The 60,948-nt window shown below is 39.5% G+C and overlaps 3 protein-coding genes across 6 annotated transcripts; 2 read left to right on the forward strand and 1 right to left on the reverse strand.

Annotated features, from left to right (window-relative positions):
* The first annotated feature begins 25,428 nt into the window (after positions 1–25,428).
* Positions 25,429–40,071, forward strand: mapk14a (mitogen-activated protein kinase 14a). 3 transcript variants are annotated; one of them, XR_005609604.1, is made up of 13 exons: positions 25,430–25,828; positions 28,059–28,188; positions 28,295–28,353; positions 32,800–32,911; positions 34,936–34,965; positions 35,234–35,281; positions 35,401–35,515; positions 35,610–35,681; positions 36,715–36,794; positions 38,630–38,708; positions 38,816–38,989; positions 39,072–39,253; positions 39,568–40,071. XR_005609604.1 is itself a non-coding variant. In XM_031726372.2 (12 exons), the coding sequence occupies exons 1-12, from the start codon at positions 25,710–25,712 to the stop codon at positions 39,137–39,139; spliced, it is 1,086 nt and encodes a 361-aa protein (XP_031582232.1). In that variant the 5' UTR covers positions 25,429–25,709; the 3' UTR covers positions 39,140–40,071. The 3 variants fall into 3 exon arrangements, 2 of the variants coding, with proteins under 2 accessions (XP_031582232.1, XP_031582231.1); XM_031726372.2 differs by lacking the exon at positions 36,715–36,794 and adding an exon at positions 36,210–36,289 and having other exon boundaries at positions 25,429–25,828; positions 39,072–40,071; XM_031726371.2 differs by having other exon boundaries at positions 39,072–40,071.
* A 1,102-nt stretch (positions 40,072–41,173) lies between these two features.
* srpk1a (SRSF protein kinase 1a) lies at positions 41,174–55,599 on the forward strand. 2 transcript variants are annotated; one of them, XM_039604518.1, is made up of 16 exons: positions 41,174–41,297; positions 41,957–42,011; positions 46,835–46,962; positions 47,271–47,379; positions 47,521–47,608; positions 47,910–47,997; positions 48,505–48,611; positions 49,441–49,606; positions 49,693–49,718; positions 49,850–50,072; positions 50,176–50,559; positions 50,740–50,840; positions 51,153–51,260; positions 51,500–51,569; positions 52,604–52,696; positions 54,209–55,599. In XM_039604518.1, exons 1-16 carry the CDS (start codon positions 41,285–41,287, stop codon positions 54,391–54,393), a joined length of 1,944 nt encoding a protein of 647 aa, XP_039460452.1. In that variant the 5' UTR covers positions 41,174–41,284; the 3' UTR covers positions 54,394–55,599. The 2 variants fall into 2 exon arrangements, with proteins under 2 accessions (XP_039460452.1, XP_031582235.1); XM_031726375.2 differs by lacking the exon at positions 52,604–52,696 and adding an exon at positions 53,795–53,887.
* lhfpl5b (LHFPL tetraspan subfamily member 5b) lies at positions 54,490–59,985 on the reverse strand. The gene is made up of 3 exons (XM_031726356.2): positions 59,577–59,985; positions 56,981–57,217; positions 54,490–55,777 (listed from the first exon to the last, which is right to left on the reverse strand). Exons 1-3 carry the CDS (start codon positions 59,983–59,985, stop codon positions 55,767–55,769), a joined length of 657 nt encoding a protein of 218 aa, XP_031582216.1. The 3' UTR covers positions 54,490–55,766.
* Positions 59,986–60,948: the final 963 nt, after the last annotated feature.

The raw sequence follows: 60,948 nt of genomic DNA on the forward strand, positions 1-60,948 counted from the left end.
CACTGTCTTTCCCAGTGGCGCAGCTGGTAATGACATGGGTCTGCAACCCAAAGGTTGTGGATTCAAGTCCACCTTAGTCAACATCTTTTTTGCCCTACAAATTAATACACTGTCACAGACCACTAATTCATATTCATCATTTATTACAATTCTGAAAACTTTTTACCAGCTTTTCTAATATGGACCTCAGATTCTTGTTAACACTCCATGGCACAAATACTGTTCCCTTTAGGCTCTGTGTATGTGTGTGTGTATCAATATTTCTCCCATTTTAAAGTATTACTCCTCCATAATTGTATTTCTCTTAAATCAAAGTACTTTTACTACATCTTAGTACTTCTGCTCAATCATAGTATTTCTGCTAAATCATAGTATTTTGCCAAATTATGGTTTTTGTGCCAAATCATAACATTTGTTTTATGTTATAGTATTACTACTAAGTGGAGGAATTTCTGTCATGTTACAGTATATGTGCTGACTACAGTATTTCTGCTAAATCATAGTATTTCTACTATATTATATTTTTCTTTCTAAATATAGCATTTCTGCTATATAATTTTATTTCTGCTATGTTATAATATTTGTGCTAAACCAGAGTATTTCTGCTGAAACATAGTATTTCTACCGAATGATAGTATTTCTGTCAAATTACAGTATTTGTGCTAAAACATAGTACTTTTTTTTAAAATTTCAATATTAATAGTATATTACAGTGTCTCTGATAAATCGCAGCATTTCTGCTATGTTGTACTGTTTTTCTAAATCATAGTATTTCTGTAATGTTTGAGAATGTTTGGCTAAATATATTCTTTCTGTTATCTTATACTATTTCTCCTAAATTCTTGTATTTTTGAGAAGTTATCGTGTTTCTGGTAAGTTACAATATTTCTGCTAAGTTCTGCTATGCTATTGTATTTCTGCCAAGTATTATGTTTCCTCTAAGATATTACAGTTCTGCTAAGTTACTACATTTTAGCAAAGTTCCTTTGCTTCTGCAAAGTTTTTACAAATTCTGCAACTTTTCAGCTTTTCTGCTAGTTTCAGCAGACAGCTTCAGCATTACAGCATCCACACTGCATTTTCGCAGGAAATGCAAATTTTCTAGTTATTCTTCAAGTTGCTTCCGTCGTTTTTAGTCCGTTAACTACTTCCACAATTTTCAGCCGATTTTCACCGTTCAAATTTTAAACTATTCTGCTATTTTTGCTAATTCCTGCTATGACTTTTGCTATTTTCTGCTCTTATACTTTTTAAAATATTAAGCTTTTTTCCTTTAATTTGTCCCATTGAAATGAATGGGAAACTTCCGCAATTCTGCTAAAACTTACTCTTTTTTGAAACTTAACTACTTTGTCATACTTTCGCCTAGAACAACCATTCAAATTTTAAAATGTTCACAAATTATTGGGCTATTCATGAATGATTCAGCTTTTTCATATCTGTTACCGTTTTCATCTTATCCCTCTTTAAGTTTTGAGTTTCATCTTTGTGATTTTTCACAAAATACATGCGTTGTTATGGTTGCTATGCAGTTGGTTCTAAGTGAGCCACTGTACCTTTGGCAATTTTCTCTTCATGTCCGAACAACTTCTTGCTACTCACTCAATTTTAACTCAACCCACACAAATTATACATCAAAACGTAGGTATTTTTGCTGGCTTTCAGAAAATGTCACCATCATTGTTGTGAAATTTATAGAATTTTGGCAAATCTCCTCAGACCAACACAAAGTCAGAAAACTCTCCATAGAAAGTCAATGGAGAGTTTGTTCAAAATCATCGCTTGATTTCTGTAATGAGAGGCATATTCGAATCGTCATATCTCCTTAACGAAGCGAGGTTACGACATGAGGCTTGTCCCCGTATATCTTCAGACACTCCTGACGCTCACAATTCAAGAATTATTTTCTCACCTATTACCGTTCTGAAATGAGTTAGACTTGTTTGAGGGTAGGAAATTCGTCCTTCGCTCAGATTTCTTCAGATTTCAAACTCTGAAATGAACCACTTTTTTCTCTCGTCATATCTTTTAATGGATTTCCACAGAGACCTGAAAATTTCCATGATTGTTCACCAAAGCCTACTGTCTCTTACGGTGAAAGAATGATATTGATACTCCAAATAGATTTAGAGTTAGAAAGCGTTGTTTGAGGGCAAGTCAAGGCAGTTTTTGCTTTGCTCTACTCAGTTATGGTGCATTAGAAGTCAAATATCTTTAATAATTCATATTTTAATGATAAAGTGTCAACACTTTAAGATTCCCCATCTCTTCTGAACAAAACGGTGTAAGAATGACCGTTTCTAGCCCCTACGGTTAGGAAATTATGGTCATTTGTTTGAGGGGAGTCGTCATTATGAGAAATAGACTGCAAAAGTCCTGTGTCTCTCTGTGCTGCGTGCACCTGTTTTGGCGGGAAAAAGTGCACAGGCTCTCTGATTGGTGGATTCAAATTCAGCAGCTCCCAGGCTGCTTGACTGAGCTAGAAACTTACTTCTCTCTCCTGTGTGTGTGTGTGTGTGTGTGTGTGTGTGTGTGTGTGTGTGTGTGTGTGTGTGTGTGTGTGTGTGTGTGTGTGTGTGTGTGACAGAGAGAGAGAGAGAGAGAGAGAGAGAGAGAAAGCCCTTTTATGGGATGATCTCATTGTAAGATTCAAATTCAATATATTTAGACTGGTTGACTGAATTGGATCGTGTGTGTGTGTGTGTGTGTGTGTGTGTGTGTGTGTGTGTGAGAGAGAGAGAGAGAGAGAGAGAGAAAGCCTTTTATGGGATGATCTCATTGTAAGATTCAAATTCAATATATTTAGACTGGTTGACTGAATTGGATCTTGTGTGTGTGTGTGTGTGTGTGTGTGTGTGTGTGTGTGTGTGTGTGTGTGTGTGTGTGTGTGTGAGAGAGAGAGAGAGAGAAAGCCTTTTTATGGGATGATCTCATTGTAAGATTTAAATTCAATATATTTAGACTGGTTGACTGAATTGGATCTGTGTGTGTGTGTGTGTGTGTGTGTGTGTGTGTGACAGAGAGAGAGGGAGGGAGAGCGAGAGAGAGAGAGAGAGAGAGAGAAAGCTTTTTATGGGATGATCTCATTGTAAGATTCAAATTCAATATATTTAGACTGGTTGACTGAATTGGATCTTGTGTGTGTGTGTGTGTGTGTGTGTGTGACAGAGAGAGAGAGAGAGAGAGAGAGAAAGCCTTTTATGGGATGATCTCATTGTAAGATTCAAATTCAATATATTTAGACTGGTTGACTGAATTGGGATGTGTGTGTGTGTGTGTGTGTGTGTGTGTGTGTGTGTGACAGAGAGAGAGAGAGAGAGAGAGGCGAGAGAGCCTTTTATGGAAGCATCTTATTGTATGATTTAAATTCAATATATTTAAACTGGTTGACTGAATTTGGTCCTGTGTGTGTCTCTCTGTGCATGTGTGTTTCCATATGTGTACATATTTCTGATTGTGTGACTGTTATACTTTTTTTTTGCTGATTTTTTTCATTTAACAATTATATTTGAGGGAGCCTTAGCATGTTCAGGATTTTTTCAGCTGTCCATTTTGCTTTTCCAATTTTTCTATTTAACTTATTACTATTGTGCTAAGTCATAGCATTTCTGCTGCTTTTCAGTATTTGTGCTAAATACAGCATTTCTGCTAAATCATACTATTTCTGCTATTTTATAAGATTTGTGCTAAATACAGCATTTGTGCTAAATCATACTATTTCTGCTATTTTATAGGATTTGAGGTAAATATAATATTTCTGTGTAATTATAGTATTTCTACCAAATCATAGTATTACTGCTAAAACTAAAAGTATTTCTGCCAAATCTTGATAGTTCTGCTATGTTATTGTACTTGTAATTAATTATAGTATTTGTGCCCTAGCATAGTATTTCTGCCAAATCTTAGTATTATTGCTAAATCATAGTTTTTGAGCAAAATCATATTATTTGAGCATATTCATTCTATTTGTGCCATAGAATAGTATATTTGCTGAATCAAAGCATTTCTGCTATGTTGTAGTATTTGTCCTAAATCACAGTATTTCTGCAGTGTTTAGGTATTTTTGTTTAAATAAAGTATCTCTGTAATCTTCTACCATATTTGCTAAATTTCTGTATTTCTGAGAAGTTATCATGTTTCTGCTAAGTTACAATATTTCTGCTAAGTTCTGCTAGGTTATTTTATTTCTGCCGAGTATTATGTTTTCTTTACATTATTGCAGTTCTGCTAAGTTTTTACATTTTGCTAAGTTCTGCTATGCTTCTCCAAATATATTACAATTTTTGCTACTTTTCAGCTTTTTCAGCTATTTTTAGTAGACAGCTTCAGCGTTACAGCATCCACACTGCATTTTCGCAGGAAATGCAAATTTTCTAGTTCTTTATACTTTATTATTATTATTCTAGTTGCCACTTTTTCACTTTTTTTTGGCACTTAACTACTTCCACAATTTTCAGCCGATTTTCACCGTTCAAATTTTAAACTATTCTGCTATTTCTGCTAATGATCGCTATATCTTTTGGTGTTTATTACTGTTATACTTTTAAAATATTCCACTTTTTTCCTTTAATTTGTCCCATTGAAATGAATGGGAAACTTCTGCAATTCTGCTAAATTTTGCTTGTTTTTGAAACTTAACTACTTTTTCCTACTTTCACGTAGAACAACCATTCAAACTTTAAAATGTTCTCAAATTATTGGGCTATTCAGGAATAAATCAGATTTTTCAAATCTTTTACCGTTTTATTTTTATGCCTCTTAAAGTTTTGAGTTGCAAAATTGTGATTTTCAGAAAATACATGCGTTGTTATGGTTGCTATGCACTTGGCTTCCAGTGTGCCACTGTAGGTTTCGCAGTCTTCTCTTCATGTCCGAACAACTTCTTGCTACTTGCTCAATTTTCACTCAACTTCCACAAATTATACATCAAAACGTAGGTATTTTTGCTGGCTTTCCGAAAATGTCACCATCATTGTTGTGAGACTTATAGAATTTTGGCAAATCTCCTCAGACCAACACAAAGTCTCAAAACTCTCCATAGAAAGTCAATGGAGAGCTTGTTCAAAATCACAGCTTGATTTCTGTAATGAGAGGCATATTCGAATCGTCATATCTCCTTCACGAGCGAAGTTAAAACATGAGGCTTGTCCCAGTATATCTTCAGACACTCCTGACGCTCACAATTCAAGAATTTCTTTCTCACCTATTACCGTTCTGAAATGAGTTAGACTTGTTTGAGGGTAGGAAATTAGTCCTTCGCTCAGATTTCTTCAGATTTCAAACTCTGGAAATGATCCACTTTTTCTCTCGTCATATCTTTTGATAGATTTCCACAGAGACCTGAAAATTTCCATGACTGTTCACCAAAGCCTGCTGTCTCTTACGGTGAAAGAATGATATCGATACTCCAAATAGATTTAGAGTTAGAAAGCGTTGTTTGAGGGCAAGTCAAGGCAGATTTCGCTTGCCTCTACTCAGTTATGGTGCATTAGAAGTCAAATATCTTCAATAATTCATATTTTAATGATAAATTGTCAACACTTTAAGATTCCCCATCTCTTCTGAACAAAACGGTGTAAGAATGACTGTTCTAGCCCCTACGGTTAGGAAATTATGGCCATTTGTTTGAGGGGAATCCTCACTATGAGAAATTCACTGCAGAAATCCTGTCTCTGTGCTCTGTGTGTGTAAAAACGGCTGCACCTGTTTTGGCGGGAAAAAGTACACAGCCTCTCTGATTGGTGGATTCAAATTTAGCAGCTCCCAGGCTGCTTGACTGACCTAGAAACTTGATTTTCTCTCCTGTGTGTGTGTGTGTGTGTGTGTGTGTGTGAGACAGAGAGAGAGAGAGAGAGAGGGAGAGAGAGTTTTTATGGGAGCATCTTATTATATGATTTAAATTCAATATATTTAGACTGGTTGACTGAATTTGATCCTGTGTGTATCTCTCTGTGCTTGTGGGACTTTTGCAGCTGTCCATTTTGCTTTTCCAATTTTTCTATTTAAGTTATTACTATTGTGCTAAGTCATAGCATTTGTGCTGCTTTTCAGTATTTGTGCTAAATACAGCATTTCTGCTAAATCATACTATTTCTGCTATTTTATAAGATTTGTGCTAAATACAGCATTTGTGCTAAATCATACTATTTCTGCTATTTTATAGGATTTGTACTTAATATAATATTTATGCTTAATTATAGTATTTCTGCCATTTTATAGTATTTGTGCTAAAACATAGTATTTCTACTAAACGCAGTATTTCTGGGTAATCATAGTATTTCTATGTATTCCTGCCAGCTCCTCAGGAAGCCAATCCTCTGTGAGGACTGTAATTTTCAAATTGACATATCAAGTCATGCACGGCTTCCCAGCCAGCCAATCATATCTGAGTCCTGGCACATTCAAATTTGCATATTGGGACCTTCATGGCTTCCCAGCCAGCCAATCATATCTGAGTCCTGGCACATTTAAATTTGCATATTGGGACCTTCATGGCTTCTAAGCCCACCAATCATCTATGTCATATATCTCTAATATTTCATATTTTTATTTTAAATGGTCAGCATTTCAAGATTCCCCCATGTCTTCTGAATAAAATGGTCTAAGAATGACTGTTTTAGCCCCTACGGTTAGAAATTTATGGCTGTTTGTTTGAGGGGAATTCTCACTATGAGAAATAGACTGCAAAAATCCTGTCTCTCTCTGTGCTGCGTGTGTAAAAGCCTGCACTTAGTGCACCAGTTTTGGCGGGAAAAAGTACACAGCCTCTCTGATTGGTGGATTCAAATTTAGCAGCTCCCAGGCTGCTTGACTGACCTAGAAACTTGATTTTCTCTCCTGTGTGTGTGTGTGTGTGTGTGTGTGTGTGTGTGTGTGTGTGTGTGTGTGTGTGTGTGTGAAACAGAGAGAGAGAGATAGAGAGGGCGAGAGAGAGTTTTTATGGGAGCATCTTATTGTATGATTTAAATTCAATATATTTAGACTGGTTGACTGAATTTGATCCTGTGTGTGTCTCTCTGTGCTTGTGGGACTTTTTGCAGCTGTCCATTTTGCTTTTCCAATTTTTCTATTTAAGTTATTACTATTGTGCTAAGTCATAGCATGTGTGCTGCTTTTCAGTATTTGTGCTAAATACAGCATTTCTGCTAAATCATACTATTTCTGCTATTTTATAGGATTTGTACTTAATATAATATTTATGCTTAATTATAGTATTTCTGCCATTTTATAGTATTTGTGCTAAAACATAGTATTTCTACTAAATGCAGTATTTCTGGGTAATCATTGTATTTCTATATATTTCTGCCAGGTCCCCAGGGAGTCAGTCCTCTGTAAGGACTGTAATTTTCAAATTGACATATCAAGTCATGCACGGCTTCCCAGCCAGCCAATCATATCTGAGTCCTGGCACATTCAAATTTGCATATTGGGGCATTCATGGCTTCCCAGCCAGCCAATCATATCTGAGTCCTGGCACATTCAAATTTGCATATTGTTACCTTCATGGCTTCCCAGCCAGCCAATCATATCTGAGTCCTGGCACATTCAAATTTGCATATTGTTGCCTTCATGGCTTCCCAGCCAGCCAATCATATCTGAGTCCTGGCACATTTAAATTTGCATATTGGGACCTTCGTGGCTTCTAAGCCCACCAATCATCTATGTCATATATCTCTAATATTTCATATTTTTATTTTAAACGGTCAGCATTTCAAGATTCCCCTATGTCTTCTGAATTAAATGGTCTAAGAATGACTGTGTTTTAGCCCCTACGGTTAGGAATTTATGGCTGTTTGTTTGAGGGGAGTCCTCACTATGAGAAATAGACTGCAAAATCCTGTCTCTCTCTGTGCTGCATGTGTAAAAGCCTGCACTTGGTGCACCAGTTTTGGCGGGAAAAAGCACACAACCTCTCTGATTGGTGGATTCAAATTGAGAAGCTCACAGCTGTTTGACTGACCTAGAAACATGCTGTTAACAGCCCCTGTTCACTTGCTGCTGCTGCTGCTGCTGTGTGTGTGTGTGTGTGTGTGTGTGTGTGTGTGTGTGTGTGTGTGTGTGTGTGTGTGTGTGTGTGTGTGTGTGTGTGTGTGTGTGAGAGAGAGAGAGAGGAGAGAGAGAGAGAGAGAGAGAGAGAAGAAAGACACACACAAAGACCTTTTTAGGGCAGCATCTCATTGGTGGATAAAAATATAATATATTCAGACTGGTTGACTGGCATAAACCCTGTTTGTGTGTGTCTCTCACTGTACATTTGTGTATCCATATTTGATTTTTGTGTATTTGGTGATTTGTGTATCCATATTTGATTTTGTGTATCTGTTGGCTGTTCTTTTTTTTTTTTTTTTCTAAATGTATTTTTATTTTATTTTTTCACAGGTGAACAAAAATTAGTTTTGAGCGAACTTAACCATGTTCCTTTTTATTCAGCTTATCATTTTACCTTTCCAGTATTTTCACTTAAGTTATTACTATTCTGCTCAATCATAGTATCTGTTCTAAATCATTGTTATTAAGCTATATTGTAGGATTTCAGCTAAATCATAGTATTTCTACTATATTATATTTTTCTTTCTAAATATAGCATTTCTGCTATAGAATAGTGTTTCTGCTATATTATAATATTTGTGCTAAAATGGAGTATTTTTGCTAAAACATAGTATTTATATAAAATTACAATATTCATAGTATATTACAGTGTCTCTGGTAAATCACAGCATTTCTGCTATGTTGTACTGTTTTTCTAAATCATAGTATTTCTGTAATGTTTAAGAATGTTTAGCTAAATATATTCTTTCTGTTATCTTATACTATTTCTCCTAAATTCTTGTATTTTTGAGAAGTTATCATGTTTCTGGTAAGTTACAATATTTCTGCTAAGTTCTGCTATGCTATTGTATTTCTGCCAAGTATTATGTTTCCTCTAAGATATTACAGTTCTGCTAAGTTAATACATTTTAGCAAAGTTCCTTTGCTTCTGCAAAGTTTTTACAATTTCTGCAACTTTTCAGCTTTTTCAGCTATTTTCAGCAGATAGCTTCAGCTTTAAGCATCCACACTGCATTTTCGCAGGAAATGCAAATTTTTCTAGTTATTATTATTCTCCATCTTCCGCCTAAATTTCGGCACGTATCACGCCCCGCAGTTTTGAGACAAGCTTCATATATGTTACCTCATTTTGTGCGGCCGGATCTGGAATGGTGTGCTATGACTTTTGGTGTTTATGAATTTTATAGTTTTTTAAATATTAATATTTTAGTGAAAATTTTCCCGCGCTCCTCTGCCAAACAGTTTTGACATTAGGGTTACATATGTTAGATCATTTTGTGCGGCTGGAGCTGGACTATTATGTTATGACTTTTGGTGTTTATAACTTTTATAGTTTTTAAATATTAATATTTTAGTGCAAATTTAGGCCAATTCATCTTTTGGCGCCAAATAAACAGACTTCATTTGTGGTGTGTTGGCTCTCTCTAGTGGTATGCCGGGAGTGGTACAGCCTGTGTACCCTTATTTGGATTACCGTAATGATGACAATTTCAACGGTGCGCACAGCGTCGCTGCTTTCAGGAGCCCTTGGAATTTTTAAGGTTTGCGCAAATCATTCAAAAGTTACGGTAATGCTTGGTGGAAAACTCAATATCCCACAATTCATAGCACGCCTACAGAGTGAACAATGGCGGCCACCACTTCGTTTTTATATGTCTTTTATTCGTGTTTCTAGGTCACAAAATAAGCTTTTAAGATATTTTCAGGCGAGAATGTAGGTGTGTAAACTTCAAATATCTGCTTGTTTTATCAAGACATCCCATATTTAGCGACAGTGCTCTGACTACGTCGGTCCTGCCTGACAGCTAGCCGGCTACCTAGCTGGCTACCTAGCTAGCTGCCGCACTTGGCTGCAAATGGATAGCGAGGGACTCTCTGTCGTTTCACCTCCTGGTCTCTCGCAAATGCTCGCATAGAATCGGAGTTACAGCTGGATGTGGAAAAAATAACTGAGTTGTTTGGTGGTGGAGCTACAACAGAGGGCAGCTACCCACCGTGTGTGACAGAAAGGACATGCCGCCAACGAGACATATGAGGCCGGGCAGGCGATTGCTAACGCGGTGGTCAATCATGGATCAGGGAAAGCGAAGGCAGGAGCGTGAGGTGAACTGAATTTCAGGTAAGAAGTTATGAACTGCACTCTATTTGGGTCAGATATAAACCGAGTTTAGGTGTAGTTTATTTAGCAGCAGTTCTCTTATGTGTTGCTGATAGTCGGCTAGCTAGCTAGCGCCCGCTAGCATAGTTAGCTCGCGCCGCTAGCAACCCTTCGTGAAAAAGCACCCAGGCTTGGCTTATATTGAGGCGGGTGAAACTCGTGTCAGCACCGGTCGCTCTCTATTTGGGTCAGATATAAACCGAGTTTAGGTGTAGTTTATTTAGCAGCAGTTCTCTTATGTGTTGCTGATAGTCGGCTAGCTAGCTAGCGCCGCTTAGCATAGTTAGCTCGCGCCGCTAGCAACCCTTCGTGAAAAAGCACCCAGGCTTGGCTTATATTGAGGCGGGTGAAACTCGTGTCAGCACCGGTCGCTCTCTATTTGGGTCAGATATAAACCGAGTTTAGGTGTAATTTATTTTCGTTGACCTTTACAATCGTAATGCCACGGGAGTTTATATACAGCTGTGTGCGTACTAAGTTACTGACGTTGGACTTTATTTTATTCATTAGGGTTAGTTCATAGAGTTGCCGTACAAACGGAATCGTCCCACATTCAGAGAAAACATTATGATTTATTCTGTCGTTACTGAAGCCTCCCTGTCATTCTCTCGCGTGTTGAAACGTCAATCATGAAACTGATCAATGATCGGCTGTTCGCTCTTATTTATCGCGCTAAACAACAGCAGCACGTTTAAGCTTGATCAGCTGTTGTTAGAATTCTTTTGATTTTAATTTCTAGTATCAGCTGATGTTTGCTGGAGCATGAAGATGAAATCAGGAGATGTCCTTACTGAATCATCAGAGCTGAACTGGTGATGGAGAAACAGGTTTACACTTTAGGTGACATGAATGAGTTGAAGGAAGTTATGAGTTGTTTCTGAGAGACAAAGACCAAGCTCTTTTTTGTGTAGCTGACAGCTGGTAACTGTGCAGGGGCGGATCTAGCAAAGCTTTTAGGGGGAAGCTAGGGCATTAACAGAGAAAGGTGGACACAAAGATATACTTTTCTTTCTTACTCTCATATAAAATATTTAGCTTTTATTAAATAGTTATCTGAATCTCACAACCAAAGTTTGTATAATAATACACAGGATTGGCTGTAGACCATTGTTCATAATTCAGAACACTGTGTAAAAATAACAAAAACAAAAAGTGAATGCATGTGTGAAAAGTGGTCTATAATGTAATGCTTCAAAGTGTGTTCATGCAAACATTGTCGGGTCTGCCGTGGTACAATGGGACTTCTGCTCATGAACCTGTGTGCACAGCGCCTGCAAATCGGCGCTGTACAAAGTAACTTCATCTTTACACAAAACTGTAAGCTGTCATCTGTGAAGCGTGAGCGGTGTTTGTTTTACCATAGTTCATGGTGGAGAATGGCTGCTCTTCTGAGTTTTGCTCTCTGTAGCCGTATGAATGGCAAACTACAGTGATTAGCAGCGGCATAGGCACACATAAAATTTCTTCTGAAATTTTCGCTTTCTAGTTATTATTATTCTCCATCTTCCGCCTAAATTTCGCACGTATCACGCCCCGCAGTTTTGAGACAAGCTTCATATATGTTACCTCATTTTGTGCGGCCGGATCTGGAATGGTGTGCTATGACTTTTGGTGTTTATGAATTTTATAGTTTTTAAATATTAATATTTTAGTGAAAATTTTCCCGCGCTCCTCTGCCAAACAGTTTTGACATTAGGATTACATATGTTAGATCATTTTGTGCGGCTGGAGCTGGACTATTATGTTGTGACTTTTGGTGTTTATGACTTTTATAGTTTTTAAATATTAATATTTTAGTACAAATTTAGGCCAATTCATCTTTTGGCGCCAAATAAACAGACTTCATTTGTGGTGTCTTGGCTCTCTCTAGTGGTATACCGGGAGTAGTACAGCCGAAAAGATTTATCCTTGTGTTGAAAACTCCATATCCCACAATTCATAGCACCTCTACAGAGTGAACAATGGCGCCACCACTTCGTTTTATATGTCTTTTATTCGTGTTTCTAGGTCACAAAATAAACGTTTAAGATATTTTCAGGCGAGAATGTAGGTGTGTAAACTTCAAATATCTGCTTGTTTTATCAAGACATCCCATATTTAGCGACAGTGCTCTGACGACGTCGGTCCTGCCTGACAGCTAGCCGGCTACCTAGCTAGCTGCCGCGACTTGGCTGCAAATGGATAGCGAGGGACTCTCTGTCGTTTCACCTCCCGGTCTCTCGCAAATGCTCGCACAGAATCGGAGTTACAGCTGGATGTGGAAAAAATAACTGAGTTGTTTGGTGGTGCTATAATGCGGAGCTACAACAGTGGGCAGCTATCCACCGTGTATGACAGAAAGGACATGCCGCGACCGCCGATCGACCGGTGTTTGCTAACGCGGAGGTCAATCGTGGATCAGGGAAAGTGAAGGCAGGAGCGTGAGGTGAACTGAATTTCAGGTAAGAAGTTATGACCTGCACTCTATTTGGGTCAGATATAAACCGAGTTTAGGTGTAGTTTATTTAGCAGCAGTTCTCTTTACGTGTTGCTGATAGTCGGCTAGCTAGCTAGCGCGCGCTAGCATAGTTAGCTAGCACCGCTTAGCGACCCTTCGTGAAAAAGCACCCAGGCTTGGCTTATATTGAGGCGGGTGAAACTCGTGTCAGCACCCGTCGTCGCCGACAGTATGTGTTTTAGCTGGACTTATTTTTCGTTTATATGGACCGATGATTTATTTATTTATTCATTTTAGTAACGGTATAAACAGTGAAAGGTGGTGGATTGGCCAGATGTAAACTTCAAATATCTGCTCGTGTTACCAAGACATCCCATATTAGCTCTGATGTTTTCGGTGCCTGCAAAGAGCTAGACAGGTAGCTAGCTAACCCGAGCTGGCTGTCTTTTGACTCAGGGTCATAGCTGGACTTATTTTTCGTTTTATGAGCCGATGAGGGTTTTTTTTTAGTAACGGTACAAACAGTGAAAGGCGGTGGATTGTCCAGATGCTGGTCGATGTGGAAAAAATAACTGAATTGTTTGGTAGTCGCTGACGCGGAGCTACAACCGAGGGCAGCTATCCACCGTGTGTGTCAGAAAGAACATGCGGGAACGAGCAGGCGAGGTGACCGCCGATCGACCGGTGGTAGATCGTGGATCAGGAAACCGAAGGCAGGAGAAGCAGGCGGCTGCCGGTCGGAGCGTGAGGTGAACTGAATTTCAGGTAAGAAGTTATGACCTGCACTCTATTTGGGTCAGATATAAACCGAGTTTAGGTGTAGTTTATTTTCGTTGTGCTGACTTTTTACAATCAGTTATAATAACTCGTACTGCGTGGTAGCTAGCACGATGGAGTTTCTATACAGCTGTGTGCTGCGCTAAGTTACTGATGTTGAACTTTATGACAGCCTCCCTGTCATTCTCTCGCCTGTTCAAACTTCAGTCATGAAACTGATCAATGATCGGCTTTTCTCTCTTGTTTGTTTATCGCGCTAAACAACAGCAGCACGTTTAAGCTTGATCAGCTGTTGTTAGAATTCATTTGATTTTAATTTCTAGTATCAGCTGATGTTTGCTGGAGCCACAGCTGTAGAAGCGGCTGGTCGAAACCAGGAGATGACCTTACTGAATCATCAGAGCTGAACTGGTGATGGAGAAACAGGTTTACCTTTTTTTAGGTGACATGAATGAGTTGAAGGAAGTTATGAACTGTTTCTGAGAGAAATAAACACCAAGCTCCTTTTTTATTTAGCTGACAGCTGGTAACTGTGCAGGGGCGGATCTAGCAAAGCTTTTGCCAGGGGCCAGGTAGGGCATTAACAGAGAAAGGTGGACACAAAGATATACTTTTCTTTCTTACTCTCATACAGAGAGTGCAGAATTATTAGGCAAGTTGTATTTTTGAGGAATAATTTTATTATTGAACAACAACCATGTTCTCAATGAACCCAAAAACACATTAATATCAAAGCTGAATGTTTTCGGAAGTAGTTTTAGTTTGTGTTTAGTTTTAGCTATTTTAGGGGATATCTGTGTGTGCAGGTGACTATTACTGTGCATAATTATTAGGCAACTTAAGAAAAACAAATATATACCCATTTCAATTATTTATTTTACCAGTGAAACCAATATAACATCTCCACATTCACAAATATACATTTCTGACATTCAAAAACAAAACAAAAACAAATCAGCGACCAATATAGCCACCTTTCTTTGCAAGGACACTCAAAAGCCTGCCATCCATGGATTCTGTCAGTGTTTTGATCTGTTCACCATCAACATTGCGTGCAGCAGCAACCACAGCCTCCCAGACACTGTTCAGAGAGGTGTACTGTTTTCCTCCTTGTAAATCTCACATTTGATGATGGACCACAGGTTCTCAATGGGGTTCAGATCAGGTGAACAAGGAGGCCATGTCATTAGTTTTTCTTCTTTTATACCCTTTCTTGCCAGCCACGCTGTGGAGTACTTGGACGCGTGTGATGGAGCATTGTCCTGCATGAAAATCATGTTTTTCTTGAAGGATGCAGACTTCTTCCTGTACCACTGCTTGAAGAAGGTGTCTTCCAGAAACTGGCAGTAGGACTGGGAGTTGAGCTTGACTCCATCCTCAACCCGAAAAAGGCCCCACAAGCTCACCTTTGATGATACCAGCCCAAACCAGTACTCCACCTCCACCTTGCTGGCGCCTGAGTGGGACTGGAGCTCTCTGCTCTTTACCAATCCAGCCACGGGCCCATCCATCTGGCCCATCAAGACTCACTCTCATTTCATCAGTCCATAAAACCGTAGAAAAATCAGTCTTGAGATATTTCTTGGCCCAGTCTTGACGTTTCAGCTTGTGTGTCTTGTTCAGTGGTGGTCGTCTTTCAGCCTTTCTTACCTTGGCCGTGTCTCTGAGTATTGCACACCTTGTGCTTTTGGGCACTCCAGTGATGTTGCAGCTCTGAAATATGGCCAAACTGGTGGCAAGTGGCATCTTGGCAGCTGCACGCTTGACTTTTCTCAGTTCATGGGCAGTTATTTTGCGCCTTGGTTTTTCCACACGCTTCTTGCGACCCTGTTGACTATTTTGAATGAAACGCTTGATTGTTCGATGATCACGCTTCACAAGCTTTGCAATTTTAAGACTGCTGCATCCCTCTGCAAGATATCTCACTATTTTTGACTTTTCTGAGCCTGTCAAGTCCCTCTTTTGACCCATTTTGCCAAAGGAAAGGAGGTTGCCTAATAATTATGCACACCTGATATAGGGTGTTGATGTCATTAGACCACACCCCTTCTCATTACAGAGATGCACATCACCTAATATGCTTAATTGGTAGGCGGCTTTCGAGCCTATACAGCTTGGAGTAAGACAACATGCATGAAGAGGATGATGTGGACAAAATACTCATTTGCCTAATAATTCTGCACTCCCTGTAAACACCAAGCTCCTTTTTTTTGTGTAGCTGACAGCTGGTAACTGTGCAGGGGCGGATCTAGCAAAGCTTTTGCCAGGGGCCAGGTAGGGCATTAACAGAGAAAGGTGGACATAAAGATATACTTTTCTTTCATACTCTCATATAAAATATTTAGCATTTATTAAATGCTTATCTGAATCTTACAACCAAAGTTTGTATAATAATACACAAGATTGGCTGTAGACCATTGTTCATCATTCAGAACACTGTGTAAAAATAACAAAAACAAAAAGTGAATGCGAAAGTGCATACATATTTATTTTATGTGTTTGATGTGTGTGTCGGGCGTGGTCTGCAGTGCCGCTGCAGGGGAGGTGGACCCCGGGTGTAAAGTCTGTGCTCTCTTGGCTGTTTTTGGGTGTGTGTTGGGCTATGAGTTGAAAAGCTACGGCTGCCTGTATGGGTACACCAACCATGTGTGAAAAGTGGTCCATAACGTAATGCTTCAAAGCATGTTCATGCAAACATTGTCGGGTCTGCCGTGATACAATGGGACTTCTGCTCATGAACCTCTGTGCACAGCGCCTGCAAATCGGGGCTGTAATGAAGTCACCTCATCTTTACCCAAAACTGTAAGCTGTCATCTGTGAGGCGCGAGCGGTGTTTGTTTTATCATAATTCATGGTGGAGAATGGCTGCTCTGCTGAGTTTTGCTCTCTGTAGCCGTATGAATGGCAAACTACACTGATTAGCAGCAGCATAGGCACACATAAAATTTCTTCTGAAATTTTCGCTTAGTTGTGTGGATGCTTTAGGCATCCACACTATTGAGTTCCTGTTTCTCTTTATTCTTTATACTTTATTATTCTAGTTGCCACTTTTTGCACTTTTTGGCACTTTTCTACTTCCACAATTTTCAGCCGATTTTCACCGCTCAAATTTTAAACTATTCTGCTATTTCTGCTAATGATGGCTATGACTTTTGGTATTTTTAACTGTTATACTTTTTAAAATATTAAGCTTTTTTCCTTTAATTTGTCCCATTGAAATGAATGGGAAACTTCCATAATTCTGCTAAAACTTGCTTGTTTTTGAAACTTAACTACTTTTTCCTACTTTCACGTAGAACAACCATTCAAACTTTAAAATGTTCACAAATTATTGGGCTATTCATGAATGATTCAGCTTTTTCATATCTGTTACAGTTTTATTTTTATCCTCTTAAAGTTTTGAGTTGCAAAATTGTGATTTTTCAGAAAATACATGCGTTGTTATGGTTGCTATGCACTTGGCTTCCAGTGTGCCACTGTAGGTTTCGCAGTCTTCTCTTCATGTCCCAACAACTTCTTGCTACTTGCTCAATTTTCACTCAACTTCCACAAATTATACATCAAAACGTAGGCATTTTTGCTGGCTTTCCGAAAATGTCACCATCATTGTTGTGAGATTTATAGAATTTGGCAAATCTCCTCAGACCAACACAAACTCTGAAAACTCTCAATAGAAAGTCAATGGAGAGTTTGTTCAAAATCACCGCTTGATTTCTGTAATGAGAGGCATATTCGAATCGTCATATCTCCTTAACGGCTGAAGTTAAAACATGAGGCTTGTCCCAGTATATCTTCAGACACTCCTGACGCTCACAATTCAAGAATTTTTTCTCACCTATTACCGTTCTGAGATGAGTTACACTTGTTTGAGGGTAGGAAATTCGTCCTTTCGCTCAGATTTCTTCAGATTTCAAACTCTGGAAATGAGGCACTTTTTTTCTCTCATATCATATCTTTTGATGGATTTCCACAGAGACCTGAAAATTTCCATGACTGTTCACCAAAGCCTGCTGTCTCTTACGGTGAAAGAATGATATCGATACTCCAAATAGATTTAGAGTTAGAAAGCGTTGTTTGAGGGCAAGTCAAGGCAGTTTTCGCTTGCCTCTACTCAGTTATGGTGCATTACAAGTCAAATATCTTTAATAATTCATATTTTAATGATAAATTGTAAACACTTGAAGATTCCCCATCTCTTCTGAACAAAACGGTGTAAGAATGACTGTTCTGGCCCCTACGGTTAGGAAATTATGGCCATTTGTTTGAGAGGAATCCTCACTATGAGAAATACACTGCAGAAATCCTGTCTCTCTCTGTGCTGAGTGTGTAAAACGGCTGCACCTGTTTTGGCGGGAAAAAGTACACAGCCTCTCTGATTGGTGGATTCAAATTTAGCAGCTCCCAGGCTGCTTGACTGACCTAGAAACTTGCTTGTCTCCTGTGTGTGTGTGTGTGTGTGTGTGTGTGAGAGAGAGAGAGAAAGGGAGGCTAGAGAGAGTTTTATGGGAGCATCTTATTATATGATTTAAATTCAATATATTTAGACTGGTTGACTGAATTTGATCCTGTGTGTCTCTCTGTGCATGTGTGTTTCCATATGTGTCCATATTTGTGATTGTGTCACTGTTATACTTTTTTTTGCTGATTTTTTCATTTAACAATTACATTTGAGGGACCCTTAAGCATGTTCAGGATTCTTTCAGCTGTCCATTTTGCTTTTCCAATTTTTCTATTTAAGTTATTACTATTGTGTTGAGTCATAGCATTTCTGCTGCTTTTCAGTATTTGTGCTAAATACAGCATTTCTGCAAAATCATATTATGTCTGCTATTTTATCAGATTTGTGCTAAATACAGCATTTCTGCTAAATCATACTCTTTCTGCTATTTCATAAGATTTGTGCTAAATATAGTGTTTCTGCTATTTCTGCCAAATTTAGTATTTTTGATTAATTAGGTTTTTCTACCAAATCATAGTACAGTTTTACTGCTTTTTATAGGATTTTAGAGGATATTTATATTGCTTAATATAGTATTTCTGCTTTTTATAGGATTTGTGCTTAATATAGTTTTTCTAAAAATGTAGTATTTATGCTTAATCATACTATTTCTATATATTTCTGCCAGGTCCCCAGGCAGCTAATCCTCTGTGAGGACTGATACATACAAATACATATCAGGGCCTGCACGGCTTCCCAGCCAGCCAATCATATCTGGGGTCTGCCCTTTCTTCTCTCGTCATATCTCAGCGACAGATGTACAAAGAGCAATGCAAATCACAGTCAAAGTACACCAAAGTCCGCTGATTCACCCAGTACAAGAATTATGCTTCTAGTCCACCTAGTTTTGTTACACGACGTTTTGTAACTGCAAAACGGCGTTTTTTGCCTCTCACCGCAATCTGATTCTGACTGCTCATCACCCTGTTTTCCAGGCGCCGCTCTCTTTCCCAGTGGCGCAGCTGGTAATGACACAGGTCTGCAACCCAAAGGTCGTGGGTTCAATTACACCTTGGGCAACATGTGTTTTTTCCTACAAATTAATACACTATCACACACCACTAATTCATATTCATTATTTATTACAATTCTGCAACCTTTTATGATTTTAGCAGCTTTTGTAATATGGACCTCAGATTCTTGTTAACACTCCATGGCAGAAATACTGTTCCCTTTAGGCTCTGTGTGTGTGTGTGTGTGTGTGTGTGTGTGTGTGTGTGTGTGTGTGTGTGTGTGTGTGTGTGTGAGAGAGAGAGAGAGAGAGCGAGAGAGAGCCTTTGATGGGAGCATCTTATTATATCACTTAAATTCAATATATTTAGACTGGTTGACTGAATTTGATCCTGTGTGTCTCTCTGTGCATGTGTGTTTCCATATGTGCCCATATTTGTGATTGTGTGACTGTTATACTTTTTTGCTGATTTTTTTTTTTTCAATTAACAATTAGATTTGAGGGACCCTTAGCATGTTCAGGATTTTTCCAGCTGTCCATTTTGCTTTTCCAATTTTTCTATAAGTTATTACTGTTGTGCTAAGTCATAGCATTTCTGCTGCTTTTCAGTAGTTGTGCTAAATACAGCATTTCTGCTAAATCATACTATTTCTGCTATTTTATGAGATTTGTGCCAAATACAGCATTTCTGCTAAATCATACTATTTCTGCTATTTCATAAGATTTGTACTAAATATAGTGTTTCTGCCAAATATAGTATTTCTGCTTAATTATAGTATTTCTGCCATTTTATAGTATTTGTGCTAAAACATAGTATTTCTACTAAATGTAGTATTTATGCTTAATCATACTATTTGTATATATTTCTGCCAGGTCCCCAGGCAGCTAATCCTCTGTGAGGACTGATACATATAAAATTTACATATCAGGGCCTGCACGGCTTCCCAGCCAGCCAATCATATCTGAGGTCTGCCCTTTCTTCTCTCGTCATATCTCAGCGACAGATGTACAAAGAGCAATGCAAATCACAGCCAAAGTACACGAAAGTACGCTGATTCACCCAGTACAAGTATTATGCTTCTAGTCCACCTAGTTTTTGAGTTACACGACGTTTTGTAACTCCAAAAAACAGCGCCGCCCTCACCGCAATCTAATTCTGACTGCTCATCACCCTGTTTTCCAGGCGCCGCTCTCTTTCCAGGTGGCGCAGTTGGTAATGACACAGGTCTGCAACCCAAAGGTCGTGGGTTCAATTACACCTTGGGCAACATGTGTTTTTTTCCTACAAATTAATACACTATCACAGACCACTAATTCATATTCATCATTTATTACAATTCTGCAAACTTTTATGATTTTAGCAGCTTTTCTAATATGGACCTCAGATTCTTCTTAACACTCCATGGCACAAATACTGTTCCCTTTAGGCTCTGTGTGTGTGTGTGTGTGTATCAATATTTCTCCCATTTTAAAGTATTACTCCTCCATAATTGTATTTCTGTTAAATCAGAGTACTTTTACTACATCTTAGTACTTCTGCTCAATCATAGTATTTCTGCTAAATCATAGTATTTTGCCAAATTATGGTTTTGTGCCAAATCATAACATTTGTTTTATGTTATAGTATTACTACTAAGTGGAGGAATTTCTGTCATGTTACAGTATATGTGCTGATTACAGTATTTCTGCTAAATCATAGTATTTCTACTATATTATATTTTTCTTTCTAAATATAGCATTTCTGCTATATAATTGTATTACTGCTATGTTATAATATTTGTGCTAAACCAGAGTATTTCTGCTGAAACATAGTATTTCTGCCGAATGATAGTATTTCTGTCAAATTACAGTATTTGTGCTAAAACATAGTATTTTTTTTTTTAAATTTCAATATTAATAGTAAATTACAGTGTCTCTGGTAAATCGCAGCATTTCTGCTATGTTGTACTGTTTTTCTAAATCATAGTATTTCTGTAATGTTTAAGAATGTTTGGCTAAATATATTCTTTCTGTTATCTTATACTATTTCTCCTAAATTCTTGTATTTTGAGAAGTTATCATGTTTCTGGTAAGTTACAATATTTCTGCTAACTATGCTATTGTATTTCTGCCAAGTATTATGTTTCTCTAAGATATTACAGTTCTGCTAAGTTACTACATTTTAGCAAAGTTCCTTTGCTTCTGCAACTTTTCAGCTTTTTCAGCTATTTTCAGCAGATAGGTTCAGCTTTAAGCATCCACACTGCATTTTCGCAGGAAATGCAAATTTTTCTAGTTATTATTATTCTCCATCTTCCGCCTAAATTTCGCACGTATCACGCCCGCAGTTTTGAGACAAGCTTCATATATGTTACCTCATTTTGTGCGGCTGGATCTGGAATGGTGTGCTAGACTTTTGGTGTTTATGAATATTATAGTTTTTAAATATTAATATTTTAGTGAAAATTTTCCCCGCGCTCCTCTGCCGAACAGTTTTGACATTAGGGTTACATATGTTAGATCATTTTGTGCGGCTGGAGTTGGACTATTATGTCATGACTTTTGGTGTTCATGACTTTTATAGTTTTTAAATATTAATATTTTAGTGCAAATTTAGGCCAATTCATCTTTTGGCGCCAAATAAACAGACTTCATTTGTGGTGTGTTGGCTCCATCTTTTGGTCCCATTGAAACAAATTTCAAACTTCATTTGTGGTGTGTTGGCTCTCTCTAGTGGTATGCCGGGAGTGGTACAGCCTGTCTACCCTTATTTGGATTACCGTAATGATGACAATTTCAACGTGCGCACAGCGTCGCTGCTTTCAGGAGCCATTGGAATTTTTAAGGTTGCGCAAATCATTCAAAAAGTTACGGTAATGCTTGGTGGAAAACTCAATATCCCACAATTCATAGCAGGCCTCTGCCGAGTCAAACAATGGCGGCCATCACTTAGTTTTTATTTTCCTCTTAATACTGTTTCTAGGTCACAAAATAAACTTTTAAGATATTTTCAGGCGAGAATGTAGTTGTGTAAACTTCAAATATCTGCTCGCTTTGTCAAAACATCTCATATTAGCAACACTGTTCTGACGATGTCGTTTCTGCCTGAGGCTAGCTGGCTAGCTAGCTAGCGGGCTTTGCTAACAAGCTACAGCCGCCTGGATGACAGTGAGGGCGGCTTTACTATGGTTTCACCCCGGTCCTTCGCAATGTCTCGTGGTCACAGCTGGACTTATTTTTCGCTTATATGGACCGATGATTTATTTATTTATTCATTTTAGTAACGGTATAAACAGTGAAAGGTGGTGGATTGGCCAGATGTAAACTTCAAATATCTGCTCGTGTTACCAAGACATCCCATATTAGCTCTGATGTTTTCGGTGCCTGCAAAGAGCTAGACAGGTAGCTAGCTAACCCGAGCTGGCTGTCTTTTGACTCAGGGTCATAGCTGGACTTATTTTTCGCTTTTTATGAGCCGATGAGGTTTTTTTTTTTAGTAACGGTACAAACAGTGAAAGGCGGTGGATTGTCCAGATGCTGGTCGATGTGGAAAAATAACTGAGTTGTTTGGTAGTCGCTGACGCGGAGCTACAACCGAGGGCAGCTATCCACCGTGTGTGTCAGAAAGAACATGCGGGAACGAGGCGGCGAGGCGACCGCCGATCGACCGTGGTAGATCGTGGATCAGGAAACCAAGGCAGGAGAAGCAGGCGGCTGCCGGTCGGAGCATGAGGTGAACTGAATTTCAGGTAAGAAGTTATGACCTGCACTCTATTTGGGTCAGATATAAACCGAGTTTAGGTGTAGTTTATTTTCGTTGTGCTGACTTTTTACAATCAGTTATAATAACTCGTACTGCGTGGTAGCTAGCACGATGGAGTTTCTATACAGCTGTGTGCGCGCTAAGTCACTGATTTGAACTTTATGACAGCCTCCCTGTCATTCTCTCGCCTGTTCAAACTTCAGTCATGAAACTGATCAATGATCGGCTTTTCTCTCTTGTTTGTTTATCGCGCTAAACAACAGCAGCACGTTTAAGCTTGATCAGCTGTTGTTAGAATTCATTTGATTTTAATTTCTAGTATCAGCTGATGTTTGCTGGAGCCACAGCTGTAGAAGCGGCTGGTCGAAACCAGGAGATGACCTTACTGAATCATCAGAGCTGAACTGGTGATGGAGAAACAGGTTTACCTTTTTTTTAGGTGACATGAATGAGTTGAAGGAAGTTATGAACTGTTTCTGAGAGAAATAAACACCAAGCTCCTTTTTTATTTAGCTGACAGCTGGTAACTGTGCAGGGGCGGATCTAGCAAAGCTTTTGCCAGGGGCCAGGTAGGGCATTAACAGAGAAAGGTGGACACAAAGATATACTTTTCTTTCTTACTCTCATACAGGGAGTGCAGAATTATTAGGCAAGTTGTATTTTTGAGGAATAATTTTATTATTGAACAACAACCATGTTCTCAATGAACCCAAAAACACATTAATATCAAAGCTGAATGTTTTGGAAGTAGTTTTTAGTTTGTTTTTAGTTTTAGCTATTTTAGGGGATATCTGTGTGTGCAGGTGACTATTACTGTGCATAATTATTAGGCAACTTAACAAAAACAAATATATACCCATTTCAATTATTTATTTTTACCAGTGAAACCAATATAACATCTCCACATTCACAAATATACATTTCTGACATTCAAAACAAAACAAAACAAATCAGCGACCAATATAGCCACCTTTCTTTGCAAGGACACTCAAAAGCCTGCCATCCATGGATTCTGTCAGTGTTTTGATCTGTTCACCATCAACATTGCGTGCAGCAGCAACCACAGCCTCCCAGACACTGTTCAGAGAGGTGTACTGTTTTCCTCCTTGTAAATCTCACATTTGATGATGGACCACAGGTTCTCAATGGGGTTCAGATCAGGTGAACAAGGAGGCCATGTCATTAGTTTTTCCTTCTTTTATACCCTTTCTTGCCAGCCACGCTGTGGAGTACTTGGACGCGTGTGATGGAGCATTGTCCTGCATGAAAATCATGTTTTTCTTGAAGGATGCAGACTTCTTCCTGTACCACTGCTTGAAGAAGGTGTCTTCCAGAAACTTGCAGTAGGACTGGGAGTTGAGCTTGACGCCATCCTCAACCCGAAAAGGCCCCACAAGCTCACCTTTGATGATACCAGCCCAAACCAGTACTCCACCTCCACCTTGCTGGCGCCTGAGTCGGACTGGAGCTCTCTGCCCTTACCAATCCAGCCACGGGCCCATCCATCTGGCCCATCAAGACTCACTCTCATTTCATCAGTCCATAAAACCTTAGAAAAATCAGTCTTGAGATATTTCTTGGCCCAGTCTTGACGTTTCAGCTTGTGTGTCTTGTTCAGTGGTGGTCGTCTTTCAGCCTTTCTTACCTTGGCCATGTCTCTGAGTATTGCACACCTTGTGCTTTTGGGCACTCCAGTGATGTTGCAGCTCTGAAATATGGCCAAACTGGTGGCAAGTGGCATCTTGGCAGCTGCACGCTTGACTTTTCTCAGTTCATGGGCAGTTATTTTGCGCCTTGGTTTTTCCACACGCTTCTTGCGACCCTGTTGACTATTTTGAATGAAACGCTTGATTGTTCGATGATCACGCTTCAGAAGCTTTGCAATTTTAAGACTGCTGCATCCCTCTGCAAGATATCTCACTATTTTTGACTTTTCTGAGCCTGTCAAGTCCTTCTTTTGACCCATTTTGCCAAAGGAAAGGAAGTTGCCTAATAATTATGCACACCTGATATAGGCTGTTGATGTCATTAGACCACACCCCTTCTCATTACAGAGATGCACATCACCTAATATGCTTAATTGGTAGTAGGCTTTCGAGCCTATACAGCTTGGAGTAAGACAACATGCATGAAGAGGATGATGTGGACAAAATACTCATTTGCCTAATAATTCTGCACTCCCTGTATAAAATATTTAGCTTTTATTAAATAGTTATCTGAATCTTACAACCAAAGTTTGTATATTAATACACAAGATTGGCTGTAGACCATTGTTCATCATTGAGAACACTGTGTAAAAATAACAAAAAACAAAAAGTGAATGCACAGCCGGCTGTGTGGGTACACCAACCATGTGTGAAAAGTGGTCCATAACGTAATGCTTCAAAGCGTGTTCATGCAAACATTGTCAGGTCTGCCGTGGTACAATGGGACTTCTGCTCATGAACCTGTGTGCACAGCGTCTGCAAATCGGCGCTGTACGAAGTAACTTCATCTTTACACAAAACTGTAAGCTGTCATCTGTGAAGCGTGAGCGGTGTTTGTTTTTACCATAGTTCATGGTGGAGAATGGCTGCTCTTCTGAGTTTTGCTCTCTGTAGCCGTATGAATGGGAAACTACAGTGATTAGGAGCGGCATAGGCACACATAAAATTTCTTCTGAAATTTTCGCTTTCTAGTTATTATTATTATTTTTCAATCGTCTAATACCGATCAGTTTTTTCCCTGCACCACCTGAAAGCAGCACAGTTTCAGACGTCGTCGGCACAGCTGTCCCAACTCTTTTTTCTTTTTTTTTTCCCGCGAGATTTTGCGCCGTTTAGCGAAGCGAGTGGGGTGAAATCTCGAGCGAGCGTGAGAACCAGCAGGGTGAGGAGGAACAAATAACGTGGAGACCTGAAAAGTGTGTGCACACATTGCAGCATTTCACAAGAAGGCAGCACGGTAACTTTAAACGACGTCAGCTTCTCCGGGGACGAGAAACATTTCGTTTAGCTCCACTTTCTTGCACTTTGGTAAAGTTGAGCTCTGCGCGGCTCGGAGTCCCCCTCCTCGGAGCAGAAAGTCGGTCGGTGGTCGGCAGTTGGTCCTGCAGGAATGTCGCGACAAGAGAAACACGATTTTTATCGAGATGAGGTGAACAAGACTATATGGGAAGTCCCGGAGCGGTACCAGAGACTGACCCCGGTTGGATCCGGCGCCTACGGATCTGTCTGGTAAATCGCCTTCCTCCAAGAAGTTCAGTTTGGTGAAGTTAGCCTGACTTATCCATTCATTTAGACGAGGCCTGCGCTTCACAAGCTAATGGCGAGCAAGGTGGAGCCGCGGTGTCTGTTTGAGCAAGAAAGCGCAGAACTTGTTATCTTTGACGTGCTACCGAGGAGTAATTATTAAGTGCTGATAAATTCCTGGTTGTGAACTAAGTATAGAAAGTCTGATCCTCATGCACTGATCAGTGGGCATGTTAAGAGTCACACAAGTGTTGTGGTCTCCTCAGGTTGCTCCGACCACATTTGTTCTGGATAAAGACATTTAATGCACATTGCACCGTTAGTGCAACAAATATAGCTGCCTGCTCCTAGCAGGTTGTTTGAATTAACTCAATCCCTTCATATTGACGATGTGAGCACAGCTTCTGGAAAGGATGTTTTTATTATTAGGAGCACAAGTGGAAAGTTGAGATGTCCACTTCACTGATCTTGCATTGATAAAGAAAGTCAGAGTGCTGTAATCTAAAACAGTGAACAGACCAATAGATTGACCAGTTGGCTATTAAAAAAAAAACTACAATAATAACAAGTGCAAACAGTTTTCGGTTTAAGTCACTGTGATGTTAGTATCTTTTACTTTTGTGGCTAACTTTAAGATAATGACTGAAAATGATCAACAGCTGCTAAAACCTCCCAAGTTGGTTGCTATGAAAACCAGCTGCTGTCTTCATGCAAATTTGATAGGCAGCCTCATCAAAAGCCCTGCAGTTAATGTTTGATACGTTATATACAAATCTGCAGCTCAGAGGTATTTGCATGCACAGCAGAGTGGAGATCTTGCCTCTTGAGGGTGGGTTTCCTTAGTGTTGCCTAGTGGCAGTAAGGTCATCTGTGGCTGAATGGATCCTTTACATAGGTTTTTAATTAAATGAATTGTGCTGCTGATACGATCTGGGACACAACATAGTCAGTGGTACACTTGGTTTAGTGAGCAGATGTTTGTTTTGCAAATGGAAGAGGACAGCTGTGCTGTTGCCGGGCAATAGGATAATCTGTTGCTGGTCAGATTACTGTCAGCTCACTGCTACTGCCTCACTGACTGTGATTGTTTTTATTATAACAGTGCGCTGGCTTATATTGTTAGCAGTTACGTGATGACTTCAAGTTTACTGTAGCCAGTAATTTGAAACTGAAACTGAACAGCATGTTCTAAACTGTGTGGCAATGACGCACACCTGATCCCTGCTGCAGGTTGGTGGCTTTATCTGAAGTCGACTCCCATATCATCATACCTAATAAATGGAACGAGTTAAGGAGCGTCTTTATCCAAGAAGCTTGCACAATTGAACACTGTTATGCGGAAATTGCTAAGTGGACATAGTGTTTTTTAGATGTGTTCATACCACTTAAAAAATACTCTTGTTTTGTTTAGGTGAGGGTGCAGCCTAGATAATGTCTGCATTATGTAAGACAAAGGATGACTACACTGTTTTGACTTCCTTCAGTCAAACGTGAGGTCCTTCTTATGAGGGAGCTGACGAGATGATTTAATATCTAATGCAGCTGCATGCGGGATTTACATTCCTGCATGCTCTTGAAATGGGTAAAAGATCAGTGCAGCCGTGTATGTGGGGAAGAACAGTTAAGGCGACTCAACTATATCCTGTGGAATTGAACCAGACCTGATGATTATCCCTGTATCCATTTTTATTATTAGGTTGGCATTGCTATAGGTGGTTTCTTTGTTAACCTTTAATATCTGTTGGATGTTGATGTGTCTGCGGGCACGCTGGTGTCCCCACAGCAGTCACACGAGGCCATCCACAAGCCGTGACTCTGGTTAGGTGAGCTAAGCAGAGGTGGGGTGGGTGTTGCTTTTGGGTCAGAGACGGTTGGTTTTCAGAGCGGGGGATATACTGCTGCCAGGGCTGCTTGCAGTCTGCTGAGAGATGGCATTTTCTGCTGATGTCGTCCTTTCCCCCCAGCCTTCAGCAGCTCTTCCTGCACCTACTTTGTTTTTTGAGAGCAAACTCAGACCCAGACTGAGCCACATGAAACGCTTCAGTTCCTCTGCCTGAAAAGGACGGGCTTGCTTTGATTAAAGCCACAATCTTTCAGTGTTAAATAAATGCTCATAACTTGTTGCTTTGATTATCTAAATAGGTATGCTAAAAATTAAGGTGTTTTACCCAATGAGATTTAAGCTCACATGCATGCTTTTGTTTTTTTTAAACAGCTCCGCCATTGACATGGAGACCGGTTTGAAGGTCGCTGTGAAGAAGCTCTCTCGGCCTTTTCAGTCCATCGTCCACGCCAAAAGAACCTACAGAGAGCTGCGACTGCTTAAACATATGAAACATGAAAACGTGAGCGACTTGTCCGTCTTCAATTTGGTCCGCCTGTTGAGAACAAAGCCCCGCAGTGGTCTTTGCTCTTCAGTTTTGAGCTTAAGTGTTTGTCTCATTCTTGCAGGTAATTGGCCTCTTAGATGTCTTCACCCCTGCCACCTCTCTGAAGGACTTCACCGACGTGTGAGTCGAATGTCCTTCTTTAAAATAACTTATGTTATCTTAAATTTAAAGTATCAGGGAGTGCTTTTGCATAATTTAACAGTGATGTGAAGCTCATCAGCCTTGAGTTTCTCAGCAGCCCACAATCCCTACTGTTCCTGGAAAACACCTGGAGGCACGCCAGGAGACTGAAAACACTGACAAACATTCTTTAGACTCTCTGCTATGTTAGTTATTCACTCACTGGCTGTAGCCAGTCTCTTCATCACCAGCTTCCTTCCTTTTGTTTCCTGATTTCTGGTTTTGTGGAACATGCAGTACATGCCCTGGTTTACAGAAAAACGGGTAGTTATTGTTTGTTGATGTTAAAATCTCTTGGAAATTGGAAGTGAACAGCTTAACAGTGACTCAGCATGCAGCTGTGCGTGCTGCCTTGCTTGTTATTGGTGGAGTGTCACTCTTTTTTTTTTTCCCTACACTTACACAAAGTTCAAACTGTTGCAGATTCCAGGGAACACCCCATCCAAGAATGCGTCTCAAGTGAATTCTTGGAGTCACACACTCATTTATGATTTCATACTTCAAATGTCCCCGTATTATTGACCCATCCTATTTAGTTCATTATCTGAACCAAGTGATACTGGAAGCATTATCGCTGATATCTAAAATTCATGAAGGTCAGTGTGGCAGGCAACTGCACAGATCCTGGGAGCATACTGCGGGTAAAGTAAACATTGAACACAACACCAATTTTCTAAGTAAAATCTGAATGTGCTATTGACATGTAATTTTTCACCTGATGTCAGCAACAATCCACCCAATCCACACATTCAAAGAAATCAAACCATAGATGTCCATAAATTCACTTATATGTAACAATAAGAAATGAAAAAAAGCATCGAACACATGAAGAAAAGGAGGTGCAAAAAGCCATGGAAACTCATGAAACCGGTGAAATGTATCAGTAATTAGAAAGCAATCCTGCCATTTAGTGCAAATTAATATCAGCTTGTTCAGTCCCAAGTGATGGCCTATGAAAAGGTGTCTCATTACCAAGGTATCACGCCGTAAAACCAGTGAGCTCTCTCAAGACCTTTGCAACCTTATTGTTATAAGACACGATGCCACTGATTACAGAAGAATTTCTGAACTACTGAAGGTTCCAGTGAGCATCGTTGGGAACACCCTAAACCAGCCAAACTAAAACTGAGCTCTTTGGATGCCGTGATACACAACATTTTTGGAGGTCAGAAGATGCTACATATCACTCTGAAAATACCGTATCAACAGTGAAGTTTGGAGGTGGGAACATCATGGTGTGGGGCTGTTTTTCAGCAATACAGCACTGGCACGCTTCATATAACTGAAGGAAGGATCACTGGAAAAATGTAATGAGACATTATTGATTATGAAGATGAAATGTTTCATCGAGATAATGATCTCAATCATACAGCGAGAGAGAGAAAATAAAGCTGCTAGGTAGCCAATCATCTGACCTGAATCCAATTGAAAGTCTATGGAAAGAACTAAAGCCCAGAGTTCATTGAAGGGGCACACAGTGCCTTCACAATTTGAATAATGGACCAAAATCACACCTGAGCAATATATGCGACTAGTTTCCTCCATACATGGGGCGTCTTGAAGCCATAATCACCAGCAAAGACTTTTGCAAGAAATGTTAGATAAACTTCAGTAAGCATGTTCAATACATATTCCCTGTGTCATTTTTCATTATTACACATAATTTATGGACATATATGGTTTGCATGGATAGGTTGTTGGTGAAGTTTTCATGTCAGTGGCACCTTTAGAGAGATATTTACTTAGAAAATTGGTGACATGTTTAATATTTATTTTACCTGCTTTATATAAACTCTTAACTTGGTTCTCAGCTGCATCACAAACCTCTAATTTGAGATTTGCCACCAATTACTTGAAAATGTTGGACATTTGCACTGGGCTCTCTATTACTGCTCTACTGGCTGAAGTGAGAAGCAGTAACAAATATGGAAATAAACTCTATCCACTTGTGCAAAGATAGGTTTGTTGGGCAGTCTGTCCTGGGATTTCCCCAGGAAAGTATTTGGCTGAGACAGTACGTCAGTCAGCTCTCTTTGGAGGTGACTAATTGGAAGGTGACTAAGTCTAACTCTGTAATAATCAAATGAATTAATTTATGCAGTTTTCTGTGAAAGTGTCTGTCCTCAGTTTTGTTAAAGGTTATGTGTTACTTTTGCATCAGCTCGTTAGTTATATGTAGTTAAAATTTTATTAGAGTCCTAAACAACAGGGAGTCCTGCAACAGAGCCCTGATCTCAACATCAGTCAGTCTATCCAGGTTCATGTGAAGAAAGAGAAATAAATGAGACTTTTTGCTTGGAATACCAAACCTCCTTTGAAGAGCATCATGTGATTTGAAGTGCTGTGAAACTTGCATGACGTTGTGTTTATAGTGCAACACACAAGCTAGAATTTTTTTTTTCATAATCATTTGGAGGTATATCACAATTCTATTCATGTAATAATTTATAAGGATCATGCAGTCTGTGTTTGGTCTCAGGATAGAAGAAAATAACAATGCTGTGTTCAATATTTGATCTCAAGCTTCTCTGACAGCTCAGTCAGATCACACAGTTAACACAATTTAAATTCAGAGTGTGGAAAAGGCTTCTGATGGATGACTCAGGCTCATGCAGAGATTTGAAGTGTAGTGAAGTTTTCTCATTTTTCATCCGTCATCTTCCCGAGTATCTCCCCCTCTCTGACGTATTGTGTCTGCACAACCTTTCGAAAGTTGATTAAATCTTTGTGGAATATTTCTTCTAAACTTTTTTTTTTTTTCCCCCTCTATGTTATCAGACATTTAAAATTGCAGCGGTACAGCAGTGCAGTGGTTAGCACTCTTACCCTTACAGCTGGAAGGCACTGGGTCTGAGCCTGTGGGTCGGCTGGGGCCTTTTTTATTGTTTTTGTTTATTTTGTGTTTGTTTTTGCTTTGAGTCTCCGATGGCCCCTTTAAGAATTGCACGTTATTTTGTTTTTAATTTATTTTTGTTTTGTTAGCATTTATTTTTTAGCCCCAGAGGTTTGTGGTTACTCATTAAAGTCCATTAGGTCTTGGTAGGTTTATGCAAAGATGATTCATGTCAGTGCAGCATCACATGTGCTCATCTCTGCTGCAGGCTTGCAGCTCAAAGTGTGACGCACTGAAATATGGAATAAACTGTTTGCAGTTGCATTGCTTCTTGGGTAATGTAGGCACAGGGCCTTTGAAAGGGAAGACAAATTTGTGACAAACAAAAATAACAGGGCCCACAATGCTAAACTGCTGAAGTAGAGTCATTGAAACTGAACACTTTAATGACTCACTGGAATTTTGTCTTCATACTTCGAGTGGCAGCATCTGTGCGCTGTTGTAATGGATAGCCGTCCACTCAAGAAGCCCCGCCCTCCTCCCAGAAAAGCATAATGCTATGGAGGACTCGAGGCAATGCAAGGTCACACATGTAGACCACACGTAAAGCTGGACCCCTGTGGGAAAGAGAACAGGGGGTGAGTCAGTGGGCTGGCATGTCTTTTGCAGGTTTGGCACTGTTCTCCAGTGCACATCTGCCAAACGCTGTAAAGTTTCTGCATGCAATGTAAAAATAAGTAAAAATGTCAACTGTGCAGGTGCTCTGGGTGTGACCCTCCAGCTCTAAAAATACAAGCTTAGTCACAACAGAGCGGCTGAGACTCCTCAGTGCTCTAGCCATGTTCCTCTTTCTTTAGGAGAGAGGAAAAGAGAGGTCACTATTTATATTTTATATACTGGTGTGTGCGTGTATATATATGTATATATAAATATATTTACCCCCCCCCACGGCGAGTGAACCTAGGCGAGTGTCTGTGTCTTATGTCTGTAGCGGAGAACAAGTTCAAGCATAACCAGATGCTATTTTAAGCCCTCGTTCTCTGTACTGTGTGAGAATAGAAGAGCATTCATGAAACGGGTATTTGTTGTGCAGCAGACTGACCAAGCAGCATGTGGCTCTGAGTTTTGGCTCCAAAAGTGCCAGTCTAGCATTCCGCTCTAGACTCCTTCCATAAGTGCTGTTTGGGCATTTTAAACAGCTTTGGGATTAGATTTGAATTATCCACTGATGCAGTACTATTAAGCCCATTTATCTGGGGTGCGTTGTTAAATGACATTCCATTTGTGAAGGGCTTGGCCTTTCAGTGCCTCTGGAGAGACGTGAGAGTGAAAAGAAGTAGCAGCTAAACCGGTTTAAGCTCGCATAGCCATATGGGAAATTAGGCACATGCTGCAAACAGTTTTGAAATTATTAGTTTGGAAGTGCAAATACATTTTATGAATTTAGTTGTTGTTGTTTTTTGCTTTTTTTTTTTAATGAAGTGAGAAACATTGGTATGGCTTCTGACACTTGTCTGTTTAAGCTGTGACAACAATCTTTTCTGCTTTGGCAGGTATCTCGTGACTCATCTAATGGGGGCAGATCTCAACAACATAGTCAAATGTCAAAAGCTCACAGATGACCACGTGCAGTTTCTTATATACCAGATCCTCCGAGGATTAAAGGTGAGCTTAAAGGAATCTATTGACGTTGTGCAAAATGTGCTTATTTCCTTCCTTTTCTTGAGCAAGATAAGAAGATTGATGCCACTCTCATATCTGGTCAGCTTAGCACAAATGATAGAGTCCTAAGTGTCTGCTAGCTCACCTGGTCAAGACATGTAGTTTTTCCATCTTGCCCAGTTTGACTTGCTGTAGCTCAACAATTTATTCATTTAGCACTTTTTCACAGACAAAAATCAGAAAGTGCTTCATAATAAATGCAACTCTCCCTTTCCTCTCCTCAGTGCTCGGACTGTATTGGAGATTTTAGTGAAATCTCTTCAGTTTTGCTATGGTTTAGAGCAGGGGTGTCAAACGTATAGCCTGTGGACAATTTTATCTGGCTTGTGAGATAATTTCATATGTCAGTTATTAATGGCCCGTCTGTATGTAGCAGCCTAATCTTCAGCCCTGCTGAGAATCCATGCAGGCAGGGATGGGACTCTAATTTGATGGGCACACCATGTGGCCAAATACATCCAAAGACAGACTGGGATCATACCATTATTGAAAGAAGGAAGGGGGGCAGACGTTCCAAGACGACAAGTGTAGTGGTGCAGGCCAGGTAACCAGAGAGACTGGGCAACCGGAGTTAAATGCAAGTGTGTCGGGAAAAAGTGACGAAATGAACGAAAATGAATAAAATGAGCAGCACCTGCTGCATTTCAGTGATATTGGAGATTGCAAAGCTTAGCACAGAGCCATGGCTCAGTGTCCCAGTGTCTGACAGGCCTGAATGTGCACTTGAAGCCATTTATAATTCTTAACTTGTTTGATCTGCTGCTTACCACAATCAGCCTCAAGCGGAAATTTTGGACTTTTAACTGTATTTCTGTAAGTTTTACAGCTTTTCCTACTGATAAAAACTTCCCTTATTGTCATTCATACTACACAGAGTAATTAAGCAATAAACATTTAACCTGTTGAACCCCATCAGGGGGATAACATCTGGTTTAATGGGAAGTACAGCCAGATCTGTTATTTAAATACAGACACCTAGGAAATCCACAGAAACGCCAGAATCTCAGCAAAAAGCCCACCAAACCATTTTAACAACCACCTAATGGCTAAAACAACAAACAATTAAAGAGCAGGTTTTCCTTTCACCACGATAAAATCACACTTCCTGCACAGCTTTATCTCTGTGTGTTTAAAGACCGCTTTCCCATCAAAACTCTTTTTTAATGTCTTATTCGCTTGGTCAATCTGCACCAGTCTACCGCTGTGTACAGTGTTGTCGGCCGCCAAGGTTAGAGGTTAGAATCACTCCTAAGTTCCACCTGTGTGTACTTTCAGAGATGAGGATTTTACTTATTTTCTTAACTGTTTTCAGTTACAAATCATGTTTACTCAAGCTTCACTGCTCTTGTTACAGTAAAAACTAAATTGGCAGATAGTGCTTATACACTACACCTGTTCTGAGGTACATAATGCAGGTTTTTTTTTTTTTTTTTTTTTAACACTCTTCTAATTTGTGAGCTTTCAAGGTGCTACTAGGAAAAGGGTTTCACCTTTGAACAGAGATGTGTGTATCTGCTTTTGTCCGAGTGATGTAAATTTTGTCCTCAGACCGACCTGTTTCTTATTTTTTTTGTTTCGTTTTTTTGTGACTGCATGACAAAGCAACAAAGTACGACTGCACCGCAGGTGGCAGAGGTTCAAGAAGTATAACAGGAATGGTGACTCGGCTCTTGTATCTACAGCTGTCCGTGTCCACAACAGAGTGTAATCAAGGCCTGAGCTGCCCTCCATGTTTCCATTCTCTCCTGTAGGCAAAGATTACCTTCTCCTAGCTCCATATATTTAATGTACAGATATGAGAGTGGTATCATTATATTATCTACCTCTAAGCAAGTAGTTCCTTCAGTGATACTTATCTAATGTTTTTACATTGTGTCCTGTATCTCCTGATGTGTTTTGTTGTGTTAAATCAGTCCATCTGTAAACACATGATGTAATCTGACACGTCTGCTCCCGTCTCTCTGCAGTATATTCACTCAGCAGGCATCATACATCGAGTAAGTGCTGTTTCGTTTTATAGTGACTTTTGTCAGACAATCGTTAAACAGGAGAACATGAAGTGTCCTGGGGTTTATGACTTCTTTCACTTTGCAATGTCAGACTTGTTAATCCTCTGAAAAAACAGGAAGTTATAACACTTTGACTTTAGATTAAAGTTTGAATGATGTAAGACTCATCTTTTAACAAAGGAAATAACACATTTACTTCATCTCACCATCTTGGTTTAAATCACCCTAAATTAGACTGATGGCTTTCCTTTCACAGGATTTAAAACCAAGTAACCTGGCAGTGAATGAAGACTGTGAGCTGAAGGTCAGTGAAGCGCTGCTTTTATTTGAAACATCAGTTTATCTCAAACCTGGCTACAAATGTAAATGGTTTGTTTGTTTTTCAAGGCTTTCTTCTTTTTTTGCATTTTAAATTGTTGTCAGATTTTGGACTTTGGTCTGGCACGACACACCGACGATGAGATGACCGGCTATGTGGCGACCCGCTGGTACCGTGCCCCAGAGATCATGTTGAACTGGATGCATTACAACATGACAGGTAGACGGCATAGAGAAGCTCCCCTCTGTGATCCGTCTGTAAATAGAAGAGTGTTCTGGGTATAATGTCTGTGTCCTGACCTTCTGTGTTTCAGTGGATATTTGGTCTGTGGGATGTATAATGGCAGAACTTCTCACTGGACGCGCTCTGTTTCCCGGCACTGACCGTATCCTTTTCATGTGACAATTCGTTGTGCACACCATGAACTCCTGCAGCTGACAAACAATTTACATAACAAATTAAACTGATCCAACACACACTGATGTTGACGTAGAGGCGCACTGATTTGTCTGCAATAAATCTGCAATACTGCTTTTCTCCGTCCTCACACGAAAAGCCGCCTTTCCCTTTCAACACGACTCTGCCTGAGGCGTTTTCTTATGAAGAGCGATCACGCTTTCTTCTCACTTGACACATGCACCTCTGAGTAGTTTTTACACTTTGGCACTATGACTCTTCCTATATTTTAAGTGTGTATCTTTGGCTCAGGTCCACTTTCACTCTCTCTCCTTGCACCACCCTGTTTCTTTCTCTCTTTTCTTTTGCCAGTATTTGGTAGCTAACTGCTGAGCTTGTAAGCAAGCGCTCCACTAGGCTGCCCACCGCCTCCAATCCTTTTCTATTAAAAGCTAAAGTTCAGATTACAGATGTTCCCATGTGCGGCGTCTGGTCTTCCTTTACCGTGTGCTGGTAGATATTGATCAGTTAAAGTTAATCATGCTGCTCGTCGGAAAACCAGGTCCAGAGCTCTTGAAGAAAATCTCTTCAGAGTCTGTGAGTTCACAAAGCTGTGCAAGTTTTTTTTCCCCCCTCTCTCTGTCTAACCGTGTTTCTACTCTAAACTCTGCACTCTAGTGTGGTTCAGCTGGAAATATCTGCTTTGTAATGACAGCATGTTTTTCACCCTCTAGCCTTGTGGGTGTGCTTTGCTTCTCTTGAAGAGCATTAAGCAGTGTTTGCTGTGAGATCATTGTTACACAGGTGATTTCATCTTTCACTGTGTGCCTGTAATGAGAAGTGTTGTCATGTGTCTTTCCTCTAATTCTGAGGATACTTAAGCTTGAGGTTTTTTTTGTTTTTTTTCTGGGCTCAAAGCTCGAGACTCGTGACCCGGAGTTTAGCCCCACACAGTGTTGCGTTGAGAAATGGCTTCTTAACTCTGCTCTGTCACTATACTCCCCTTGACACAAACACCAAAGATATAAACCAGCTTCAGCACATACTGCGTCTGACAGGGACGCCCCCAGCAACTCTAATGAACAGGATGCCCAGCTATGAGGTGAGGGGGATACAGAGGTACTTTCTTGAGAGCAGACTGGCAGCGGGAGGACGGTCAGACTTTCCCTCAGAATTTGTGCTTATGTTGATGGTTTCCACACTGACGCATCCTAAAATAGAACAAAAGCAACAAGAAGCACTCAGAGCGCAAACCTCCGCCAAGACAGCTCGCTCCCTAAACATTATTTATGTGCATATAGTATATGTGTAGCATTCACTCCATTGTTTTACAAAAATCCAAAAGTTACTTGTGCATGAATAACTTGAGCTTCTTATATAATAATATACTACAGTATATTTCTAACTATCTAGGCAGCTCATTCTCCTTCTCTTGGCAACACTTTCTTTAAAAATAAGACACATTTTAGGCTCAACTTATAAGAAAGGTAGATGTAAAAATGAGGTCAGAGGTCAAATGTGACATATTTGGATGCAAACTATTATGTTGATATTTAGAATTCCAGTATACCAGTATCTCTTCTTAAATGTTGCCAATACAAAGGTAGTGGAATTTGAATCATAGTTTTAAAGATAAAAGACATTTTACTTGACCTCGAAGAAGAGGTCAGAGATCCAAAGTAATGTGATATTTTGAACCCTTATTATCATTTCCTATATGCCTATATGTTGTCAATACAAACAGTGGCAGTAAGCTATATATTGTTATCACTTTAGCCTTCAGATCAATCTGTTGAACTTGAAGCAGAGGTTAGAGGTCAAATATGACATGATATTTCAAGTCTTTATACAGTACTCTTACCACACGTGTAAGAATTATAAGTTATAAGACTTTTTTTTTTTCAATAAATAATGAAGATGACCTTGAAGACCTTGGTGGATGTAAACTTTTCGATCTATCATGTTTACAGACAGAATGACACGCCCGTAAACGCTACCAATAAGATAACCGCCATGGCGGAGGTAATAATATTTGAAGCCACAGTTTAAAAAGAGCTTCAAGGTTTAAGGAAAACTCAAACTCCTTTGAGGCAAGTGGGGCGCAAGGAGGAACGAGACCTCTTGGGACAAAAAGCTCGTATTAAACACTGAATTTTACCGTTTTAGTCACTCGTGTGTCGTGTGACATGCTTGCTGCACGTGGTTATAACAGTGATTTGCAAAAAGCACCTTGAGTTGGATTAAGAAAAGTGCACTTCAATACTGCTGTAATTGTTGTTAAAAGCAACGTTTTAATAAAAAAAAAAGTGCACTTCTTGATTTAAATGTTAAGGTTACTAACAGCAATTTGATGTCCAAAATACCCTTTTCTTCAGTGTTTTTTCTTTCTGTTTCCCCCTTAGAAAGGCGCCATCTTCTTCCACCATAACACTTTTATTTTCAGATCACACGTTGATTTACATGAGAGGTTTATCATAAGGAGTATTATGATTGTAATACGTTTTTTTTTTCTGTCTTTTTTTTTTGTCTTTTACGGAAGTCTTCGCTTCCGTAAAAGACAAAGACAAGTCCTTTCTTTTTAAAGGATACTTGGTTTATTATTTTTTTAAACTTTAGTAAATACTTGCACTCATAGGCACTAATGGGTTTTTGACTGCATGTGTCTCACTTCAGGCAAAGAGTTGAACTCTGTAGCAATACATAATACAAGCTGAAGTTCCTCAATAATAATTCTTCATAAATGTAGTTTTAATGATGCTCTAATTATCACAAGAGGAACTTGTTGACTGTAAACTGCACTCATCAGGAAACGCAGCACAGATGTGGATAGATCTAAAAGCCGAACAAAGGTTGGAATCAGTCAAATGAAATGTGTCACGACTTGTTGCTGCTGGTAGGAACTTATGTTTGGTTTACTGTATTGATGTGTCTTCACAGGCCAGAAACTACATCAGCTCCTTGCCACACATGCCCAAGAGGAGCTTTGCTGATGTATTTATTGGCGCCAACCCACTCGGTAATGCCAAAGAAAACCAGGTTTCCCTATGATTTACAAAATTTACATAAAGAAACAATGGGATTGAGTGTAAATCAGTCATGTTTATATGCGCATGTGTTTTTAAGCTGTGGATCTTTTGGAGAGAATGCTGGTTCTGGATACGGATAAGAGGATAACGGCAGCTGAAGCTCTGGCCCACCCCTACTTCGCTCAATACCACGATCCAGACGACGAGCCTGAAGCCGAGCCTTATGACCAGAGCTTTGAGAGCCGGGAGCTGCAGATCGATGAGTGGAAACGTACGTCTTCTCGCGCTAAAAGTCACAGCATGCTGATGTATTCCTCGGTAAAGAAACCAATCATCTTCTCCTTTTTTTGCAGGATTAACCTTTGAGGAGGTGTGCAGCTTCCAGCCACCTAGCTTTGATGATGAAGATGACACAGAGTAATGAGACGCGCCACCAGTTCAACCCAAGCTTTTGACTACATAACTTATGCTTTAAAGTCTCAGACACACATCAGCCTTCATTAGTCTATTAATTGAGAAAACATGACCAGAAAACGTAAGAAAAAAGTTATTATTCTTATTTATAAATGACTTAATGTTGGTCAGTTGCTGGAAAATGTCCCTTCTCGCCAACAACTAAAATAGTTTTCTATTTAATATTTAGACTTTATTTTGACTCCTCACTGTGACCCTGAGATGCTGAAACACTTTGACCTATTGCTGTGCTAGTTTTTATTTTTTGATTAATTTATGGATGAGCATTTTTCTGTTAGTTGAAAAAGGAATTTGCTAGTGAATCACTTCCAAGCAGTTGCTCACAGCACCAGATTCTTGAATTTCTGTGACAGAAGTACATTTCTGTGTTTTTAGGTGTTTGACAATTGGGACAATGTGCCTTCTCTGTGCAGTCACTGAACTTCAATGCTCACCAACTGGATTTCTCACATTTTGCTGTTCAATTTGATTAATTTAATTGGATGAAATCTGAGCCTTTTACTATGTAGGGTTTTATTATTATTTTTTTCACCAAGGCCCATAAATATGAAGAGAAATCTTTGTGACTACATGCTTTGCTCAAAATGTGTAAATATATCTGTGCCATGTTTTTTAAAATTTCACATATGTTTTGAAGCAATCACTGTTAGCATGTACGTCCGCTAGTGTGTTGTTGGTTTATATGAATTTAAGTGTCGTGCCATAGCTTTTAATAAAAATGCAGCTTAAATGTGTAAAAGGAGGGATTTGTATTTATACTTTGTGGAGCTGGTATTTATAAGCAATCGAAAGATCCCTTAAGCTATTTTCAGTTTTGCAGAGTAACTACTGCTTTAAGTCCTTTGTTTAACAAAATAAAAACTTATTTCTAAGAGATTATGTTTTGTCTTTAATTTTTTATCCTTATTTCCAAGCCAATCAGTTGTCTCTAACTATGGTGCCCTACCATGATTCATGGACTTGTGGAATCACCTTTAGCAGCAGTAAATTGAAGTCATCGTTTTCTGTGTGATTACCAGCCTCTCACATCATTGAGGAGGAATTTGCGTCAGTTCGTTGAAGTTTGTGGGTATTCATTTACGCACAGCCCTTTTAAGGTCCCACCACAGCATATCAGTTGGGGCTGGACCATTGCAACACCTTAAACCATTCTGTTGTAGATTTGCTGCTATGCTTGAGATCAGTCTAGTACTGCACAAGGCAAACTTTGGCTGTCAGACAGCCTCACATTTATCTATAGAATACATATATACACAGAAATTCATGGTCACCTCAATGACTGCAAGGTATCCATGTGCTGTGGCTGCAACACAAACCCAAATCACCACTTGCCCACCACCGTGCTGGTAGAATTATGGCTTGCTCTGTATTATGGCCCTAAAACCTAATATGAGCTTATCAAATATGCATTTCCCCCCAATACATTTAAAATGAATAACAAAATTATATTTTTCACAATTTTTTTGCTGTGACAGTTTGAGTTGCATGATCTTGCACTTGGCTTGTAAATTAAACAGCTTTTTTATACGTTAAACCTTGTTGTTGATGTTGTAATGTCCGAAAAAAAAAAAAAAACATGATAAAAGATATTGCACTACGTTATCCGTGTAAAATATTTGGTAATACTAATATAGAAACTATTAATTTGAGCCTGCCAAGTGTCCAGCTACGTAAATTCCAGTCTGTGCCTTTTAACAAACCATGCAGTCAGCTTGTTCTGTACCGCTATCAGCATCCAGTATAACAAAGGTTACCAACACTTTAATATTAATCCCAATGTGGGCACAAACCACTGAATCACGTCACCAATCAGGCAGCTCATTTAACCCACCTACCTACACTGCTGCCTTAGTTAAAAACATGCACGAAAAGTAAATAAAAGGTTAAATTCCTGAACTGCACGGCTATCAGTGAGGCTGCTTTAAATACTTCTTTATAAGGCAGTTTGCCCTAAAATCCATAAAAACTGTTTGATACACGGGCAGAGACGTCACCAGGGAAGCTCCCCTTCGACATAGCGAGCCAGTGCGCATGCGTGGAACATTCGATCACTGGCTGTGTAGCTAACGGCTAAGCTACGGATCCAGCAGACATGGAGAGGAAAGGTAAATCTTTACGCGACACGTTGCACGCTGTGTGACTGGTGTAACACATTGTGTGTGTGGTTTGCCGTTACAGTCGATGTTGTCGTGCAGTGACAAATATAAAAACACTATTTTTCGCCGAGCAGCATACATTGTGATACGTGGTTTAATTGAACGCGTCTATCACGCACTGAGCTGGAGCGTTAGCCCTCTAGACGTTAGCTTTAGCTTCAATAGGACATGTCAGGATTAGCTCGATACATTTAGCTCTCCAGCTCCTTCCATTTTAAACACAGCCCGAAACACCGGCCACGGTAACCGTGCGTTCATGTATGAGTCCATAATTAGCCGCTGTAGTGGCTGAAATCACTTCACGCCACATTACCGTGTTTGAGACGAGCGTTGCCTAGGTGGGAAGCTCAGTGATGTGACTTAACGTTGGATGGGTTCTGGCAAACCGACACATGCACTGACACTGATTTTAGATACTGTTAGGTGCAAACATGACCCAGCACGATGCATAATGAACGTTGGGGTGAGGTAATTGTTTATTTCAGATGGCTTCGTTTGTTTTGTCTTGAGTGTCAGCTGGAAATCAACAAGGCAAACAGACAATGGTTAAAAAAAAGAAAAAGGAAAAAAAGAGAGATCTCCTGTTTTTTTCTATTCTTTTTTTGCAGTGCTGGCACTGCAGGCGAGGAAGAAGAGGGTGAAAGCAAAGAAAACCAACAAAAAGTGAGTCACTGCTCCATTTAAACGTCATTCCCTCTTATGTGTGTCCCGTTTTTTAGGACACCCGCACATGAGCAAGTATTTTGTCAGCTGTACTCAATCAAAGCAGGTTGTTTGTTGCACTTTGGTGTATTTGCTGCTGTTCTGACATTGGAGAAGCTGTTAGAAAGGCCTTTGACTGCTTGTTTGCACTTAAACTTTGTTTTGGTCTGCACACGCCACAGCTTTTTATTTTTGCTCTAACCTTAACACGGTTTACAGTGCTTTAGTAAAAAACAAAAAACAAAAACAAAACACAAATTTTGGGTGCTCTGTAAGCCATACCTGAAATATAATATTTAAACACTGTGATCACCTGAAAATATTTCTGAATGATTAGTTGCTGTAAATAGGGCTGTCAAGCGTTGATCTCCAGTACCGATTGTTTTGGTGTGCCCAACAATCTAGTAATCATGCTTGCACCAGTGGCATCCTCCAGAGCGTTACATAACAGCTAGTGCTATATTTAAAACAAGAGAATGAAGAAGCCCACATCAGCCCACCGAAGCATGGTGTTTAACTGAAAACAGCACCATTGAGGATACTCTCCTCCTGACAACGTTATCTTCATGGCTCGTACTTGTATGTTTTATTAGCTGTAAGAATCATGTGATACCAAGAAACTAAATGCAACTTAAAGCAGAGCAGCTGCATTCTGCAGTAATCCTAGCACATTGAGCACTGCATTTATAGACGAACAAAACAACCTTAGAGGACATAATGGGGTGGACTGGTTAATGTTTTGAAGTGCTGTGAGAGTCTCAAGGAAAATGTGCATCAGACACTTGTCCTCACACCCAAAAGGATGAGCACCATTAAAACGAGGTGCACACACCCAATATTAAAGCTTTTTATAATGAAAGGATGACTAACTGAGACTGGCTCTGCATTCAAATATGCTTCATCTGCTTTCTCTCTTTGTGAATGAAAATGCACGAGTGAGTATGTAATTTAGACGATGTATTTATTTGCATGTTGAAGTGAATTTGAAAAGCCATGCATTTACCTCTCAAGATGCAAAAAAACATGTTTTAAAATAATATGTTATTAATGCAGCAATGTAAATATTAAAGCAGACAACACGAGAACTGTACAGATAATCAGTATTAAATTACTGCCTCGTTTTACCAGCTTTATGATACTTAAAATATAATGAATGCGTTTCAGATTTAAAGCTTGACTAGAAAGTCAAGATTCATATAAAGTAATTCAGTAATTATTTGAATCGGTTTATTTTGTCATCCTTGGGCAAACATGCACCGCTTCAGCTGACCGTGTCAGGCACAAAGAAGTAGGTTGCAGGATTACGTAGAAAACCAGCAGCTCATTTATGAAACACTGGAGCCCAGTTGTAGGAATTTAGTTGAATGTGATCTCTGCTCTCTTGGCTCCAGTAGAGATGAGCAGGCTTAATCTGCTCTGTGGAGGAAGTAACATCAGGCTGTTTGGCTTTCAAGTAAATATTAGGAACTGAACTACTGGCAAAGCCAGAATGTATGTGGTGACACATATAAACATGGAAAGAATATGTTCTGTTATTTAGGGCTTGCAGAGCCATGAAAAAAAATATATACAGAAATATGTTTCAAATATGCATTTAGAAAAGAACTGGATGTCCTGTTTTCCATTATGTCGGGTTTGATCAAGCTGTTGCCGGAGTTTTAGTCAAAATGAAAGTCTGCACACAGTGATTTATATTTGAAAAATGCAATATGCACAGACATTTCATTTGTCTGACAGCTTGACATAATGACCATATAACTCACTTAGTAATTTTGGAACATAATTTGCTTGCAGGCTTGTACGTCTGCTTGTAATGTAGCCACAGTTTTCTGTCCCCTTATTCTGGAAACTTCTCAGTATTCAGTCTGATTCAGCAAGGTTGATGTTGTCTTTCATAATGCGGATATATACACACACACACACACACACACACACACACACACACACACTAGGCCTGCAGTAAAATGAATAAAACAAACATATGGTGACAGTTGAATTGCTATGTTGACTGCAGCATGCGTTTCCTTAAATGCTTTCTTTAATTTGGTTGTGTGATATTCCTTGGCAGAAGGCGTGCCAGTGTGGTATTATTGTGGTAGGGTTGTTTTGACAGGCCAACTTCTTGTTTTGGTTTACACTATGGTTAAAAGCAGACGTTCAAATGCAGTTTAAAAAAAAATCATTGACAGCGATTTAGATGGTATCTGCTTAAATTTTCTGCTTGCAGTTTGTCACTGTGCCAGTGCTCGGTTACACATTTAGGAATCTTTATTAATATAATAACCGTTTGAATATTTTAATAGTTAAACATTGCTTCGATAGCTGCAAGATTTGTTTGAAACTAAGTTTTGGACACACCTTGCTATTTTGTTAAAACTAATTAAACTTGGTTGCAACAGTCGTTCATTAATCTTTCTTTACTGATAACAAGGTCAAAGCAAGAAACTGGAGGCAATTACACTGAAACTTGTGGTTTAATTTCAAGGGGACATGATCCAAATTAACAGCCTGCTATGACTTTAATGGACTTTTATCTGCTACTGCTCTATTGTTTTGCCTTGCAAATATTTGCCTTTAATGTGGGTTTATGTTTGGTTAAGTGTAACTGTCAAACTAGTGTAATAATTCAAAACTGTTTTTTATTTATGGTCAGAAATGGTCATATGCCAAAAATACTCACTCAGCCATTGAATTCAGTCATGTCCACAGATGTATAAAATAGGGCACCTGCAGACCGTCTATAGAAATTTGTGAAACTGTGAAATCCAGCGTGGTACCATGATAGGATGCCATCTGTGCAGCAAGTACAGTTGTGAAATTTCTTCATTACTAAACATTCCAGAGTCAACTGTTAGTGGTATTATAATAAAGTGGAAGCGATTGGGAACAACACCAAGTTTGCCATTAAGTGGTAGGCCACATAAATTTACAGAGCAGGGTCACCAGATGCGGAGGTGCATAGTACACAGGTCACCAACTTTCTGCAGAGTCACCTGCTACGGACCTCCAAACTTCACGTGGCCTTCAGATTAGCTCAAGAATAGTGTACAGAGAGCATCATGGACTGGGTTTCCAGGAGCGAGCAGTTGCATCCAAGCCACATGTCACCAAGTACAGTCCAGCGCATCAGATACAGTGGTGTAAAGCACGCCACCACTGAACTCTAGAGGAGTGGAGTTTTTTGGAGTGAAGACTCATGCTGTTCTCTTTGTCTAGTAATCTGATGGATGAGTCTGGGTTTGGCAGTAGCCAGAGAAACAGAACTTATCTGACTGCATTGTGCCAAGTATAAAGTTGGGAAGGAATTATGGTGTGACGTTGTTTTTTTCAAAACTTGAGCTCTGTCTTTTAGTTTCAGTGAAAGGAACTCTTATAGCCCTTTTTCCACTAGTACCTACATGATTTGACTCTGTTTCGGTCATTTTCAATTACAATCAAGTACCACTTAACATGGGGTATTTGTATGCGACATGAACACCACAACAATGGAGGAGCATACACCTGCTGCTCGGAGTATAACTTTTTTTTCGAGGGACCACAGTGGGAGGTTTTTTTTTTTTTCTTTCTTTTTTTTCTTTCCGTTTTCCTCGTTGCCAGGTTTAAAAAATTAGTAGGTACTAAAAAAATGCCTATTACCATGGTACTACCACCTAATGGAAAACTCCTAAAAACTGTGTCGAGCCGGCCCAAGTAGGTACAAGTGGAAAAGGTTTATTAATGCTTCAGCATACCAACACAATGTCATGCTTCCAGCTTTGTGGGAACGGTTTGGGGACCAGTGCACAAAGCAAGGTCCATGTCACCTCATGAGGAGTCCTCACCTCAACCCAAGTTACCTCATAGTTTCTTCATATTACACATAGGCATTTTTTATTTTTTTTTAAAGAGGTAGTTGTGGGTTAATTGAAGTCTGCAATGAAAGATGAGATATTACCCTGGAGTAAAATTTTATTTGTTGTTGACATTTCACATTTTCACAGTGATTGAAATGTGACTGTGGATGTTTACAGTTATAACCCTTCTTTATGATAGATTTATAAAACAGTTGTCTATTTGTAGCTTTATACATACACCAAATGTACACCAATTATTTATTTATTTTTTGCAGTCAGCCCCCGGTGTCATCTGTTTAAGAACGAGTGGTTCTTGTCATGTTTGATTATTTTGTGTGAGAGGCTTTTTAATAAATACTGTGTTATATGGGTTATGTTTATGCAACAAAAAACTTGGCTGATGAGCAAGTTCTTCCTGTCTCTAGTTACCCATTTATACAAGAGCTGATTTTGAAACGTCTATGTCCGTCACTGTGACTGATCATCCAGAGCAGGCACACTCTATGTTGGTGCTTAGCTAACATGATTATGTTGTTCAGTAAAGTATTAGTGTTAGAGTGAATTACTCAGTTGCTAACGCTAGCTAGTTAATGCCACTTACTTTTGAGCCAATTAAGGTCAGATCCCAGGAGAGGCAGGAGAACGTTCCCACTGCTTTTTAATGCATCTGTTTAAGTTAAACTCTACAGCTGTTCATCAGTTCTGCAGTGCTGAGCAGTGTTTGGAAGTAAAAGGTTGAGCTTTGATTCTTTCCTGCTATGTAGAAGAGTCGAACTCATCGGTTATCAATGAGCTGCAGTCTTGTTCAGTTAGTCTCATCTGCATGTCCTGTAATAAAATCCTCTCATCCTGGGCACGCCTTATTGTTGAGCTAATATTTGATAAATGGACGGTAAATGCATCAGAACTCTGTTCCATCGAAGTCTTTCATAATTGTTGTTTTTACATCAGGCAGCCAGCCAATCCCAGAGCTCGACAGCAACCTCAGGCTGAAGCCTCCCCTCAGGAACCTGAGGAACCTGAAGAGATCCTTGGCTCTGATGATGAAGAGCAGGAGGACCCCAATGACTACTGCAAAGGTGGGTTCCTCTTTACTTTTTGCATTCAAAGGCACACTATATTGCACTGTATTTGATTAACTACTCTTTCAAGTTTTTTTGTTTGTTTGTTTTTTTCCCCAGTAGAAAAATGATACCAGAGTATTAGTGATTCACACCTTAGTTTAAACAGATAAATCAATATTTGGTATGACTGTTTCAATAAACGGTGTCGCTTCGGTTAGTTGTGACCTGTTATTACAGTGAATGTTATTTCACTGGCTGTTCTGTATATATATACATGCTCACCTCTTTATTTATCTAATCAGCTTGAATTTCTTATCTTTTAGGTGGCTACCACCATGTGAAAGTAGGAGACCTTTATAATGGAAAATACCATGTAATTCGGAAGCTCGGCTGGGGACACTTCTCCACCGTGTGGCTCGCCTGGGATATTCAGTATGAGAAAAACTTTACTGCATATTTATAATTCATGTTTTGTTTTTGAGACTTGACATTGGATTCCAGATGCAGCAGCAGCTGGCTCAGAGACTGTTTACTTTGCTTCCTGTTAGTGAACATTACATTCTGTGGTTGCAGGGTAAAGAGGTTTGTTGCAATGAAGGTGGTGAAGAGCGCAGAGCACTACACAGAAACAGCACTGGATGAGATAAAACTGCTCAGATCTGTGAGTATCAGATTTAGTTGCATATAGTAGGTTTTATGATGAAATCTCTAATCAGTAAGCGCAGGAAGTGTTCACTAATTAGTTGTGGGGATATCTGGAGACACATCAGAGTGTACAGCAACGTGTTGCAAGGACAGCAGGGCTTTGCTTACACTACAGCTTTTACACATGTTTATTCATCTAAACATGTGACTTGCATGCGTTCCAGCACGTATGTTCACACAGTTTTACATGTAAATGATGTGTGTGGGTCCCCCACCAATTTTTTTTTTTAAATTTTTTTTCATTTTTTTGTCTGTAGGTAAGAAACTCTGACACGAATGATCCCAACCGAGAGATGGTAGTCCAGCTTTTAGATGACTTCAAGATCTCTGGCGTCAATGGAACCCGTATCCTTCACAGCCAGATATAACAGATGTTTCCGGGTTTTTAATATTAGTCACATTTGATTTGTCAAATTACCTCCTGCTGGGATGGAAAAAAAACCTAAAACAAAAACTTGAGTCTTATTAGAAATGTTTTTGTTTGTTTGTTTTTTGTTTTTTTAAATGTACAGAACTTTCTTTCCCTTCATGTCCATGTCAGGTAAAAAGCTGTATGCAAGTAAGAAAGTAAACAACAGGTGAGGGTGTGACAAATGGAATCTTATGTGTCCCAAACAGACCTCCACCCCCATCACAACACTTTAGTTGGGTAAGATCCCCTGAATGCCTGAGGGGTTGCTGTAGTTGTAACACGAGAGGCTCTAACAAAAGCGTATGGGTTGGATATCTACGTGTCCTGTCTTCAGCATAAACAATGCCACTCCTCATTTAGGTAGTTGTTTTTTCCTTTTTTTTGTTTTCAATTTTGCTTTACCGGTATTACTTTGCCATCTTAACTGCTCCAATCTTCAGACGTCTGCATGGTGTTTGAGGTGTTAGGACATCACTTATTGAAATGGATAATAAAATCAAACTACCAAGGACTGCCCCTGGCTTGTGTGAAGAGCATCATACGACAGGTAAAGTGAGACCCACAGGCACACCTTTTGAATGCCTATGACTCATCATTAAGGCTTGGTAGTTCACAAGAGTTGTGTAGCCTGCAGGCTGCATGATAGATGGAAAACAGTCAGGGTAGAGGAAGCTGTGATAACTTTACATATTAACAATAAGCTGCTTAACAAAACAGATGGGGAGTGAGGCAAAACAAAGGGGGCTTTTTTTCATGGTTAAACAAATGACTAATTCAGCAGTTAATTGCACAGCTCATCTGTGGATTAGTGTTGTGTATTCCACAGCTTTTTATTTGATGTCCTTTGAAAAACAGCAAATGTTCCTTTTATTAAAATTTTCTTAGATTGTTAAGCTTTTGTGTTCTCTTAAAGGGACCCTTTTATGCTTTCTCTTAATGTTCTGTTATATGCTGTGTTTGTTACATGGATGGATTTTCAATAAGCACCACTAAGGTTTAAAATAATGATAGTATCATTGTGTATTAACTACAAACCAAACGCTCCAGCTTCAGACTGCCCTGGGGATTCTTTTTAAGACTTTTTTTTTCTAGTCTTGGCTCCTTTCCTTTAAAGGGAGAAGAACTAAAATATTTTGTTTCAGAGAGGATAAACTGAGGGGCTGCAGCAAAGCCAAATGTGATTAATAAGGATTATTTATGAACTCTGAATTGTGCAAAGCTAGTATATTTGTTTCCAAGAAAAGAAAAACCTGAAATTTGACGCAAAAGTTTCCTTATGTTTAGTTGGTAAAGGTTTTGTGTCCAAGTCAGTCTGATTGGTTAATTTGATCTACACAATCAGATAACCATTTTCCATTAATGTTTTTTTTTTTAAGGTTCTCCAAGGTCTGGACTACCTGCACACAAAGTGTCATATCATCCACACAGACATCAAGCCGGAGAACATCCTGATGAGCGTAGATGAGCCTTACGTACGGAGGCTTGCAGCTGAAGCCACAGAGTGGCAGAAGGCTGGGGCGCCTCCTCCCTCTGGTTCAGCGAGTATGAGACGTGCATGCACACACACTTTTATATCTGCATTCATAGGTTTAGTACAGGTTTTGACTTATCTCATGTTCTCTTTACAGTAAGCACAGCGCCAGTTCCAAAACAGGTACAAGACTTTGTTTTTTTTCACTTTCTGCTTAGATATTAGCCTCCTATATGTTTTTATTTATTTTTTTTAGTTTACTTTTAAATCAGTCCTATAAATGTGTAAACCTTTCCTTTTTTTGTCTTTGACAGACAGTAAAAATGTCCAAGAACAAGAAGAAGAAGTTAAAAAAGAAGCAGAAGCGGCAGGCGGAGCTGCTGGAGAAGTGCATCATGGACCTTGAGGAAATGGAAAAGACCACAGAGATACGAGAGGATGATGAAGATGAAGACGACCCACAGACTGAAAAGGGACGAGCCTGTGCGCCTCTCAGACAGGTGTCTTTTGTAGAGCTAGGAAACGAGGAAACAGATGGTAAGAAGCTAACATCAGAGAAGTAATGTGTTCTGCAAAATTTGCAAAGCAGCCAAAAAATCTGATATGAATCAACTGAAAATAAATTTTCTGATACTTTCAGGGAGCACTTTGAATGCAGATCACACGAGGGTGGGACCAGAGGAACTGTCTGAAATGAACTGTAATGGCCATGTGGAGGAGAGTGACTTTCAGCATAGCGATGAAGACCAACACAATGGCAATGCAGAGTGCACAGAACAATGTGGCTCTCCAGAGGATCAACACGTGGAGTCTCCTCTCCACTCCATGTACAACGGTGTTGAGTCTACAGATTTCAATGAGGTGTACACAGAGACTAAAGGAACTGGGGCTCGTAGCCGTGGAGTTACTGAGAAACGCTTTTCTGCTGGGCTGGAGGACGGAGAGCTGGAACAAGGCATTTTAGAAGAAGATGGAGAGGATGGGTCCAACTGTCCCTATAGAAACCAGGAAGATGCAAGAAATGGTCAGTAAGCCGAAATTGATTGGTTTAGGTTTTTAGAAGCTGTTTGCTGTCGCTGAGCTGCTTTGGAAATTTAACAAAACCATGTGAACTTTGAAATATTGATTATTATACTTATCATTTATTCAGTGTTTATCCCATTGTTTTATTCAATGTCACTGCTTCTCTCTGTGCTTTATAAAGGCAAGCTGACAGCAGGATCCCTGCTAGTTAACCCACTTGAGCCACTCAATGCAGAAAAGATCAAGGTCAAGATTGCAGATTTGGGAAATGCCTGCTGGGTGGTGAGTAGCCTGCTAATGACCAAAGGGATTTCCTCATAAGAGATGAAACGGTACAGCCAGGGACACATCGAGTGTCATCTAGCTACTGAGAGTAATGTTTCGGTATTCCTGCTTTTTATGGTTTTAAATGAGAAATCATTTACCAGATGGGAGTGTGATCCAGATTTCAAATTGAGCATAGAGGCCATTTATATTTTCAATCATTTTTATTCTCATGTAAAATATTTCCGTTTTTCAGTGGGTTATTGCTACACATGATGAAACCTACTTGTTATACGTTTGTGTTTTCGTATTTGTCTTTTTTCCTCTCAGCACAAGCACTTTACCGAAGACATCCAGACACGACAGTACCGGTCTTTAGAAGTACTTATTGGTTCTGGCTACAGCACACCAGCTGATATTTGGAGCACAGCCTGTATGGTGAGAAATTTTCTCTGTATCAAACTATTTATATAGTGCCAAAAGGTGCTTAAACTCCCCCCAAAAACTGAACAGAACAAAAAACATTATCTGAAGGAGGGAAAAAAAATCCATTGTATCTTAAAGACTCAAGTAGCATAATGAGTCTAGTCAGTGGTGGGAGGGATTCATTGAAATTTGGACAGATGGCTTCATACTGTTTCTTTTTTTCCCCCTCCCTGTGTTTGTATTGTCCTCAGGCCTTTGAGCTTGCCACAGGGGACTACTTGTTTGAACCACATTCTGGGGAAGATTATTCCAGAGATGAAGGTATTGCCTGGTCTTCCTGTACTTTGTGTTTAAAGTACAAGTTTTAACTCTAGATCATTAATTCTCAGAGCTTGATTTAGTAGATGTATTGAAATGTGTTTCACTGGTGAGTGAGATTTCTGTTTCATATTACTGCTACTGTTAAAAGCACCGTAGTGTTGTTAAATCTTCTCTTATCGGTGTTGAACTGTTGAATTATTTAAAATGTCCAATATGCATGCAAGTTCTCACCTTCACTGGAGCTCTAGTTACAGTGCACTTTGCACAGTGTTAACATGTTAATGAGGTGCTCCATTAATGGCTTTGAATTCAGAAGAAATATTGTAAAGTATGAAAAGTATGAGCATTCCTGTGTGTATTTCCTGTCTAACAACTTGAGCCACTTTTTTACCGCACTGGAGATGGGGCCATCTCTTCAATTCTCTTCTCACCTTTTCCTCACCTCCTTGTTACTCATACTTCATGTTTGATCCATTTTCACCTCATATTTTAATTGAAACATAAGGTGAAAATGGAATTTTGGCTTGCTGCTTAGCTCAAAGTTTCCATATTAACTTGATTCTGCTCTGGCATGTCTGCTATGTGCTGACCTTTAACTTTGACTTTCCTGGAACATCCTGCAGCTTTTTCACCTGCTGTCACATAAACCATGGCTTACTGTTCTATAAATGCTTTGTGTTTAACGTTTTATTAGATTTTTTTAGTAAACTTGCATCAGTCTGCTTTTTGTGTTTTACTGTATATCTTTGTGGGCTGTGCTTTAATGCAGACTTCCCATCTTGCTTTATAGTTATCATTTTTCTGAAATACAACAGTGAATGAGCTCCATGTGTTCAGATGTTTTCAGTAGGTTAATTCAGGCTGTTGATACATGTGCTATTTGTCACACTAGACTGTCATCATCATCATTGTAATCATCATCCTTTGTTCCTAATACAATATGTTCCACTTGACTGTTTGCCATCTCCTCTCCAAACTCCCTGTGACTTTCCATCTTCCTCCTCCTCTTCTCCTCTGATGTGCCTCATTTCCAGACCATCTTGCTCTCATGATTGAGTTGCTCGGTAAAATCCCCCGACACTATGCTCTGAGTGGAAAATACTCACAGGAATACTTCACCAAGAGAGGTACGCCAGCACCTCTGTCTTTGGCTCACTCTGGGAAAGGTGGACAAAGAGGGTCAAGGCAGGAGGTTAACTTCAGTCAGCACACTCAAATGGTTTTGTGCAGGCCCGTCATCAAAGCAAGAAACTCAGACCAATAAATGTCAGCCTCTTTGAACCACTGATCATGATTCAAGTGTTGTTCTGCCAAAGACTGCCTGGCAGAGCCTTGTACACTGCCTTTAGACATTTTGGCTAGGTGCTTGATGCCGTATTGGTCCCTGCTGAGGAGAATCAGAATGACCTTTTTCCTCTGCGTGGAGTCCACTGCGCAACAACAGTGTTTTTATAAATGTAATTTAATCAGTTTCCTTTAATGAAACAAGTCACAGGGGAAAAAAAGGCAAGAACCCTTTACTTTTATAAGTCAGTGTATTTATTTCAGAATATAAACTTTTAATGTACTCAAAGTACACACGTTTACAGAAATATGATAATTAATGTAAGATGGTTTTAATTAAGGATGTCTATAAGGGATTAACTGACAGTCTTGATGTAACCTTTTTAAGGTCCCTGAGTGGGAGTTGTTTTGTTGATATGTACCAAGGTTACTGCAAATGTTAAGACCTCTGTTACAGTTATGGATAAAATGACAGTGAAGTTGATGAATAATTAACACAAAGTACAAAAACATGATTTTTTTTTTTTTTTTAATTTTTTGATTTATTATTATTTAAAGAATGGCCAGTTTTAGATGTATTTTTCTGACATTTTTCAGAGTTTCTTTATCTGGGCCTGTCTTGTCAATCTACAACTGGTGGGAATTGTTTTTGTTCCCTGCTCAGTCTGAAAAGCTTCAGTGGAAAAAACCCCAAACTGAACAATAAAAAAGAGCTAAAGGTTAATGAACCTTACAGCTCTGTTTTATAACTTTCTAACTTCTGGTCTTTACACCTCGTCCTCTGCCAACAGTGAGGCTGGTGTGTGTGATGTCACCCAGGCCTCTCTCTCCCTCCCTCTGCCCTCCACCCACACACCCAGAGTGGGCCTGTGACTGGGTCCACTGTCTGATGAATTTGTTTGTCTTGTCTGTCTTTTCTCTTGCAACTGTCTGCTGTATAGACCATATAGCACTGATCATTGAGCTGCTGGGGAGTGTCCCACGCAAACTCATAATGTCCGGCAAATATTCCAAGGATTTTTTCACCAAGAAAGGTAAAACAGAAGCTTTACTGTCAAGATTCGAGTGAGAGTTACTGACTGTGCTTTGGAATATTCCCTACTTGAATCCCAATTGCTGCATATTCATACATTTGAATATACATGTAAAAATGTCTCCAGTGTATATTACAGTTCAAAAGAACAGGCCTTCTTTAAAAAGCAATTACAAGGTAACTATTTAATCAGTGTCATTTGTCCGATTAAGACTGTATGTGCAGTTTTGCAGACATGACTGTCCTTGAAGTGAAGTTTAAAATGGGGAAGTTTTTGTACTCTGTAGTGGTGTGGTTCTGATGCAGTACTGTCTGTCTGCAGGTGATTTGAAACACATCACTAAGTTGAAGCCGTGGGGACTGCTGGAGGTGCTGATTGACAAATACGAGTGGCCCCGCGAAGAAGCAGAGTGCTTCACTGACTTCCTTCTTCCCATGCTGGAGCTTATTCCAGAGAAAAGAGCCACGGCCGCAGAGTGCTTGCGCCACCCCTGGCTCGCCCTCTAGTGGACACCTCCAGCTATTGAACCTCCCTTCCCTCCCACCTCCTCCAGAGACTGCAACAGATCACTTTCCAGTTTGGGCATATCAGATGGATATTTATTTTTCTTTATTCTTTCTTCTTTTTTTGGTTAGATGTTTTGAATTTCTTATGTTCTTGTTTTTGAGCTAATGCTTCTGTGTACGTTTGCTTTGCATTAGTTGGTTCTCAGTGTGATGTCAGGAATCCAGTGGATTTTTTTTTTATTACTTTGTGCTCATGTTGGCTCCAACTGCTGTGCTCCGTTCACCCTCCTAAGGAAGTCTGTCATTGTACTGCTAGTGACTCATCCTTGTTTGTTACACTCCTGCACTAAAACCTAAACAAACCAAGGATATGTAGCCTTTATTGGTCATTTTTGTTCCCTAAAACTCTTTTCCCACAACTTTTCAGTAGTGACTTAAAAAAAACAAAACAAAAAAACAAAACAAAAAAAACAAAACAAATCCCATTCAACATTTGAAATACACTTTGTATTTGTAAAGAAGGTTTTAGGAAGTTTCACACTGGGCTGACATGTACACTGACTTTGGGTAACTTTCATTTCATGCATTTCTTCAGGCAGGGTCACTGTTTGATAAAGTAGGTCATGTTTAGCCATAGCAATTCCGTTATCACCTGGTATTTAGTATCCTTAGTTAATTATAATAGGGATCTTTCATTTTCATGGGAGGCTGGCATTCTCATTCACCTATTACAATTCAGGTATATAGTATTTTAAAGGTTTCAACAAGACAACATGTTAAGAAGCCCAATCTTAAGGAGGAAAAAAAAAAAGTGAAAATAAACTGTATATATCTGTACCAAAGAGTTTGCCTTTATGTATATTACAGTTATGTACAGTTTTTAACAAATCTTATATCTTAGCTAAAATTGTTTAGCTGGGTAGCTGTGTTTTAATAAAGTGTATGGAAGGTGTGTTTGAGCTCAGTTGTATGTGTGGTCAACTGTTCAATAATGTCACTGTTTTTACCATCGAAATGGTGAGATCTGATGTTATGTAATGGTGTCCCAAACAGATCATATCCAAGTAACCTATGTTATCTGTCGAAACCTATGGGGGAAAAACAAAAACTTACATTGGTGTCAGATTCAAGAACATAAACTCTGTGTGAGTTGTCAACTTACAAAGCTGTACAACACACCATACAATAAAACAGATCTTCATACAATACATGATTTTGGTGGGCTTGTTTATTGGGTATTGTGAAATATAGTAAAATAAGGAAGCACAAAATCGTATTAATCAAAACCACAGTAAACATTAGAAGGCAAGAGAGGTGAAAACCTAAGGTGCATCATGATATTTCACACTGGCCCTGAAGGTCTGTGGATTCAATCAGGGGTTTTCTGTAAAAGAAACAAAAAGAAAAATGTTTGTGGACACCAGGGCTGAGATGGTTTGACCATGTGCAGAGAAGGGACTGGATATATTGGACACGGGATGTTGAACATGGATCTACCAGGCAGGAGGTGGAGCGGAAGAGCACACAGAAAATTAATGAATGTAGCAAAGGAGGATATGGAGAAAGTTGGTGTAACAGAGAAGAAAGCTAAGGATCCGGTGAGATGGAGGAAAACGATCTTCTGTGGGTAAGCCCTAAAGGGAGCAGATTTAATGGACTTCAGGCACTGGGACACTGGGCAAATTATGACCACAGATTAACTGTAAAACTGCTAATTTGATAAAGTTTATGGAGAAAAACTTTTTAACCTAATTACTAATTTGTTGAAAAGAACATGGCAGCACAACTTAGCTTCGAAAAGTTGCATCTGAACTAATCACAAGACGTCTGGCACAATGTCCTGTCAACAGATTAGACCAAAGTGAAGATATTTGGTGGTTCATAAAAACCCAAACATGGCATGTCAGCACAAACACCTCATACCAACTGTAAAGCACGGTGGTGGATCTGTCTGACAGCTGAAGCTTGGCCGAAAATGGGTCATTCAACATGACAAGAATCCCAAGCACAGCAGCAAATCTACAAGAAAACAGCTGTAATGCAAACTGAAAGCCCAGAAAGTCTGGACCTCAACCTGACTCAAATACTGTGGTGGGACTTCTTGAGATCTGTGTACAATTAAATGGAATTGATGAACTGAAGCGCAATTTTCGTAAACAAGAGTGAGTCAAAATTCCTCCACAGACACATGAGAGACTGATATAGTCAAACTGAAAACAACTTCAAGTAATTCTGCTAAAGGCGCTTCTACAAGATACTGAAACATGGGGTGTACTTAGTTTTTCACGGAACTACAAAGAGTCCTGTGGTAACTTTCTTTTTCACACGACTGTATATAAAGAACTCTGCAGAAAAATCTCCAATCTTGGATACGTTTCTTAAGGTGAAGCAAATTTTGCTAATGATGGCTCAAACCTTAACAGAGAGCAGGTATGCACAACAGCAGGACCTTGTAGCAGGCCAGTCTGAAAGGAATGTGGCTGTTTTATATGTCACACATTATACTTGTGCTATGCCAGCTATGACACATTAAAATATTTGTTTCTATACCCAGCATTCAGTCTGCATACCACCCCACAGCCCTCACCTGCTCCCTCCAGCTCAAAGTCATCTGGCAGAAGTTTGTCCTGCCGGTTGCCGAGTGTGAAGGACAGCAATGCCAGGAGCACGGCGTCAAGAATGCTGATGATGGCCAGGATGTAGGCCCAGCGCACCGTACAGTTTCCCAGCGTGTACTTATCTGTCTTCTGGCCGCACATCCTCTTCACCTCTGGAGAGTCCCAACCATCTGGGTAGATCATGCAGCCCATCACCATCAACACACCTGCGGGGGAAGGACATGGAAATGGCAGAGCCTTGTAATAATTACCTCTTGTGTGCTCTTACTTTGATAAATAATTATAATCCGGTGCTGTGGAGCCCCCAGTGCATGATAAGACATGATGTACCTCCATAAAGTGCCAAAGTTTTTATTTATTTACGGCTCAGCAAGGCAGATGATGCTCTGTGGAGCCATTTGCACGATGTACCGTTATGAAAGTTCTTAAATCTTAAATGCTATTCTTCCCGTAACGTCTCCTCTGGGCTTCCCCAAAAGCTACTTACAGTAGAATGCGAGTTTGCAGATACATGCCCATAAAGTTTTACAGGCTTTTATCGTGGCTAGTTTTCTTGCCCCTCATACGCTTTTAGGTGCAAATTTAGATCAGTTAACAACACAGCAACACCTGATCTTGTTACAGGTAACTAATATGCTATCGAAGGTGTCAGAGTCTGGGCTGAAACAGGATTCCTTATTGGCCACGGCGAAGAACAACCTCTAGAACAAACGCACATCACACCTGAAACTGGAGAGGTGAGAAGTCGACCCGTGATGGGATGAGCTCATTGTTTCACACCTGACTTGCAAGAGAAGCACAGGTCTCATGGCTCCTTTATAGCTGCCTCTTTAATTTGAGTTCTGGTATTGAGGTGGTGAAATATTTGGGCTATTACTTAAGAATAGTTATAATAAAACCGATGAACTGAACCTCATCAGACTTCTTTTTAAACTGGTAATTTATGGTCGCAAGAACTTTTGTTGACACTGTCATTGTCTGTTTCTATTGTATTAACAGAGCCATCAGGTGATGCATCAATATTATTCATACTGTGACATTTTAGGATTTAATTTGAAAAAAAAAAAAAAGTTTATGTACGGTCTTAAAGGAGAACTACAGTCAGGTGCATAGTTTGTAGGATGAAGATGAGATATGAACAGTTTTTCCTCTCTACACAATCACAATGAATTTTAAATCAAAAGATCAGCATATTTGAAGAGCAGACTTTCAGCTTTAATTCAAAGGGTTTAATTTTTTTTCTTTTTATTTTGCATGAACTGTTTTTTATACTCAATAACCCATTTACAGAAAGTGCCCATGAAAGTGCTTGTCAGTCAATTCTCCAATTATTTTGACAATTGACTGACAAGTACTTTCATGGCCAGGTGAGACCCGTTCCCTTGTTATTTCAAATAACAAGATTGACAAATGAAGCAGACATAATATCTGAAGCTGATTCAAAGTGTTGAATGTATATTATATAGATTTGTATTGTAATTTTAAACATGAAGACTGAAGAAGGCCATCAGTAGGCTAAAAAAAAAAAAAAAAAAAAATCAATAATAAACAATGTATCAACAATCTTAAACTCAACAACATCAAAAGGCCTGAAAGACCTCAGACGAGAACTAAAGTGGACGATGACAGAATTATTTCCATGGTTACGAAAAACAACTTCCCAACATCCGACCAAGTCGGGCTTTCTCTTGTGGAGGTAGGTGTGTCATTGTCAAAGTCTACCATCAAGAGCACAAACCACTGGTTGCACCCAAGAACAATAAAGCCACATTAGACTTGGCAGTAAGGATCCAAGTAAACATCTATAATGAATCAAAACATACTGAAAAACTAAGCCAAGAGTTTCAGAAGGCAAAGAAATGTGATATTCTTCAGCCAAATCAGTCATTGGATCACAACCCACAAAGCATGCTTTTCAGTTTCTGAAGACGAAACTGAATGCAGAGAGACCCACAAACAAGCAGCAGCTGAAGGTCAGTAAAGGTCTGGCAGAGCCCCTCAAGGGAGGATTTAGTGACATCCCTGTCAGTCACTGACTACAAGGGATTTTCATCCAACAATTAAAAAACAAAAATGTATTGGTTTGTCCACTTATTTTTTTTCCAGCTACTAAAAACGGTGGAATATGTTTAGAAACGGCTGTAATACTTCTATTGGACCCCTTTAATTATAGCTGTAAGTCTGCACTTCTGTCACATCTGGACTGTTTAAAATTAGCTTTAAATGTATGCGCTAGGTTTTATTTTATTAATATTTTTTAGCTGATCTTACAGTTTTGTGAATTTAGTGTTAGTTTTTCACTACAAACTATACAAAGACAAAAACAAAAAATGATCTTTGCTTACTGTTTAATGAAACATCGCATAGTCTTATGAACAATTACCCATACATTATAATATTTTACTCGTAAAAAAACATCTTAAAGATGGAGGTGAAATTAGTTTTATGATTACTTACACTGCTGTCAAATAAATGTAGTTGAGAAAAGCTAGTTTATAATATTAATCTGTGAACTGAAGTGGGATAAAGGGAATTTGAACTTTCCAACCAACTCTCTTCCCTCACCTGAGGCCAGCTGCATCCATGCACAGATCCTGTAGACGTTTCCTGCGTTGCAGAAGAAGAACAAACTGAAGCCGACCATGGTGCCTACAATCAGCAGCATGGAAGTCCCAACGAAGAACATGGCAGTCTTGAAGGCCGGTGAGGGGATGGAAGCGAAGTCCAGCATGCTGCCCTTGCAGACGAGCTCCGAGGTCAGCGCGTTGCCGATGCAGTAGTGAAAGAGGCCGAAATAGCCGGCCTGCGGGGTGTTGACGCTGTCCCCGATCCAGTAGGGCTGGATGAAGACCACCACGGTGATGATGACGAAGCAGATGGTAAACACGGCCCACATGACGCCGATGGCTCGTGAGTTCCTCACATAGTTGGTGTGGTAGATTTTGGCAGCTTCCTGCGCTGGAAGGAGGTCCATATCCACGAAAAGTTTGCGTCAGGCTTTTGAAAGAAAGCAGCTCTGTTAGAGGTTTGTTTATAGAGCTGGAAGGATATTCCCGCAGTCTTTATACACGCACACAGACACACACGGGTCGTTGCCTGGACTGGCTGAGGATTCAGCACCCTGGAGAGCACCACAGCTCCCTAATTAATGACGTTTCTCTGATGTCACAGATTGACAGCTACCCGATAAGGCTTGGTGTGAAGAGACAGTGCTACCCGCAAGTAACTAAGTATAATTTACTGTAAATTAACACAGCGCATTTGAATGAACTGCCGTACAGGGCTGTGTGTTACAGCTAATTAATTCATTGCATGCAGGCAAGAACAGGCGAGGTTAAAATAAACAACAGTTATTATTACACAGCCAGGAAACTCATCCATTTGATTCCGCTTTAATGTGAAAGAAAGTTCTTCGTGGTGTTTAATATTACAAACTTTTAACTAACTGCTTAAAAACACAGCTATTTATCCTGAATACTGCTTCAAAGATTAGTGTCAAGGCCAGCGATTTGTCAAACTATACGTTTTTATTTACATAAAGCCTACACAAGCCTGATTTTAACACTGTAATCCTTTTCTATAATTCTATTTTCTGAAATTAATCAGCTACTTGTGTTGCCCAAAGTGCAACCACAGGTAAATATAAACAGTAAACACTCTTTTTTTTAAACTTACATTTTTACGGTTTTAATTTTCTACCAACTCCCCTTTTCCCCAGTTTCCTTAAATGTCATAATCTGATATTTAACGAGCTTTAGAAACTCATGAATACGGAACCAGAACGAATAAGGTTTGCTGAAATTCATGGCTGATGAGCAGGAAGCTTCAAATAAAGGTTTACTGATATCAAATTCAATATTGTTCCAGCTGAGTCTTCTTATTGGAGTTCTGCTTATCTGGAAGCTAGTGCCAGCGACAGGAACACAATAAGTATTTT

Source organism: Oreochromis aureus, linkage group 20 (genome assembly GCF_013358895.1).
Source record: "Oreochromis aureus strain Israel breed Guangdong linkage group 20, ZZ_aureus, whole genome shotgun sequence".
NCBI classification, from domain to species: domain Eukaryota; kingdom Metazoa; phylum Chordata; class Actinopteri; order Cichliformes; family Cichlidae; genus Oreochromis; species Oreochromis aureus.

Excerpts from the sequence above, each read along its gene's own strand:
- mapk14a (XM_031726372.2), top strand. The coding sequence starts at position 25,710 with ATGTCGCGACAAGAGAAACACGATTTTTATCGAGATGAGGTGAACAAG. Across the intron at positions 25,829-28,058 it reads GGCGCCTACGGATCTGTCTG|CTCCGCCATTGACATGGAGA; the intron begins GTAAATCGCCTT and ends TTTTTTAAACAG. Across the intron at positions 28,354-32,799 it reads CTGAAGGACTTCACCGACGT|GTATCTCGTGACTCATCTAA; the intron begins GTGAGTCGAATG and ends CTGCTTTGGCAG.
- srpk1a (XM_039604518.1), top strand. Across the intron at positions 51,261-51,499 it reads TTTGGAGCACAGCCTGTATG|GCCTTTGAGCTTGCCACAGG; the intron begins GTGAGAAATTTT and ends TATTGTCCTCAG. Across the intron at positions 52,697-54,208 it reads GGAATACTTCACCAAGAGAG|GTGATTTGAAACACATCACT; the intron begins GTACGCCAGCAC and ends GTCTGTCTGCAG.
- lhfpl5b (XM_031726356.2), bottom strand. The coding sequence starts at position 59,985 with ATGGACCTCCTTCCAGCGCAGGAAGCTGCCAAAATCTACCACACCAAC. Across the intron at positions 57,218-59,576 it reads ATGGATGCAGCTGGCCTCAG|GTGTGTTGATGGTGATGGGC; the intron begins GTGAGGGAAGAG and ends CTTCCCCCGCAG.